The sequence below is a fragment of the Dendrobates tinctorius genome, unplaced genomic scaffold (genome assembly GCF_039654945.1).
Source record: "Dendrobates tinctorius isolate UK_male_01 unplaced genomic scaffold, ASM3965494v1 ptg000040l, whole genome shotgun sequence".
Classification (NCBI taxonomy): Eukaryota; Metazoa; Chordata; class Amphibia; order Anura; family Dendrobatidae; genus Dendrobates; species Dendrobates tinctorius.
The window spans coordinates 14,408,447-14,480,535 of NW_027361708.1; the positions used below are offsets into that span (position 1 = coordinate 14,408,447).

General features: G+C 44.0%; 1 protein-coding gene across 2 annotated transcripts; it reads left to right on the plus strand.

The window, feature by feature from the left end:
- The first annotated feature begins 30,041 nt into the window (after positions 1 to 30,041).
- Positions 30,042 to 56,779, plus strand: GHITM (growth hormone inducible transmembrane protein). Of its 2 annotated transcripts, none has more exons than XM_073574820.1 (9): positions 30,042 to 30,197; positions 31,514 to 31,679; positions 35,092 to 35,194; positions 35,668 to 35,779; positions 37,359 to 37,500; positions 38,051 to 38,159; positions 42,603 to 42,791; positions 42,948 to 43,119; positions 55,934 to 56,779. In XM_073574820.1, exons 2-9 carry the CDS (start codon positions 31,551 to 31,553, stop codon positions 56,019 to 56,021), a joined length of 1,044 nt encoding a protein of 347 aa, XP_073430921.1. In that variant the 5' UTR covers positions 30,042 to 30,197; positions 31,514 to 31,550; the 3' UTR covers positions 56,022 to 56,779. The 2 variants fall into 2 exon arrangements, with proteins under 2 accessions (XP_073430921.1, XP_073430922.1); XM_073574821.1 differs by lacking the exon at positions 30,042 to 30,197 and adding an exon at positions 30,232 to 30,491.
- Positions 56,780 to 72,089: the final 15,310 nt, after the last annotated feature.

A 72,089-nucleotide genomic window follows, 5' to 3' on the forward strand; every position in this document is an offset into this window, starting at 1 on the left:
CTTGCAAAGTTGAAATACTGTGCAGTGAGATGGAAGATGGGGACGACGAGGAATCCAGACAAGTACAGGGATTCCCTAGCGAGGAGACTTATTTGATTGTTTTCAATGTTGGGACAGCATTTTTTGGGGAGCACTATACTCTGGAGAATGATAGATGGGGCCCACCATACACTGGAACATTCCAAAGGTGGACATCAGACACTGGAGCAGCATTTACAGGGCCCATTATACACTAGAGCATTAGAAATGGGGCCCATTATGTTTGGAGCATTATTTGGGCCCATAAGACAGTGGAGCTTCATCCATGGGGACCAACATATACTGTAGCATTATGTGGAGCTCATCATATACTGTTTCAAACATTATATGGGACCAATGATTCTGTATGGAGAAATAGATGGGCCTCGTCATGAGATGTAAAAAGTGAGGTATTTTTCATTGTACTATACCGCTATTTCTCTGCCGTATCGGAGCATGATGAGTTGTGGTATGTGTTAAAGGGGCGCTCTTTCGCCCAGGGCACATGAAAACCTGCAGCCAGCCCTCCCCCCCCACAACTTTAGCCAAATAACCCCCATTTTTCAGTGCGTAACTTGTATTATGAAGTTAATTAAGGTTGACAAGCTTAAGTAAGAAGAATTGATGCTTTTGGCATTCAAATGGGCACTGTAGGTGTGTTTCCTGTCCTCCTCTCACTGCCGACATTTATTCCCCATTGACTTACATTGGGTTTCGTGTTTCGGGACGACCCCGACTTTTCCCTATAATCGGACGATCTTGCTCGACACGACTTTTGGAAAAGTCGGGTTTCACGAAACGAAACTCGACCCTAAAAAACCAAAAGTCGCTCAACTCTAATTATTGCTAATCAGGTATCTGTGCTGCTGTTTATTGTACTTTAATATTTTATATGTGTTATTTCTCCCTGGAGAATGCGTCAAAAAGACATATGAATATATCTACGCGAGTAAACATGGTAATAGACTTCAGAACATTTCCCTCTCAACCAGGTGATAACCAATTTCTCTTAAGTGAAAGTGAATTGAGCATCAAAGTGCTTATTAATATAAAACAGTACACTGAGAGAGATCAGAAATGAAGATGGCGCGAACACTAAATTTGGATCTCAATAGTCTAAAATAGTGTTAAATTAAGATATAGTAAGTTGGGTGTATCCACATGGTCTGGTTTCATGCAGTTTTGGTTGAAGTTTCTTTAAAGCAAATCTGTCACCAAGCACAAAACAAATTGCAGACATTAGAAAGATCTCTTAGAACTTATTCAGACTGGTAGATTTACTTTGAAAAACCCTATAAAGTATAAAAAAATTCAAAAGCGCAATAGGGTCCTATCCAGGTCACATGTTTGAAAAGATAAGTAGAACCGCTCACTTTGTAGGGTTGTGTCAGACACAACACCTAAAATACCTAAGATCCAGATGCAGCAGCTTCCACAAAATATGTAATAGCTAAATATCGGGAATGGAATTCTGCTCTCTCTGAAGTCATGCCTGTAACACCACTGCCTGCATCCCTGCATGGCTTCCCATCCACCACCATGCAGGGACGCAGACATATTCATGACCCCAGGCCGTGTCCTTTGTTAGCCGTGTGCCGCGAGCTCCTGGTCCTCTGCTTGCTGTGCATGCCTAAGGCGCCCGAACGTGCACTTCCTGATTCTTAATGAAATAGTGTGTGCATTCCTAATGTGTCCCCAGCCTATTGCTGATAAGCACTTGGTATTTAAGGCACCTTCACCTATTGGGAGGTGCCTGAGCAACATTCTTTCTGTGTGTTCGTGCTACTCCTGAGTTGCCAGGTCCTTTCCTGTTTCTGCTACCCTGGAGGCTGAAACCCAGGCCTGAACCCTGTATCTGTACCTGTATCTGATCTTTCCTGCTTCTGCTACTCTGGGGGCTGATTCCCAGGCCTGAACCTTGAATCTGTGTCTGTCCTTGTCTGAATTAAGACCAATTCTTGAACCTGTAAGCATCTAAATCTCAACCTTTTCCTAAATTCCCTGTGTCTGAATCTGTACGTATCTCAAAAACCTGCAGTGTCTGAACCTGTGCCTGTTTCTAAAACCTGCAGTGTCTGAACCTGTACCTGTTTCTAAAACCTGCAGTGTCTGAACCTATACTTGTCTGTAAATCCTGTAGTGTCTGAACCTGTACCTGTCTCTAAAACCTGAAGTATCTGAACCTATTTCTAATCTCTTGCCTCTGGGCATCATTAGTGGTTTGCGTGTATTCTTGCAACTTCATTGTAAGTACCTTGTTTGAGTCTGGTTCTGTCTGATTTGTGTGTACTTGTCCTTACCTGATCCAGTTTGCTCTATGTGTACCTGCTCTTGTCTGCATCTGTTGTTACCTATTTGTTTGCACTTGTGGTCCAGCACCCTTGCCTGAGACCTAGTTCTTCCTGAAGCCGTTCCTGTCTGTCCTGTCTGAACTGGGTCCTACCCATTCCTGTATTACAGTCGTACCTCCAGTGACTCAGTTATTCCTGAAGCTGTTCTTGCCCGTCCAATCTGAACTGGGTCCTACACCTGCCTGCCTGCAAATCAGTTGTGTACACCAGCACCATCACATCTTGTTGAGGGTCAGCTGCCGACTGAGGTCAGTCCTGGTGTAGCACCAGGTCATGCCTCCCCAGACTCTCCTTGAATCGTGGCACCATCAGTTGCCATGCATCCAGGGCCGGCGTTAGGGGCAGGCAGACCAGGCAGCTACCTAGGGCCCCCACTCCCCCAGGGGCCCCCAGCTAGCAGCACATCATGCAGCCGCTATGGAGCCCCTGTGAGGCAGGGGGGCCCGCCTGCTCCCAGCGCCAACTCCCCCCGCCGCCGCATTGAACTATACAGGCGTCATAGATGCCGGTAGCGTTCACAGCAATGATGGAGGAGAGAGCATCAGCCAAAGCTCCCTCTCCCATCATTCCCCACTCTGCCTCTGACACAGAGGTGATGTCATCGAGCTCTCACTGTGTACCAGGCAGAACAGGAGACAGGAGCAGCGTGGGCACAAGAAGGTGAGCAGTGTTTTTTTTTAATGCAACAGTGAGTGCTGTACCATGGTGCTGTGCTGGATGGGGCTGTATACCACTGTGCTGTGCTGGGGGGAGCTGTATACTATGGTACTGTGCTGGGGGGTTGTACACCATGGTGCTGTGCTGTGCAGGGGGGAGCTGTATACCATGGTGCTGTGCTGGGGGGCTGTATACCATTGTGCTGTATACCATTATACCATGGTGCTGTGCTAGGCTGGGGGGAGCTGTATACTATGGTGTATTGCTGTGCTGGGGGGAGGGGGGCTGTATACCATGGTGCTGTGCTGGGGGGGCTGTATACCATGGTGCTGTGCTGGGGGAGGGGGACTGTATACCATGGTGCTGTACTGGAGGGGGACTGTATACCATGGTGCTGTGCTGGGGAGAGGGGCTCTATACCTTGGTGCTGTGCTGTATACCATAGTGCTGTGCTGGGGGCTTGTGCTGTATACCATGGTGCTGATGGGGCTGTGCTGTATGCTATGGTGCTGTGCTGGGGGGGGCTGTGCTGTATTCTATGGTGCTGTGCTGGGGGGCTGTGCTGTATACTATGGTGCTGTCGGGCTGTGCTGTATACCATAGTACTGTGCTGGGGGAGGGGGCTGTGCTGTATACCATGTGGGGCTGTGCTGTATACCATGGTGTTGTGCTGGGGGGTGGCTGTGCTGTATACCATGTGGGGCCATGCTGGGGGAGAGGGGGTCTGGGCTGTGCTGTATACCATGGTGCTGTACTGGGGGAGGGGGGCTGTGCTGTGCTGTCTACCATGTGGGGTTGTGCTGTATACCATGGTGCTGTGCTGGAGGGGCGCTGTGCTGTATACCATGTGGGGCTATGCTGTATACTATGTGGGGCTGTGCTATATACCATTGTGCTGTCCTGTGTACCATGTGGTGCTGTGCTATATACCATGTGATGCTGTGCTATCTACCATGTGGTGCTGTGCTATATACCATGTGGGCTGTGCTATATACTATGTGGCTGTGTTATATACCATGAGGGTACATTATATTCTATGGGGAGGCTGTGTTATATAATATGGGGAGCTACATTATATTCTATGGGGAGGTGGGCTGTATTATAGTCTATTCGGGGCTACATTATATTCAATGGGGGGCTGTATTATATTTATTATATTCTATGGGGGTTATTGCATCATACTCGATGGGGCTACATTATACTATATGAGGAGGCTACATTGTATTCTATGGGGGGGGTAGATTATATTGTATGGGGGGCTCATTATACTTTGAGGGGGCTACATTATATTCTATTAGGGCTACATTATACTATATGAGGTCTACATTGTATTCTATGGAGGGGCTACATTATACTATATAAGGGGTTGTGTTATATTCTATGGAGAGGCTTCATTATACTATATAAGGGGCTGTATTATATTCTATGGGGGCGCTGCATTGTACTCTGAGGGGACTGCCATATATTCTATGGAGGGTCTGCATTATATTCTATGGGGGGTTACATTATATTCTGTGGGGTGGCTGCATTATGCTCTAAGGGGTGGCTGCATTATATTCTATGGGGGGTACATTATATTGTATGGCGAGGCTGCATTATACTCTGTGGGGTGGTTGCATTATGCTCTATGGGGTGGCTGCATTATACTATATGTGGACTGCATTTTACTGTATCGAGGACTATGGGGAATACATTATACTATGTGAAGAACTATGGGGTGCATTATACTATGGGAAGTGAATTATACTACATGGATGACTGGCGGTGTATTATACTATATGGAGAACTTTGAGGAGTGTATCATACTATATGGAGGACTGAGCAGTGCATTTTAATATATGGAGGACTGAGGAGTGTATTTTACTATATGGAGGCCTGAGCAGTGCATTTTAATATATGGAGGACTATGAGGAGTGTATTATATTATATGGAGGACTGAGTGTATTTTAATATATGGAGGACTATTGGGCACATAATATTATATGGAGGACTATGGGGTGTAAACTGTAGATGTGCTGCTGATAACATTATACTGTATGGGGACAGGTTGATCTAATAGTGTTTGTTCTGTCCCCATCATTCTTTTTCAGACAGTGGAAAGAGGCCGGGAAACAAGTGTTGAACGACATATTGTCGATCACACTCATTTAGCGGCCTGAACACAGCGCATGTAACTACAATCGAAATGCTTCTGTGTGATGTGCAATATGTTAGCATTTGGGCCCCATTTTAAACTTTGCCTAGGGCCCCACTTTGCCTAAAACCAGCCCTACATGCATCCGGGGTCAGCCTTGGGGAGGCACTTAGTTACACCCCTCTAGGCTCTCCTTGGTTCATAACACAGTGGGACCATGATCCACACTTGTGCTAAACAGTCCAAGTGTGAGCGTAACGACGACAATCCAATTGTAAGGTAAATTGTAGGTTGTCAAAGCGTTTCAGAGTCACACCGACTCCTTCTTTAGGACAACCATACATAAATATTAAGATGAGCAGTGTAAGTTATAGAATGAAAGAGCTTATGAGTCCAAGTGTATGTAATCTCCTCCCAGCCTGACTGACAGCTGCAACTTGTACTGAGCAGCAACAGCAGCAGGAACATGGAGAAGTTGTCAGACAGGCTAGGTGGGCAGAGATTGAGTTAAACTTCACAGACAATTATACGAGCAAGTCTGGCATAGATTTCTAAAGTAAATGTAGCACCCTGATCAGGTCGAACAAATCCATTTAACAATGTATTCAGGTTGCATTGTGAAATCTAGTAACGGATCTGATTTAAGACAAAGCTATACGTAGAATCATAAAAAAAAATAATTTGAGTCCATCCTACATACTTCCCCTCTATTTATGTTTCACTTTTGACACTGGATTCAAATACTGCGATAAAAATTCTATTAATATGATGGTACATGCTAAAGTGACTTGGTCTCAGCAGTTTCCTGTTGAATTATATTTTATGAGCTGCAGCTTTCCTGTTAATACTTTATGATTAAGACTCTCCAGCTGTTTCCAAACTACCTTTCCCATAATGCTGAGCAAGACAAAAGTTCTCTGTTCCTGCTGAGTTCATGCTCACAGGAACTAATGTTTTTTGCAATAAAGCCTTTTGTTACAAACCATTCAGGAAAGAAACAGGTCACGATTACATATCTATCAGCCAGGGAGCTTTAAGAAGAAAAAGTCATAGGTCAACTGCTGAAACTATTTTGTCATCATAAGAAATACATTTATAAAGAGAGAAACCCCAGAAATAATTTCCCAGCTGTGATTCTGTTTTCAGACTTTGTTTTTCCTAGAGAATTTAGTTGGTAGTTCAATCTCTTACGGGTCATCTCTTTAAAATAATACTGGTATTAAATAGGTAAAATAACACATTTTTTGCAAATAAAAAATATATTTTCCTTTTTGACACTTCAGGACCTGATCCTGCAATGTCTGTTCTTGTTACCAGGCATTCTGGTATTCATTCTGCTAGCAGCACTCGCGATGAGGGAGATGTCGGGATCAGGAGCTCTGGGAGATTCAGGCTTATTCCACCCACTGAGACTAGTATGCCTTGAACCTGTAGTGCAGTACAGTCTGGCAGTATGGGTGTGTGTGTGCTATCCAGCTGAAGTAATCAGCTCCATGCATTAGCCAAAAAGTGTTACATAATGCTGGCTCACTGAGTGAGGTGGATCCTCTAAGCCCAAGGTCCAGATGGGCACATGGGCCACAGCATAGATGCAGCAGGCAGATGCGTCCTGGAAGGCACAGGCGGATGCATATCAAGGGCACACTAAAAGTCTTAATAAAATCCAGGAAGCCACAAGCGGACAGAAGACATCCTGGAAACTGAAGTTAGACACATAGCAAAGGCAAACTAAAAGTCTTAATAAAGTCCTGGAAGGCACAAATGAACAGGTGACATCATGGAAATAGAAGGCGAACATATACAGTATCAATGACAATCTAAAAGTCTTAATAAAGTCTTGGAAGTCACAAGGGGACAGGAGATGTCCTGAAAGCTGCAGATAGGCATGTAGCAAATGCAAACTCAAAGTTTTAATAACATTGGGAAAGCAGTAAGTGAAGAGATGTACTGGAAGCCGCAGGCTGACACATATGAAGGGCAAACTAAAAGTCTTAAGTTCTTGGAAGCCACAAATGGACAGGAGACATCTTGGAAGTTGCAGGTGGGCATGAAGCAGGGTTAATCGAAGCCGCAGACAAGCAGGTGAAAACTGAGAAAACACTGACATGCAGCAGCTTAACTGGAAGCTACAAACAAGTGAAGTCCTGGAGCCCACGGGCAGGTAGTAGGGGTTACTGGAAGCTGCAGACAAACAGGTGAAGTACAGACTATCACTGACAGGTAGAGTGGTTAATGGAAGCCGCAGACAACCAGGTGAAAAATCATGGACAGACTGTGCTAAGTCTTGCATCCAATCCACCAATGTTTAGAAGGGATCTATATTTGGGGCCAGATATACCTTACTAAGCAAAATTTTTAGGTGACCATAAAAACGTTTCGACTTTAAGGAAGGCTGTTGCCTTTATTTTAGGTTCCACCCACATATTTCTGGTTCTGAAAGCCAGCATGTGAGACTCATCATATCCTTGCTGCCGGGTGACCTCCAGTCTTGGGCTTTTTCTCTACCTGATTCTCCAGGACTCGCTATAGTTGACTAATTTTTTGAGGACTTAGTGGTCTACTATGATGACTTATGATGAATAGCTTTCGCAGAAAGCAAGTTATCTGTCCTCTGTCAGAGGCAATATACTGCTGAGAAGTACTATCCTAAGTTTCAGTTCTGGGCCACTATCTAACAGTGGAATGACCAAACCCTTTGTCTTCGGTTTCATACTGGACGTTTTGATCAAATCAAAGAAATGCTAGAGCAGTTTCCTGCTCCCAACATACCCGAACCCCATTGACTTCAATAGGAGGCAAAACCAAACACAAAGACAACACCTTCAGACAGACACCAGGAAAATTGGCATCAATTGATCTATCATTTGTGCTATGAATAAATCATTTTAAAAAAATTGACTTGAGTTCCCCTGTACTTTTGATAGCCAGACAGGCAAAACTGACAGCTGCAGCATGCAACCCTCAGCTGTCAGTGTTAGAAAGGCTGGTTATCAAGAATAGAGGGGTCCCCATGCTGTTTTTTAATTATTTAAATAAATAATTTAAAAAAGTCATGGGGTCCCCCCATTTTTGACAACCAGCCAAGCTAAGGCTAACAGCTGGGGGCTGATATACTTAAGGGGGTTTTACACTAAGCGATATCGCTAGCAATATCGCTAAAACGTCACCGGTTTTGTGACGTTATAGCGATATTGCTAGCGATATCGCTATGTGTGATACTTACCAACGACCGGCTCCCCCGCTGTCCATCGCTGATTGCGCGAGATCGGGCGGCTCCATTTCTCGTCATCTGCTTCCTGCTGGGCTTCCTGCTGTGACGACGAGCGATGCTGGATGCGGGCGGGAGGACGCAGGATCGCTCTGTGTGAAAGGTGAGTATCGTGCGCTGCATCGCTGAGATCTTTCTGTGTGAAAGCTCACTAGCGATCATTTAGCGATGCACCAGCGATCCTGACCGGGTCGGATCGCTGGTCGGATCGCTGGTGCATCGCTAAATGTAAAAGGGCCTTTAGGCTGGTAAGGGGACATGAATATTGTCTCCCCAGTCTAAAAATAGAAGCCCACAACTGCTCCAGAAAAGGCATGTGTATTAGATGCGCAAATTCTGGCACTTTGGTTGGCTCTTGCCCTTCGGTGGTGGCAAGTGAGGTTCATATTTGTGGTATTGATGTCACCTTTGTATTGTCCAGTCACATCATGTCCATGGCCTATTAATGGAGAAGTGGCTGCATTACCAGCTGGGCCCCTGAACTGCGGTGACCTCAGTAAGATTACTGCTAGCACAGTGAGAAAAGTTTACAACCGCTCCTCAGTGTCTCGCTGTGAATTCATATGACTTGACTGCAAACATGAGAAATTTCTCATGCTCACGGTGCCATCAGAAAGGTCCTGGGAGTTCACAGCAAATTAAATCAGTTCAACTCACTGACGTCAGTGTGAGTGCAGTTACAACTTTTCCAATGACGCTCACGCTGACATCAGTGAGTTGAACGGAGTTCATTGGCTATGAACTCCCAGAAACTTTGTGACGGCACCGTGAGTTTGAGAACTTTCTCTTACTCGCGGTGATGTCAGTTGGGTCATAGGAGTTCACTGCAAGCTAATGAGCCTGCCATCTAGACGTAGCAAAGCTAGGCCCATTGCTGGACAAATGGATTATCTTCTCGTCGGACAAGTGAGGAATATTGGGCACATTAATTTATTTGTTTCAGACACATTGGCTTCTGTGGACTGGGCGATGACGTGAATATGGTTTATTTTAGATTTATCAAAGGAGCATGTATTATTTTTTCAATTAAAGGACTATTCTGTGTGTTTATTTACAATATAACTATAGCATTAGTAACGATTACTAAGCCGTGGGCTTGATGTCACCGGACAATACAATGGTGACAACCGCCACAAATATGAACCCCACTGGCCACTGTGGTGGGGCTAGTGGGAAGAGCTGGGCAAAGCACCAGAACTGGTGCATTTAATAGATGGGCCTTTTCTAGGGTGGCTGTGGGCAGCTATTTTTAGGCTGGAGGGGCAATATCCATGGCCCCCTACCAACCTTAGAATACCAGTTCCCGACTCTCTGCTTTAGATTGGCTGGTTGTAAAAAATGGGGGGGTTAAATTATTTATTTAAATAATTAAAAAATTTGGCGGGGGGACCCCCTACTCTTGATGACCAGCCTTGATGAAGCTGTGAGTTTTGTCTGGCTGGTTATTAAAAATGCAGGGGAACCCCACATAATTTTTTAAAATGTATTTATTTATAGCGCAGGTGGTGGCTGATGAATACTCCCATCAGCTGCCGCATGCTCTCACTGTTAACAGATGAATAAAGCTTCCAACATTGTCGTCTGCTAGCGCTGATCCCAGCTCGAGCAGGAGACAGTTATGTGATGTCTTCACTTCTGCACCTGGCGCCGGGGAACAGTGAGAAAAGTACCGCTGATTCCCTGGCGCGTGTCACACTGATGACATATGGATCTCATCCGCATGTCAACCGTGTGCACGTGTGCGGGACGTTTTGTGGTCTGTGCAGCTACTGGAAACACTGATGCCTGAAAGAGCCCTTAGTGAACTCAGACATTTACCGATCTTTGGTCAACTTTTGGCAATTTTTAGGGAAAAAAGCTGGGGAATCTGAACACGAATCCGAATGTGCAATGTTCGTGCCAAATTTGAGACTGGGAAACGTTTTCAGAACAAGTTCGCTCATCTCTACAGATTAACTCCCATCAATTAGTGGTCAAGTGACAAAAACAGTTTTTGTTAGTAATTGTGCAGAGTCAGGAACTCAGATGAATGCGTGCCCACATCAACAGAAACACGGGGCTGAGGATACACACCTAGACACACAGGTATTTCCCTATGATTCTGAAAAATGTTTTGCTACATTTGTTTATCTTATCTAGAGAGATTTTTGTTGCTACCAATTGTGCTAAGGATCTTGGCTTACCCTTGCTTAAATTATGTTTTCTTATGCAAACTACTGCCAGGGTATAGTGAAGCATATCAATAATTCCCTGCTTGGTGGAGTTTTATACTGTGAATCTATGTCATTTTTTTGTTCTTAAATACCTGACTGCAGCAGTGGTCTTGAGCATGTCTTGGTTGCGTAAACAGTCATTTACTTACATGTGGGTGATATTGTGCTCTAAAACCATGTATGTCAAAACCAATGTATCTTTATATCTATGAATCTGTCTACAGCTGTACCCAGTGTTGTACCTGAAATATTTAGAAATTTTGCGGATGCAATTTCTGTGTCGGAATCTGGAAAATTACAGACACACAGAGATTATGATTGTCCCATTGATCTGGTACCAATCTCTCATCTCCTCAAGGTTAAAATGTTCTGGTTCAGAACATCAGGCAATAAAGCATTATATAGAAGTCTGCAAAAAGAGTTCATCAGAGGGTCCACGTCACCTGTAGGAGCAGGGGTTTTTTTTGTTGATAAAAAAGATGGTGGTCTAAGATCATGTACTAATTACTGGGAACATGTGAAAATCACAGTAAAGAATCAGTATCCTCTGTCACTAATCCGTAATCTCTATAACCAGCACTCGGGAGCCAGTGGATTCACCAATCTCAGGGGTGCATAAACCTGATACGTATAGAATGAGGGGAAGGTGGCATTTTACACACCTTACTTTCACTATGAATATCTCATGTGAGATGGTGTCCACAGTCTATTCCAGTCAAAATTGTGCTCCAAAGGAAAAATGCCAGACCTTCCCCTTCAAGCCCTGATGTGCACAAACAGTAATTTCCGACCAAATATGGGGTATCCGTGTACTCCAGAGAAATTGCAAAACGAATAGTTGGAATCAATTTCTTATGATCCATTCACTTATGAAAGGGAAACATATAGGACTAAAAGATAATTTTCATCTAAAAAACATATTTTTTTTATTTTCAAGCTGCAAAGTTATACATTTTTATGGAGCACCTGTGAGTCTAAAAATGTCAGTATATCCCTAGATGAATTTCTTGACATCACTTTTGCATAACGTCTGCTCTTTCTGCCCCTTGGAAGCTCTGTAAATGAGACATGGAATCCAGAATTAACTGCAGTCAACATTGGGCTCCAAAACTCAAATAGCGATCCTTCTCTTCTGTGCCATCCCATCTGCCCAAACAATAGTTTTCAGCAGGTGAACATATAGCGTTTAAAAGCAATATTTATTAACCCCTTTCTGACATCAGACGTACTATCCCGTCCATGGGACCCGGGCCCCTATGCCCATGGACGGGATAGTACGTCTATCGCCATCAGCTGCGCCCACGTGGTGAGCGCCGTTGATCGCGGCCGGGTGTCAGCTGATTATCACAGCTGACACCCGGCACAATGTGTCAGGGGCGGTCACAGACCGCCCCCGACACGTTAACCCCTTGCACACCGCGATCAAACATGATCGCGGTGTACCGGGGGTTAAAGGGAAGCATCGGCAGGGAGGGGGCTCCCTCCGTGCTTCCCTGAGCCCCCCACGGCAGCGCAATGTGCAGCGCTGCTGTGGGGGGCTCCTTTCCTGCAGGCCCCCGAATTCAAGATGGCGACGGGGGCCTTCGGGGGCCTGCAGGAAGCTGGCTTCCTCAGTGCCTGCAAAGCGCAGGCAAGAGGAAGTCTTCTTCAATGCCTGTGACAGATTGCTGATCTGTCACGGTGATCTGTGATGTGACAGATCAGCGATCTGTCACAGGACAGTGATGTCCCACCTGGGACTATTTAATAAAGTTAAAAAAAACAAAGTGTTAAAATAATTTTTAAAAAAATCGCCAAATAAATTAAAAAAAATATATATTCCCCCAAATAAATCCATTTTTTGGAAATAAAAAAAACCCAAAACAATAAAAGTACACATATTAGGTATCGCCGCGTCCGTAACGACCCGCCCTATAAAACTGTCCCATCAGTTAACCCCTTTAGCAAACCCCTTGAAAAATAAAAATAAAAAACGAAGCAAAAAATAATGATTTATTATCATACTGCCAAACAAAAAGTGTAATAACGCGCGATCAAAAAGACGCATATAAATATCCATGGTACCGCTGAAAACGTCATCTTGTCCCGCAAAAAACGAGCCACCACACAGCATCATCAGCAAAAAAATAAAAAAGTTATAGCTCGCAGAATAAAGCGATGCAAAAATAATTATTTTTTATATAAAATAGTTTTCATTGCATAAAACCGACAAAACATAAAAAAACGACCTAAATGAGGTATCGCTGTAACCGTACTGACCCGAAGAATAAAACCGCTTTATCAATTTTACCGCACGCGGAACGGTGTAAACGCACTTCCCCAAAAGAAATTCATGAAACGCTGGTTTTTGATCATTCTGCATCCCAAAAATCAGAATAAAAAGCGATCAAAAAATGTCACGTGCCCGAAAATGGTACCAATAAAAATGTCAACTCGTCCCGCAAAAAATAAGACCTCACATGACTCGGTGGGTCAAAATACGGAAAAATTATAGCTCTCAATATGTGGTGATGCAAAAACTATTTTTACAATAAAAAGCGTCTTTTAGCGTGCGACAGCTGCCAAACATAAAAACCGCCATAAATAGTAAATCAAACCTCCCGTTATCACCCCCTTAGTTAGGGAAAAATAAAATAAAAAAAATGTATTTATTTCCATTTGGGTTAGGGTTAGGGCTAGGGTTAGGGTTAGGGCTGAGATTAGGGTTAGGGGTGTGTTGGGGTTCGGGTTGGAGTTAGAATTGGGGGTATCCACTGTTTGGGCACATCAGGGGCTCTCCAAATGCAACATTGCGTCTGATCTCAATTCCAGCCAATTCTGAGTTGAAAAAGCCAAATGGTGCTCCTTCCCTTCCAAGCTCTGCCATGCACCCAAACAGTGTTTTACCCCCACATGTAGGGTATCAGCCTACTCAGGACAAATTGCAAAACTATTTTTGGGGTCCAATTTCTCCTGTTACCCTTAGGAAAATAAAAAATTGGGGGCAAAAATATCATTTTTGTGGAAAAAAAATGATTTTTTTATTTTCACGTCCGAGCGTTATAAACTTCTGTGAAGCACTTGGGGGTTCAAAGTGCTCACCACACATCTAGATAAGTTCCGTGGGGGGTCTAGTGTCCAAAATGGGGTCACTTGTGGGGAGTTTCAATAGTTTAGGTACATCAGGGGCTCTCCAAACGCACATGACACCTGCAGACCATTCCATCAAAGTCTGCATTCCAAAACGTCACTGCTTCCCTTCCGAGCCCCGACGTGTGTCCATACAGTAGTTTTCTCCCACATATGGCGTGTCAGCGTACTCAGGACAAATTGGACAACAACTTTTGGGGTCCAATTTCTCCTGTTACCCTTGGGAAAATGAAAAAATTGGGGACTAATTGATCATGTTTGTGGAAAAAATACGATTTTTTTATTTTCATGCCCGGGCATTATAAACTTCTGTGAAGCCCTTGGGGGTTCAAAGTGCTCACCACACATCTAGATAAGTTCCTTAGGGGGTCTTGTTTCCAAAATGGGGTCATTTGTGGGGGGTTTCCACTGTTTAGGTACATTAGGGGCTCTCCAAAGGCAACATGACACCCGCAGAACATTCCCTCAAAGTCTGCATTCCAAAACGTCACTGCTTCCCTTCCGAGCCCCGACGTGTGTCCATACAGTAGTTTTCTCCCACATATGGGGTGTCAGCATACTCAGGACAAATTGGACAACAACTTTTGGGGTCCAATTTCTCCTGTTACCCTTGGGAAAATAAAAAAATGGTGACTAAAAGATCATGTTTGTGGAAAAAATATGAATTTTTTATTTTCACGCCCGGGCGTTATAAACTTCTGTGAAGCACTGGGGGTTTCAAAGTGCTCACCACACATCGAGATAAGTTCCTTGGGGGGTCTAGTTTACAAAATGGTGTCATTTGTGGGGGGTTTCCACTGTTTAGGTACATCAGGGGTTTTCCAATCGCGACATGGTGTCCGATCTCAATTCCAGCCAAAAACGTCAAATGGCGCTGCTTCCCTTCCAAGCTCTGCCATGCGCCCAAATAGTGGTTTACCCCCACATGTGAGGTATCAGCGTACTCAGGACAAATTGCACAATAACTTTTAGGGTCCTGTTACCCTTGGGAAAATAAAAATTGGGGTGAAAAGATCATTTTTGTGGAAAAAATATGATTTTTTAATTGTACCGCTGTACGTTATAAACTTCTGTAAAGCCCTTGTGGGTTCAAAGTTCTCACCACATATCTAGATAAGTTCCTTGGGGGGGTCTAGTTTCCAAAATGGGGTCACTTGTAGGGGGTTTCCACTGTTTAGGTACATCAGGGACTCTCCAAACGTGACATGGCGTCCGATCTGAATTCCAGCCAATTTTGCATTGAAAAAGTCAAACGGCGCTCCTTCCATTCTGAGCTCTGCCATGCGCCGAAACAGTCGTTCCCCCCACAAATCAGGTATCAGCGTACTCAGGACAAATTGCACAATAACTTTTGCAGTCCAATTTCTCCTGTTACACTTGGTAAAATAAAAAAAATTGAACCTGAAGTATTTTTTTTGTGAAAAAAAGTTAGATGTTCATTTTTTTTTTAAATATTCAAAAAAATTCCTGTGATGCACCTAAAGGGTTAATAAACTTCTTGAATGTGGTTTTGAGCACCTTAAGGGGTGCAGTTTTTAGAATGGTGTCACTTTTGGGTATTTTCTATCATATAGACCCCTCAAAGTGGCTTCAAATGTGATGTGGTCCTAAAAATAAAATGTTGTAAAAATGAGAAATCGCTGGTCAACTTTTAACCCTTATAACTTCCTAACAAAAAAAATTTTGGTTCCAAAATTGTGCTGATGTAAAGTAAACATGTGGGAAATGTTAGTTATCAAGTTTTTTGTGTGCCGTATCTCTGTGATTTAAGGGCATAAAAATTCAAAGTTGGAAAATTGCAAAATTTTCAAAATTTTTGCCAAATTTCCGTTTTGTTCACAAATAAACGCAAGTTATTTGAATGAAATTTTACCACTAACATGAAGTACAATATGTCACGAGAAAACAATGTCAGAATCACCGGGATCCATGGAAGCATTCCAGAGTTATGACCTCATAAAGGTACAGTGGTCAGAATTGTAAAAATTGGCCCGGTCATGAACGTGCAAACCACCTTTGGGGGTGAAGGGGTTAATATCCATTAAAAATACACCAAAAAAACTCCCAGGAAAAATAGATTTAAGACACTAGATCTGGACAACCAAGACTGTCCTATGCTGATATCCAGTAATACAGGCCGTCCAGATAAAGTAGGTCGATTTAGTAATGAAAAAATTATACATGTATCTCCTACTTTCAGCATGTAATTCCAGCTATGATGGACCTGGAAGAATTATTATATTTAGCATGCAGAACAGGAGTATTTAGATCCAATTTCTGGATTGAACAAACATCCAAGGTCAAACCACATTAGACCTATGAAACCTTAGGATGTCAACTAGGCTGGTCCTGAATAGCAGCAAAGGTAAGAAAAGGAAAAACATTGGAAAAAGACACAGAGCAAACAGGGTCTTATCTAGGTAACAAATTAAACAGAAAATGAGTGAAATGCTCTCACCTGATTTAATTGTGTGCACACAACCACTTATAGTGCTTAAGGCTCTTGCAGACTCACAAGATGAATGCATAAAAAGGAGCAAATGGGTTGTTCTGCACTTCCGTGAAAGAATTATGGATGCCAATCCAATAGTAGGTTTATTAGTCATTAATAAACGACTTACTATTGGCTTGGCATCCTCCGTTCTTTCACGACAGTGCGGAACAACCCATTTGTTCATTCTTTCATGCCAGCTGAGGTTGGAACCCTAGATGCTAGATGTACGAGATGCGGTTACCCGGCTCAACAATGGCTCTCCCTCAATCACCCTAGTTGTAGCCCCTCTGATAGTTAAGGATACCTATGTCATAGACAACATTGCTGCTATTATCTAGGGAGAGACCATAATAACAACTTAAGAAAAGAATTTAACTTATTAGTCGATTATGAGAATGGGTTGCCTCTATGCCTCGATGAGTTTTCCCATCTGGTAGCTTCATCAGGAGGCTTGATGTCTATATGTCTAGGGGCCAGCAATTGCATTCTAAAAATCCACTGACTCCCTTCAAAGGACTATTTTATCCAGATTCCCTCCCGTGATCTTGGGCCTTATCAGTTCCAACATATAGAATGAGAGGTCGTTCAGGCTTACACCATGGATATTTTTGATGTGTCGTGTGTGGAGGAACGCACACAGACCCGTTCCTCCCACGTCACCACCGTGACGTAACTACACAGGCACAGCTCTCCGGCGCCCCCTTTGTCTCTCAGGTCAGTAAGGGAACTGCACCTAGAGCAAATGGTCGCCGGGGAGGAGGTCCTGTTACCCGCTGGGGGTTCTAAGATTCGTGATCAGAGTAAAAGCATCAGCCCAAGATTAAGTTTATAGTTTAATTGCCTTAAGGGCGCACTAGATAATTACAGAAATATACAGTAAATTTGCAGTCAGAGAAAAGATATAACAATAAGGGTACAAGACTTAAGATATTAAGCTGGAGGTCAATTTACCAGATTGTAGGGTCATGTGGGTGCTGGGGAGCTCTGCAGTCCACAGGTACAAGAATCTTAGTTGCCGGACAGACCCCCAAAGCATGGGCCGCTGCTCCCCTCGGCAGGTCTGTCCCCTGGTCCTTCTTAGATCGTCATTGTCTGGATCTTCTGTGTGAAAGACTGAATATCTGCCAGGGGCTGCTAGTCCTTAAACATGCTAGGTTCCTCCCCCTGTGTCAGAGGGTGGGCTAATAATCCTAGGATGGAGCCAAAGCGTCTGGGACACACAAAGGACGTATATTCCTGCGTCTGCTAGCAGGTACATTCTAATTGAAGCCCTAGGCTTTTTTCCGGCCCCCTGCTGGCACGGCTCCGTACCTGAGCTTTGAAGCTCTGTTTTGGGCCTATCCTCATTATCACACCAATGGCCCTGGCTATTTAGCATTGGAACACTAAATCCTGCTTGTATTTACTAAGTACACAGCACCTGGGGGTATAGAACCCGTTAGCTGCCTGTAATTCCTGAACTCAGACCAAAATGGATGCCAAGCTCAGACATGTGGCCCCATATCTAAGATGGCGGCTGCTCCTTCATCACATCGTGTAATCAGGGTGTCATTTTTATTGCGGATGTCCCCCAGGTGTTCATCTACCCATCTTCACAGCTCCCTTGTCATTTTCCTGATGTAATAATGGAGGCATGTGCATGTAGACTTATAGACCACACCCAAGGTTTTTCAGTTACCAAAGTCTATAATAGAGAAGATTTTACCAAACAATGCACTTCTAAATGTTTTACAGGCATCCATCCATTTACATGTACAGCAGTTCCCACATTTAAAATACTCACATATCCCACAATTTGTTAACACACTTTTCAGTGCATTCTCATTCATTATAGGTTGTGAGAATTAAAGTGTTGAAGTTAAAGCAATATTTTAGCTGAAAGAATGCTATTTTTTAATTGTACTTTGTATTAATTTCTGTGCAGCACCTGAAGAGTTAACAAAACATCCTGAATGTGGTTTTGTATATTTTAAGGTGCAGTTTTTTAAACTGTATCACTTTTGGGTTTTTTTTTTTTACTCATAGGCCCTTCAAAGTCATTAGGTCTGTAAAAAAATCGATTTTGTTGAAAAAGTGAAAATTGCTGTTAAACTTTTAACCCTTCTAACATCCTGACAAAATAAAAGGGCTCTCGAAAATTATGCAGATGTAAAGTCGACATATAAGAAATGTTCCTATTTACTATTTTGTGCGATATAAAAGGCATACAAATTTAAAGTTTGAAAATGTCTTATTTTATAACATTTTTGTCATATTTTCGTATATGCTATCGACCTAACGTCACCTTTAACATGAAGTAAAATGTGTGTAGAATAAAAACAGTCTGTATAATCTCTGACATTGGAAGAAGCTTTCCAAAGTTATTAACATATAAAGAGATATATGTCAGAATTGAAAAATAGGACTTTGTGAGGAAGGTGAAGACCAGCTTCAGTGGTGAAGGGTTAAAGCACAAACTATTTATCACACAACCTAGGCAGCCAAGAATACTCTTCACTCAACAATGGACAACACAATGTATCAGAGAACTACTCTTCTTGTATGTTACTTTTGAAAAAAAAGGCAAAATAATTAAAAAGATTCATTTTATAACTATTTTATTTTACTCACCTATCCCTACCCTTTTATGTTAAAAAAAATGCTAACTTTTAATTCCACTATAATTTGCTGGAACTTGGGCTGTCCTGAACAATGATAGTAAGAGCTTAGTTAGCTATGCACAATTTCTCCCTGTGCAGGAGCAGAAGTGGTCATGTGTACGCTGTGAATGTTACTCAATACTGTGAAGATATTTTTCTAATTCCTCATATAAGCCGTGTCCCATGGAACTAGTACTCCAGCATTATAATGATTCTTTTTATGCTTGACAAAGGCTCCGGCGCTTAAGCCATTATCAGCTATTTGTCGTTCAGCTTAGGCTGCGTATCTGCAACAGCCTTTGGAGAAAACATGGTTTTGGTAATAGAATTCTGTAAGAATTATCTAAATTAAAAATTAGTTGGGAATAGTTATTAGTTGACATAATCTCAGCTTTGCTACTGAGTGGAAAAGCAACACTTTTTTTTTAAAGTACTTTCCAGAGACATTGCTCCAGAGATGTAAAAGTCTATCTATAATGTTGTTTCTTCTCCTGGAAAAGAAAATCTTAGATTAAGATCAATACTGGAATTGTAAAGTTGTCTTTGCTTTCTAATAAGTCACTATTGTTTTGTTTTATTGCCATTTTATAAAATGAAGCTCGACCTGGCCCCTATAACCTTTCTATAGGCGAACTGTGCTTTTCAGACTGGGAGCAATTTGATGATAAACATGCATAATTTATGCTGATCTCTTTGATGACATTGGAAAAAAGTTTAAATTTACTACTTCTAGGATACCTGCTGTAAAAATCAGGATCCAGGAACTTATCAGCTTTTTACCTGCAGCCATAGTGGCAAACTACAATTACAGCATGCTTATTTTGTATTGAGCACAGACTGACCACAGTCCCCTGTGTCGCCCCAATGACTGACTGGAAGCGATTGGCTGTGGAAGAAATATAACTTCATTTCTTCCCTGCAGCTGAACTTACAATTAGGGTGTTTCCATGGTCAGTAACGCTGCGGATTGGACGTTACATACAGCCGCAGCGTCCAGATGTTACAGCATAGTGGAGGGTCCGGCATCCCTGCGTAACCGGACATTCGGTCTCCGCAAGATAAATATCACCGTCTATGTATAGGATGCGGTGATTCCGCCCCGTTCAATGAATACATGCAGAATCACCACGCGTACAAAAGCCGGCAACGCTTTGGACGGAGCTGCGTCCAAAGCGCTGCCACTACTGACCGTGGAAACATACCCTAAGACTTTGAAATATGTATAAAATGGTGTTCACTTGCCACTATGGCAGCAACATTTTGCAGCAAAATAATAGTAAACTTTATTGAATAAACATCACAAAGTAGTAAAAAAAATACAAACCTTTAAGAAGCCATAATCAAGACTTTTAAATATTACTAGCTGAAGAGCCCGGCGATGCCTGGGCATAGTAAATAACTGTGGTTAGTTATAGAAAATTATAATTATCCTCCATCCCATAGTCCCATGCCCATATACCCATCATACATATCCACGATCCCATAGGCCTGTGCCCATATACCCATCATACATATCCTCCATCCCATAGTCCCATGCCCATATACCCATAATACATATTCTCCATTCCATAGTCCCATGCCCATATACCCATCATATTTGCCATCCCATAGTCGAGTGCCAATATACCCATCACACATGCTTCATCTCATAGTCCCATGCCCATATACCCATCATACATATCCTCCATCCCATAGTCCCGTGCCCATATACCCATCATACATATCCGCCATCCCATAGTCCCGTGCCCATATACCCATCATACATATCCGCCATCCCATAGTCCCATGCCCATATACCCATCATACATATCCTCCATCCCATAGTCCCATGCCCATATACCCATCATACATATCCACCATCCCAAAGTCCAGTGCCCATATACCCATTACACATCCTCCATCCCATAGTCAACCATTATGACATCATAATGAGCGGGGGGGCTTGCAACCTATGATGACATCAGCGTCGCCATGGCAACCATTATGACATCATGAGGTGCGGGGCTTGATACGCACACACTGTTTCCCCATTATGCAAATAGGGGCATTATGACATCATAATGAGGGCCGGGGCTTGACACGCACATACTTTTTCCCCAGTATGTAGATAGGGGCAAAATTGTTTGGTAAATTGGAACGCGCGGGGTTAAAATTTCGCCTCACAACATAGCTTAGGACGCTCTCGGGGTCCAGACGTGTGACTGTGCCAAATTTTGTGGCTGTAGCTGCGACGGTGCGGATGCCAATCCCAGACATACATACATACACACTTTGAGCTTTATATATTAGATATGTATCGAGAATGGCATAAAAAATAATGGATGAATGTTAGTAATATCAATGACGTTAAGAGGTTGATTCCAGTTTTATGCCAGGTTTTTATAACATTAACACCAATTTGCTTTGTTTTTTCTCTTTCATCTTGTATTGTGCAAATGTATGCAAATACATACCTAACCAGTTAGATTTGTCGGCCATTGACTTCCTTTTTAAAGAATAAAGAAAAACTACACTATAAGTTACACAACAGCTGTTCCACTTGCAATCGCGCTTCTTCTGGACACAAGAAGCAGCCAGAAGAAGCGTGATCATTCCTGAAACAGCTGTTGCTTTGTTTCTATATTTCATCTTATGACCAGGTATGATGAATAAAAGATAATATTGGGCTTGACTGTGATGAGTGCTGCTTCCTACGTGTTGTGAGGATTCTCCGATGATTGCAGGGTGACCTGTGGTCATCAGACTGCAAATATGTGATTTGCTTGGTCACATTTCGACTAGACATGCACAGACTTGCTCAACTTACTACTACTGAGTGAAGTCACGCATGTCTAGTCGGAATGTGGCAGGAAATATGCATATTGAATACTTTTAGTCACATGACCATTTGGTCTCGCCGCCTTGAGAGAATCCCAACAGCGTGTCACATAGAGTGACTGCAGATATTCACGAAAAACATGGAAAACCCTTTCAAGCATTACCATGTTTGAGACAAATTCTGAAAAGAGTGTGATATGTACTAACTTCCAAAGCAATGGCAGCATTTTCTATAGTTTTAATGTTGCTCTTCCACCAATGTGTAGTGTGTATGAGTGAAAATGAGATCAGGTGCAAATCATAGTGCTACCATAATTTCCATCAGGGTTGCACCTCTTCCAAGCTCCGCTCCAGCCCTTCGTGCTGACTGAAAAACAAAAAGAATATCTTAAGGCTTCAGAAAGGGAATTAACAATATGGCTGCAATAGGAAAAACATCAAACTTACATTAGTTTCAAAGCTGGAAAAAGTATCCCTCTAACGTGGCTTTCTGGGCTCTCTGTAATCTACCATCTGTTGTAGCCAAGACATCACCAACATGAAGGGCTATGAACAAGAAGATTCCCAAAACACCTATAACCCCCTCTTATTCCTTTTCCCAATGGTATGCATATTACAGCTAACATAGTAATAATTTCATTTTTCTTTCTTTTATCAGGAAGAATTTTCACGTCTGGAACAAATTGAGGAACTGGATCAAGGCCACCTGGACTTAATGCATGACAATATTAGAATCTGCTTTAGTTTCTAGTTTCTTTTTGATGAATCCATTGATGTGAGTGGTGTTTTTTTCACTTTATAGAAATCATCAAAGTATCACTTCAAGGTCAATTCCATCATGATCTGTGGATTCCTCATCTGCTTTCATAGGGACATTCATTCCATCATGTGCAATGATCCTGATAATAACTGAGGCTCCAGATTTGGATGTTGCTATCTGTTCCATTCACTGGCAAATTATTCCTAAAAATAAAAAGTATTTTAGCTTTGGTCTGTAGACGTATGTTCTTTATTATGTAATGAATGATGGCAAATAAGCCTAACACTGCAAGTGAGGCAGTGGCTCAGCAATAGTGGAGTGCAAAGGTATCAGGCACACCTAAGGCCTGATCTATAAGGCCCTACTATAACATTAGAAGACAATGGGATTACAAATGGCACACGGTAATTAGGAGTCCGGTTACATATTTTGCATTGTGGTTGAAGAGCTTCAGGTAACACCTCTTTAGGGTAGAGAAAAGCCATACATATTACATGGATGAATGGTATTCTTCTAGAGTAGACACCTCAAGTGGTAAAAGCGGAGTTGCAAGGAAACAGCAGACTTGACATAGCAATGGATGGAATGAGTTTTCCTGGTAGGTGACACTGAGTTGTAGCAGGATTTGTAACCTGCCACATGTTGTATGTATGCAGCTCTTGCTTATTATGGAATCTATTGTATGGAGAGAAGTAGACAGTGAAAAACACTGCAATCCAGAAAGAAGTGGGTTGAGACAACCCTATAATTTGGTATGAGGTGCTGCCATCACACTACTGTTTTAGGATCAGCTTCTATCAGTTTTGTGATTTTCATTGATAACTTCTTGCACCTGCTACCAACAGATCCTGTGACATAGTGGCAAGTGGGTTCCCTTGTGATATCCATTGCTTCGATGCAAAGAACAATGCTGCACACTGCGTTTTTCTACCCATCAGATCTGATGTCATTCAAAACAAATGCAAAAAAATGTATGGCATGAACTACCGTATTTATTCGGACTATAAGACGCACCCCAAATTTTCAGAAGAAAAATAGGGAAAAAAATTAATGCATCAAATGAGGGTCCATCTTACAGTCTGAATTATTCAGCTTACCGGGGGGTAGGGTGTGATCAGGAGCGCTGGTGGAGCGGGGTCACAGAAGGTGTCCGGTGGTCTGGCGATGATCTGACTCATCCCAGGCTGGTGTCGCAGGTATGGTGGTGCGGGGGCTCCGCCATTTTGTGAAAGCCCCAACACATCCATCCCAGGCTGATGCGTGGAAGTATTGGAGATGCTCAGTGGTGCGGGGGGCTCCAACAAAATTTTGTGAAAGCCCAGAGCCACCGCACTTCCATTGTTGTAATGCTGTGATCTCCAGGAAAATGGCAATGTGCAGAATGAGATCTCAGGAGACGAGATCTCGATGCCCTGATCTCGGAAGACGAGATCTCCCTGCCGAGACCTCGTCTCCCGAGATCTTAATCTACACATGAGCTGCCTCTGGCGACCATTTTGCTGGAGACCATAGCATTACAACAATGGAAGTGATTAGGGTAGATTTTAACCTAATCTTTTGCATACTGTAATTATCTATGTAATTTAAAGCTAGTTTTCAAATAATGCAATGTTATGTAAATAGATAGTGAGTATTTTTAACCATCTGGCGAATCACAGAATTGTACAACATTGGGATGAGTAAATGGAAAATTACAATTTTTTTCCACTAAAATGTTGTTTTGGCCTCAAGTTTTTAATTTTCAAAAAGGATAATAGGAGACAATGAACAGTATATATACAAATTTTCATAAACTAGTTTGAGGGCTCTATATACAGTGCCACTAAGTTCCAAAAGAGCAGAATCTCCCTTCAATTGACCCACTTTTGGAAATTACACACATCTGGGAATTTATCTACAGGTGTAGTGATTATTTAGACTGCATATGAGTTTAAGGCTATGTGCACACACTGCGGATTGCTCTGCGGATTTTTACGCGCGGATTTTGCAAAATCCGCAGGTCAGAAGACCTGCGGTTTATCTACAGATTAGCCTGCGACTTTGCTCTGCGGTTTATCACCTCTACAACGGAGGAGATGGCAAACCGCAGCGGAATCCGCAGAAAAGAATGACATGTCAATTCTTTCTGCGGATTGGAAACCACAGCAAAAACCGCGCGGAAAATTCTGCACCGTGTGCACTACGGTTTCCATTTTCCAATAGGTTATAATGGTACTGTACAACGCAGCAGATTCGCAGGGCCAAATCAGCTACGGATCCGCAGCAGAATCCGCAGCGTGTGCTCATACCCTTACAGAAACAAGCAGCAATGGATGTTGCTGAGTCAAAATTACAAATCTGATATTGTAGTGGCCAGTACCTTATAGTGACCAGTACATTGTGCCCAGCTCACGCTTTTTAAGACATGCACATGTAAATTAAGTAGGTTCTCATCGCTAGAGAAATGCTAAACACAGGACAATAAGTGAAGTGTGATTTAGCCAAATGTAGGGCTCACAAGGGAGAGGGCATTTGGATTTGGAAGCGCAGAATTCGCTGGATTTATTTTTGGGGGGTGAGGAGCCATAGCGTCTTAAGGAACCTTTGTGCTAACAGTAATCTGGAAGCCCCTATATTTCCATTGACAGAAAACTGTGTGGTAAAAGTGATAAGGCAGCTTTATTCTTCAGATAAGTACGATTACAGCGATGCCACATTTATATCTTTTTTATGTATTGCTGCTTTTACACAATTAAACCTATTTTAGAGAAAAAGGAAATGTTTTGCATCACTGTATTCTGAGAGCTATGGCTTTTTTATTTCTCCACTGATGGAGCTGTATGGCAGCTAGATTTTTGTGGGACAAGATGACCATTTCAGCTGTGCTGTTTATTTTTACATTCAAATTTTTGATTGTGTTTTATTCCATTTTTTTTTACGTATGATGAAAAAAACATTTTTTTGCCACATTTTTAAATTTCATTTTTTAAGGTGTTTACTGATGGATAACTATTGTGACTGTATAGATGAGGTCATTCTGGACTAGGCGATACAAAATGTGTGCTTTTTTTTGTTTATTTTTTTACATGAAGATATGTTATCTTTTTTTTCATTTTTTAATCATCTTTTTATTTATTTTGTGATGTTTTTGAAAATATATTTACAATTTGTTTTTACTTTTTTATTTATTCAGTTAGTTCCTGTATGGGACTTTAAATTTTATTACTCTGATGACTGGTATAATACAATGCAATGCACAAGTACTACAGTGCATTATACCTGTCAGTGCAAGGTCTCACTCCCACGCCTATCGATTTTCTCATGCGAGAGAATCGGGCCATTTATGTTAATGTCACTCCGATCAAACTCTGTCGGACTTTTTCAGAGTTAGGTCAAGGTGGAGTGACTTGATTTTGATGTGGTACATCACTGTTTATGTAATGGTGGTATGAGATCAGTGGCCCAAAGTCATTTAACCCCTTAAAATACTTATAATTATTATAATCTATAAAATATGTCTCTTTGCCCACTTTGACAGTTCTGATGCCCAGAACCCATTTGGGCCAGGCTGGAGTGACGTGAATTTGATGTGTATCATCACTATCCATGTAAAGATTGTGTGATATCTGTGGCTCAAAGTCATTGTACCCCTTAAAAACACTAGTTACTAATTCAAATATCTGAAAATTGGCTACTTACCCACTTTGATGCCAGTGTTTATTCTCAGAACCCATTTGGTTCAGGCTAGAGTGACCTGAATTCGATGCAGGGCATCACTGTGTAATAATGGAGTGAAAGCTGTGGCCCAAAGTCATTTACCTCCTTAAAAAGACCAGTAACTTATGCAAATATATAAAAATTTGTTATTTACCCACTATGATATTAGTGCTGATGCCCAGTACCCGTATAAGCCAGGCTGGAGTGACCTCAATTTGACATATGGCATCACTATTTATATAGCGGTTGTGTGATATCAGTGACCTAAAGTAATTTAACCCCTTAAAAACACCACTTATTCAAGTCTGGGAGAATTGACTTTTTGCCCACTTTGATGCCAGTTCTGATGCCTAAAACCCATTTTGGCCAGGATGGGGTGACCTGAATTTGATGCGGGGTATCACTATCTGTGTAATGGTGGTCTGAGATCTGTGGCCTAAAGTCATTTAACTCCTTAAAAACACATTACTTATTCAAATATGTGAAAATCGGCCCATTTTGATGTCAGGTCTGATGCCCAGAACCAATTTAGGCCAGGCCGGAGTGACCTAAATTTGATGTGAGGCAAGAATATCAGAGTAATGGGGATTAGAGAACAGTGGCACAAAGTAATTTGACCCTTTAAAAACACTATTAACTTATTCAAATCTGGCAGAATTGGCTACTTGCCCACTTTGATGTTAGTGCTGATGCCCAGAACCCATTTGGGCCAGGCTGGAGTGTGTAAAGGTGCCAAAACATAAAAAAAAGATATAAATGTGGTATCGCTTTAATCGTACTGACACGAAAAATCAAGCTGCCTTATCAATTCTACAACGCGGAATGTGATAAACCCCCCCCAAACAAAAAAAATCCTGAATTGCTGTTTTTTGTCCATTCTGCCATCAAAAAATAAAAGTGATCAAAAAATGTCACGTGCCCGAAAATGGTACAAGTAAAAACATCAACTCGTCATGCAAAAAACAAGCCCATATGATGAGTCACATGACTGTTAGCTATTAAAATATGGGATTGCAAAAACTTGCCTTTACAATAAAAAGCATCTTTCAGTGTGTGACAGTAGCCAAACATAAACTATATAAATCTGGTATCGCTGTGATCGCACCGACCCGAAGAAGAAAGTCGTCTAATCACTTATACCACATGAGGAACGGCATAAAAAATAAATAAAACCAATTCTTCACCTACTGTTCATTTGTTCATTCTGCCTCTCAAACATTGCAGTAAGGCTCGGCTCACATTTACCCTACGCTATACACTGAACGCTTATACAGAGGTTTCCGTGTAAATCGCTGAAATACATGATTCAAATAGATCCCTAAGCAGACGACTCCCTATAACCAGCAGATGGAGGTGCTGTGGATGCCGTCTGGCCGCCTATGATCCGGCGATGTTCTGAAAAGGACAAAGCCGAACAGATGCCAGACAGGGTCCAGAGTAACTTTGCTGCCACATTATAGTAAATGGATCCCCTGGAGGTTTCATCTGAATCACATCACTCTGAGATAAGATGTAAACCATGATGTAAGTGGTCAGCGTAGAACGCCAGATAAATGTGATCCAGAATGTTATGTAAAATGTTCCTAATAAAAGCTTCAACTCAATCCACAAAAAAAGCAAGTCGCCACTCAGCTCCGTCATCAGTTAATGGGAATATAGGGGCTCCCACGTTAATGGTAGTACAAAGGCTCTGGAAAAGTGCCATGGCTCCTCACTCACCAAAAGAAATTCAGTGAATTCAAGACTCCCAAATCCAAATGCCCCCACCCTTCTGAGCCCCACAGTGTACCTAAACCACATTTAGGGTCCACATGTTTAGCTATTCTGTAGTGATGAGAGCCCACCTAATTTACAGGTTCATCTCTCCAGGAGCATGAGCTGGACATAATATACTGATGACTAAAATGTACTGATGGCTGCAAAGTACTGGGCACTACAATGGCCGTTTGCAATTTTCATTCAGCAATTTCCACTGCTGCTTGTTTCTGGAAAACACCCATGTGGGCAGCAAGTAACAGAATGGTTTTTAACAGGGAGAAATGCAAAGTACTACATCTGGGCAATAAAAATGAAAAAAGCATATATAGAATGGGAGGAATAGGGCTAAGTGACAGCACATGTGAAAAAGACTTGGGTATACTAATAGATCACAGACTGAATATGAGTCAACAGTGTGATGCAGCAGCAAAAAAGGCAAATGCAATTCTAGGATGTATTAACAGAAGCATACAGTCTAGATCACGTGAAGTCATTATTTCCCTCTACTCCTCTTTGGTCAGACCTCATCTGGAATATTGTGTCCAGTTTTGGGCACCACATTTTAAAAAAGACATCAACAAACTGGAGCAAGTTCAGAAAAGAGCGACCAGAATGGTGACCGGTCTGCAAACCCTGTCTTATGAGGAAAGGTTGCAGGATTTGGGAATGTTTAGTTTGCAAAAGAGAAGACAGAGAGGAGACTTAATAGGGGTCTACAAATATCTAAAGGGCTGTCACATTGTAGAAGGATCAACTTTATTCTCATTTGCACAAGGAAAGACTAGAAGCAATGGGATGAAACTGAATGGGAGGAGACACAGATTAGATATTAGAAAAAACTTTTTGACAGTTAGAGTGATCAACGAGTGGAACAGGCTGCCACGAGAAGTGGTGAGTTCTCCTTCAATGGAAGTCTTCAGAGGCTGGACAGACATCTGACTGGCATGATTTAGCGAATCCTGCTTTGAGCAGGGGTTTGGACCAGATGGCCCAGGAGGTCCCTTCCAACTCTACGATTCTATGGTAAGTGCACAGCACACAGAGTTTTTTGGTGGTGCGGATTTTGTAGTAAAATCCGCAGGACTAAAGTCCTGCGGTTTATCTGCAGATTTGCCTGCGGTTTCACACCTCATAATGGAGGTGTGAAACTACAGTGTTTCGGCACTAAAGAATTGACATGCTGCGGATTGTAAACCGTAGCAAAACCGCGTGGAAAAATCCACAGCATGTGCACAGCGTTTTCCAGCTTACCATTGAAAATAATGGTACTGTACAACGCACCTAAATCTGCTGCGGACCCGCAGGGCCAAAACTGCACCGTGTGCACATAGCAATCGTCACTTCACGTGTAGATAAATTCCAAAAAGGGGTAAAATTTCCAAAATGGGGTCAATGTGTCAGGAGCTCCTGGCATCTACTCCATAGTGGTTTCAATGCTGAAGTGTCTACATGTGAGGTGTTCCTGTCAGGCCTCACTCCAGCAGCTCCATCCTTGTCACCTCAGCACTGAGCTGTCTAGAGTGGAGTGGCTCCTGTGAGGACCCCGTCCACCAGCTCCATCCTCATCACCTCAGCACTGAACTGTCTAGAGTGGAGTGGCTCCTGTGAGGACCCCGTCCACCAGCTCCATCCTCATCACCTCAGCACTGAGCTGTCTAGAGTGGAGTGGCTCCTGTGAGGACCCCGTCCACCAGCTCCATCCTCATCACCTCAGCACTGAACTGTCTAGAGTGGAGTGGCTCCTGTGAGGACCCCGTCCACCAGCTCCATCCTCATCACCTCAGCACTGAGCTGTCTAGAGTGGAGTGGCTCCTGTGAGGACCCCGTCCACCAGCTCCATCCTCATCACCTCAGCACTGAACTGTCTAGAGTGGAGTGGCTCCTGTGAGGACCCCGTCCAGCAGCTCCATCCTCGTCACCTCAATATTGAGCAGTCTAGAGTGGAGTGGCTAAAATGTGATGCTAAAAAAATGAACTCCACTCTAGACGCAACCCTCCGCACTGACAACTGCGATTACGTAACCCTCTTCTGGTCAGCGTGACCTTCACGTTCCAGGCGTACATATGACTAACAGACTTATGGGAATCGTAGTTTCTCTCTCATATCTTTGCGGCCGTAACAGGACGTCTCGAACTGCATTTCCCGGCGTCCTCTGCGCTGTGACGACAGTCTCGGGGAAGGTTCGGGAAGGTTACTGAGCGCTTACATCAGAGAGTAACTGCGTGTGTAGTGTATATGTACGGCAGAGCTGCGGGGTCGGAGGTGAGTGGCGCAGGGACACCGGGGTTCTGTGTGATGTGTGGGGATACGTGTCATATACACACTCCCTGTGCTCAGTATCACTACATGTATGTGGTGTACGCACTGCTGGATACAGGGATGGTGTGTACAGATAGTATATGGCTGCCCACGACAGATATGTAGCCGCGCAGCCCCCACTAGTGGGTGTGAAACTCTCACAAGGAAAAAGCCAATTATTCCCGCCAGATACATGAAAGACTGAAAGCCGCAGCAGTGTGTGTATGAATGTCTGCCTGCATCTGTCCTATCCATAAGGTAGGAGACACACCAGTGACCTGTCTGTCACCAGTCTGCTGCCAATGGTCCTCCGGGAGATTCCTACACTGACATCGTCCATGTGCCCTTATGGCCGCTATGGAGGGAACGGATCACTGTGCTGGAGAATCACAGAGCCGGGTCCGTATTTCCTGGTAGATGTGGGTGATTGATTTATCGCTCTGTCCGACAGAGATATTGGGGGTAGGTGGGAGCCATGCGTGTCTGATTTTGAGGTACCAGTGATGACCCTGATGGCGCCTAAAACCTCCTACTTTGTGGCCTCCCCTCTGACACTCTCACACCCCTCCAATCTATTCTAAACTCTAATCCGCCTCTCCCCTCTGTCAATGCCTGCACTGGCTCCCAATTACCCAAACTCCAGTTCAGAATCCTAACCATGACATACAATTCATCCACAACCTGTCTCCTCCATACATCTGTGACCTACCGTCACACAACCTCTGATCCTCACAAGATCCCCTTCTCTATTCCCCTCTTATCTCCTCTGCCCACAACCGCATACACGACTTCTCCTGTGCATCCCCTCCTGCTCGTAAAACTCTCTACCCCCAACATATCAGACTCTCGCCTACCATGGAAACCTTCAAAAAGAACCTGAAGACCTACCTCTTCCGACAAGCTTGCAACCTGCAGTATCCACCGATCCACTAAACCACTGCATGACCAGCTCTACCCTCTCCTAGTGTATCCTCACCCATCCCTTATAGATTGTGAGCCCTCGTGGGCAGGGTCCTCTCTCCTCCTGTACTAGTTGTGGCTTGTAGTGTTTTAGATTACTGTACTTGTTTTTTGTTATGCATATCCCTTTACACATGTAAAGAGCCATGGAATAAATGGCGCTGTAATAATAACTTGTGCGTGCCACATCTCTGCAACAGCATTAAATGCTTTCTCAACATCAATTTTTTTCCAGCACTGTAATAATACATACTCCTCTTGGCATGTGTGACGTCATTGTAAAATGTATATTTTAAAATATCCATCTGTGTCATTGACAGGTTCATCTTGTAAAGTCTACACACACAGCAGCACAAGATGTTTGCCACAAGGCTAGCCTGCCTGAGGAGTGTTCCCACGCTCGTCCGCCCAGCGCTGATCCAGCCTTCACCGGCTTTACGAAATACCACTATAAAAACTCATCATTGGCTCCTACAGCCTAACCAGGTAACTAATCCTGGCCCTTCTCCAGGACTGCTCGAGGTGCCTTTATATGGCCATCCCCCTGTTGGGATCCTCTCTTTGTTTTTGAGATGAACACCAGATGTGATCTCTGGTTAAAAAGATCATTCACATTTTTCTATGGTTTATGTCTCTTGCATTCAGTTCTACAATATGGAAACAAGCATTATAAGGGTACATGCATCTTTTTCAGGCTGAAAAGTGCCCCATAAAATCAGCAGTGTCACAAGTCATTGCTGTGCATGTCAGTTCCTTGGGGGGTGTCTCGCGGTGCTGCAGGTGCCCAGCAGTGCTACGGGGGTGTCCGGCGCTGCTGGGGCTCTGCCGACATTTTGTGAAAGGCCAGAGCCCCTGCAGTTCCATGGTTTCCTGTGTAGTGGACTCCAGGGAAAATGGCCACCGTGGGTGGCGCATGTGCTGCAGATGGAGATTTCGGCACCAAGATCTCAAGAGATGAGATTTCTCTCATCATAATATGCTTTGCCACATTTTCTCTAGTCACCTTTCACTACAGCCATATCGGAAATAGTGCTGTCGTGAAAGGTTCCTAGTAACTGAATTACCGGTAAGACTAATTCTATTTTTCTCACTTTAAGTGTTGGCTTTGTTAGAAGGTACATGGGGCTGTCTGATAAGGATAAGACGTTTTTAAGGCCCCGTCACGCATAGCGATCTCGCTAGCGAGATTGCTGCTGAGTCACAAGTTTTGTGACACAACAGTGATCTCACCAGCGAGATCGCTGTGTGTGACAGCGATCAGCGACCGGCCCCCCTGCCGGTATCGCTGATCGCTCTGGGAAATCTCTGGACATTTCTTTCGTAGCTGATCTCCCGCTGGCCAGCACGCATCGCTGTGTGTGACAGGCGGGAGATCAGCGATAAAATAATTAAAAAAAAATAAAAAATATTACTATTCTCACCTTCCGACGTCCCGCGCAGCATTCCCGCGCCTCTCCACGCTCCGGTCCCAGTAATCCTTTGCAAGAATGACCTCGAGACGTCGTGATCCCGCGAGAACGGACGTCATCGTGGTAATTCTCGCAAAGGATTACTGGGACCGGAGCGTGGAGAGAGGCGGGAATGCTGCGCGGGACATCGGAAGGTGAGAATAACAATATTTTTTATTTTAATTCTATTTTTGACATGAATCAGCGCTGAACACAGCGATGCCGCATGCGCGGCGTCGCTGTGCTAATCGCTGGTGAAGCTGTCTGTTTGACAGCTCACCAGCGATCACATAGCGATTCCCCAGTGATCCTGACACGTTGATATCGTTGTCTGGATCGCTGGTAAGTCGCTTAGTGTGACGGGGCCTTTAGATGCTAAAGTGCCTCAGATAAAAAATGCTACAATCCTCCCATTCCAACAGTGTCTGTGCTGCTTGTCACAGGACATTATCAGCTGCTGCCTTCACGCTTCCTACCGACAGAACTTTGTAGGCTGCGTCTTTTCTGGTGGACTGCAGCATTCATGAGGCATAACTATGCCATGTGATCACCAGGAAACACTGTCCACCTCCTTCACAAGAGCTTTGGTCCAGGAGGAGAGTGTTTGGTGTTTTTTGATTAAATTGTATCTGAGGCACTTTACCATTTAAGTAGAGGTTGTCCTGTTTTGCCCCCTTTAAGTCACTCTAGGAGCTAGTTAGAGCATTCAGGAGATGGAAATTAGAACTTAAACAAGATTCCTAATAGTCATCTATCATCCTGCCACCAGTTACCAAAACAGGGGTCTGCAGCCCCCTGTTTCTCCTCACTTCGTAACCACATAGGACAATCGGGATGGGCTGTATGGTGCTCATTTCATGCATGGTGCTGTACCCTCACTTTTCAGAGACTGACACTGCACAGTTTTGCAGCATTAATTTAAGAAAATTGTATGCATTTAAAATGCATCTTATTATAGTCATTGTGTGAACAGTGTCTTAATTTTGTATCCCAGTCTACACTGTAATGCTACAGTGAAAAAAGAAAACTTAACAAGCAGCTGATATATTGTTCATATAGTTTTTTGAAGCCGACAAATCCATTGAGGATTTTTTTTTTTGTGGGGTTTTCAGATCTGATGCAGTTTTTTTTTTTTTTCTTTTCCCCACATAGATTATTGCAGCTTTTTGACTTGACAGTGTCAATCTTGTGAAGAAATCAGCATCAGAGAAACAATATCGCTTTTTTTTTTTTTTTTCCTTTTGTGAGTTTTTCAAAACCTTGTTGGAAAAAAAAAATTCTCAAAGGAACTCGCCTTATGAAGAGCAGTCTAGATTTCCCACTGAAGTAAATCGAAATTAGTATCTGGTACATCAAAAAAACAATGCGAACACAGTCTTATTAACTCTCCATTTTGACCCTAAGGATACATGCCAACTCTCAGGAGCTTCTGCTGGTTTGACGCTGTGTATTTATGTAGTGTCAAACCTGCAGCGGCCAACTGTGACAGCATAGTGGATGGGGTTTCTAGAAATCCCATGTCCACTATGCATGAATAGTCGCCTGCGGACCAGCCGCGGACACTGACATGCGGTGCGTCTCTTCAGACAGCAGCCTGTCAGTCTTTATTACATCAATAAAACTGTATTGAATGCGGCAAATCCGCATGGTTCAGTGAACACATGCGTATTTACTTGTGTTCAATAGAAGTCAGCCCTTTGGAAAGGGCTGTGGAGTCGGAGCTCATTTTGGTGGAGTCGGTGTCATGGAAATTAAGGAGTCTGAGGTTGGGCTTGCTGACTCCACGCCCTGCCTTTGGACGCAGCTAACATACGCTGTGTCCAAAGCGCTGCTAGTTCCAGATCATGGACACCCGGCCTTAATGGAGGGTTCCTGGGCAGGAGCTCCCTTATACCTGGATAGGACATATGGGCAGGATAGGTCCTGATAACCATGGCTATGCATCGGCTTTTTTCCCCCTTTTTACTTCATTCACGGTTTCTGTAAAACCTATGTTGTCACACACATCAGGGCCAGGGAGGCCATTTGTTATAATTTTCTCTGAAATTAGTAAGACTATTCGTTAGGGTCTGTGCACACGTTGCGTTTTTGTTGTGTAACTTCTGTGCAGTTTTGTCACAAAACCTGAAGGATTTCCTAGTACCAGGAAAGTTATTTAGAATCCTGAAGTCTCGTGCACACGTTGCTTATGTTTTCCTTGCAGATTGGCAGCAGATTTAAATCAGCAGCAAGTCAATTCTTTCATTGTTTTTGCTGTAGATTTCACCCATATTGAGAAAGGAAAAATCCGCAAAGAATGCACATGTTTTATTCAGTGGTTTTCCTGCCAAGGAAGTGCAGAAATTTCTGCTTCAAATCCTGAACATGTGTACATAACCTTATGCTGAAATGGATGTAGATATGTAACGTGCTTACCGTGGTTTCTCATATTGTATATTTTATTAAAACAGGGTTATGCCACGAAAACTAGATTTGGCATTCGCCGCGCGAAGACTGCACGAGAAGAAATTAAAGAAGCCGCATTTGAACCATCAATGGGAACCGCTGCACGTTGTAAGTATTATATGTATGACTCAGGTTGTGTTCATATGTAGCTTTTTTTTTTTTTAAAGCTGCATTTTACAGTACAAGCAAAAGCTGTGTATGATTTCTGAAATCTGCAGCTTGTCAATTCTTTCAAAGTTAATGCAGCATTGTTTTCACCCATAGAAAGCAATGAGTACAAAAATGCAGCATTTTCAGTGTGTTTTTTTTGTTGTATTTTTTTCCGACAGTTTTGGTGACTAAAACTACCTTCATTAAGCATTTACTGTAGACAAAGCGCGCATGTAATCTGCACCCACAATACAACGCAGAACGGATATTTTGAACTTAGCATTTTTACTGCCAAGAGTGCTTGTGCACGTAGCCTTAGGGTTTTTAGGTAATCTTGACATTATCCTACGTTTCGACCCAATACTTGGCAATACTATATATATTAACAATGATTTCTTTTTTTCTTTTTTTTTTTTTCCACTCTGCTTCAGTTGACGCAACAGGAAGACTAATTGTGGCCGGAAGTGCTGTGGTTGGTTTGGGAGCACTGTGTTATTATGGATTGGGGATGTCTAATGAAATTGGAGCCATTGAGAAGGCCATGTAAGAGAATTTCTATTATTTGTGTAACAATGCATATGTATCAGCAACAATTTTGGCTATATGGCACCCCAAATAATAGCCCAGGAGTGTTAAACCCCTTCTTTTGATTAAGATGTAACAGTACTTCAATTGTGGGTGTATGGAGCAGGCTCAGGAGCTGAGCCTGGTCAACCCCACATCTGGAAATTTATACAGCCAGAATGTGGCTATAACAGCAGCGAACCTGAGCTAGCTCTGATCTATGTTCTTCTTGAAGGGAATCTGTCAGTAACTTATTGCTATTTAAGCTGAGGGCAGCATAAGGTAGGAACTTAGACACTGATTACAGGTATGTGCCACTTATGCTATGTGCTGTTGTTTCAATGTAATGAGTGTTTTATCAGCAGAGGATAACACTTCAGGACTACAGCTCGCATGCATCCTGGTACCAGAACGTCCCAAGCACTGAATAGGAGCTTACTGCCAATAGACAATGTACACTGAAAGCTGTTGTGTGGGTGGGGTTAGCTTTCTGAGCTCTGCTATATCTAAAAAAAAAAAAAAAAAACCCCAAACTTCTGATTGTATCATAACTACTGCACCCAGTAAATTAAATGGCAGATCGTTGGAATCGGGATCTCTCTTCCTACGTTATGCTGCTCTCAGCTGAGGTAGCACAGAACTTACTGACAGATTCCCTTTAAGTGCTGCTATCATTCTTTTCCAGCAGTATTTGAATGTTTAAAAAAAATAAAAAAGCGACAGCAGTTTTTGTTTAGTGTTTTTTTTATATACACATCAGTACCATTCAAAAAAAGCGGTTTCAGAAATCTCATTTACAACCTTGTGTTTTTTTTCCCTAATAGTATATTTTAAATGTGCAGCATGTCAATCAATTCTCAATGTTTTGCAGCATTTTTTCCCTCGTAAAGTGCAAAAACACAAGCATTGTTTTTTGGTGGATAAAAGCGAACTTTATTAAACTTACTGTAGACAGACGGCAAAAAAGTGCAGTAATTTTTTTTTTTTTTTTGTAGCTTCATTACTTCAAGAGATCAGCCTGTTGCAAAAATGCAATGTGTGAGCATAGCCTTAGGATACACAAGATGTGTTTTTTTTTTTTAAGCGTAATACGCTTCAGGAAATGCCTTTTCTCTGGCACTTTGTGAACTTTAAGTGTCATTTTAGTTGTTTCCCGAGTTGTTGTTTTTTTTTTTTTTTTTTCTCTGATGGTTTTTCAGGCTTTGCAGGTCCATTACTGTCTATAATCCTAGACTTTGTAAAAATCAATGGACTGCAATGTTTACCACTTCTCAGTTGACATGAATGTTACATAAGACCTGTTAAGATTTTATCTATGCCGAGACAATGCTGTTTACAATAGCTCTGCATTCTGTGCAAAACCCACACCCAAAACATAGCAATCACTGTACAGGTACCTATTCCACCCTGACCGCTCGGAAGTCAGTGCTATGTACATACAGCAATGGATTTGTATATAGTTTTATAGGTGATATTTCACTGTTAAATGGTTCTCAAAGCCATCTCTGTCTGTAAGATGTGTGTATTATGCCGTACTAATAAAAGCATTGTCTTCCAGTGTTTGGCCGGAGTATGTGAAAGATAGAATAAGATCCACGTACATGTACTTTGCAGGAAGCATTGGCCTCACTGCCCTGTCCGCCGTTGCTGTCAGTAGGTCTCCTGCTCTTATGAGCCTTATGATGAGAGGATCCTGGCTGGTGAGTTGTTTTTCCATACTTTATCCATTACTATATGTACATCTGTACCTGATACACCTACATTTGTGGCAGTGAGATGCTTACTAGCTGTAATGCAAGTCGTGCACTGAGACAAGGATGTGAAAAGTACAGAATACTCCACATTTAGGGAGTCCACACAGCCCATATATATCTTAGGTAGTCCATACTATCATACATTATGTACTGTGCTTCAGAAGAGGGATGTATCCAGTTTATGAATATAATCCTGCATCTAATCCCCATACATCATATTATAGAGCAAGGAGTCTTGCTGCCACCGTAGCACAGAGCAGTGTGATCAGTGCATGAACTATGGAACAATTTGTGCCCCATTGATATTGCATGGGGCCACTGACTTGTCAGCCAGACATTTTTATCTTCAGATAATTACATTTTAGAGTTATTTTTCAGGAAAGAATCACATTGCAGGAAATATTGGGTCATTCATAAAGGATTTTATGCATATAAATGTTGCAGACGTGTGAATATACTCTTATCAGCTCGGCACTCGTATGCATTGCTTTTTCAGGCCATTGGTGCAACATTTGCAGCTATGATAGGCGCAGGCATGCTGGTTAGATCAATACCATATGATCAGAGTCCTGGAGCTAAGCATCTGGCTTGGATGTTGCATTCAGGTAACAGATCCTGTTATTTGTTTCCCAATGAATAAATATATTACTGTGTGATCAGTACTAGTCACAATCTTTATGTATAAAGCTGCACTGTGAGAACGTCTGCCCTGCATGTAGAATTTCACCAACTAGTAGTTTTTGTACTAGTCATGCAGGTAGTTAACACCTTTATGACCTTAGATGTATCCATATGTCCCGGTCACCTGGTGCTTAACGACCTTGGACATATGGATACGTCATGACAATTTTGCGCTCACAAAATTTTGACAGCTGACACATGGCTCTCAGTGCCAGGACCGGTACCCGCATTGTTCCCGGCACTTTAACCCCCTAAATGCTGCAATCGCATCATTTAGCAAGCAGGCAGAGGGAAGAAAGCCTCTCTGCCTTGGATCGGTGCCTCCACGACCTCATCGCACATGTCCGATCGTTGTCATGGCGACGTCCGGGTCACCAGGCACCAGCAAATTTAGTGCATGACGTAACAAACTTGTGTCTGCAGCACTGACAGGTTATAAGGTATAGCAATGCTTCTGTATTGCTATTCCTTATTACTGCGATCAGATAGTGGGGCTTAATAATAATTTAATATAAATATATTTAAAAAATGTTTCATCCATGAATAAATATTAGGAATATAAATAAAAGTACACATATTTGGTACCACCACATCAGGAGTGTTCAGACATATAAAACTGTCCTGCTAGATAACCCCTTTAGTGAACACAATAAAAACAATAAATAAAAAACAATGCAAAAAACTATGCTTTTATCATCATACCGCCGAACAAAAAGTGGAATAAAACACAATTGAAAAGATAAATGTACCTTTTTGTATTATAAGACGCACTTTTTTCCCAAAAAAATTTTTTGGGAAAATGGGGCTGCGTCTTATAATGCGGATACACCTTACCGGCTGCAGTGGAGCAGGGTCCCAGCGTCGTTGGTGCACGTTGGGGTGAGCGGGGTGTTCCGATGTGCATATTCAGTGGTGCGGGGGGCTCTGCCGACATTTTGTGAAAGCCCAGAGCCCCCGCATTTACATGATTTACTATGCGATGGACTCCGGTGAAAATGGCCGCCAGGGAGGCGCATGCGCAGATGGAGATCTCGGTACCGAGATCTCTGGAGATTACAGCTTTAGAAAGCTGTCAAAAATGTCATGGGACCGATTACTGTACCAATATAAACATCTACTTGTCCTGCAAAAAAAAAAAAAAAAAAGTCACATGAAACATGTCAGCAGTAATATGGAAAAATTATAATTCTCAAAATATAGCGATGAAAAAATTTAGTTTAAAAAAAAAAAAAGTCTGTGACAGCAGCCAAACATAAAAACCTGATGTAAGTTTGGTACCGCTGTAATAGCACCAATCAGAATAAAATTGTCTAATCATTTATAATGCATGTGAAGCAGCGTAAAAAATACGTAAAACCAATTTTTCATCTGCTGTTGATTGCATTCTGTCTCCCAAAGTTTGCAGTAAGGCTCCACTCATATTTATCCTGCACTCTGCGCTGAGCGCTTACGCCAGGGTCTCCCTTTAAATCTTTGAAATGCGTGATTCAGACGGGACTCCCATCGGAAGATTCCCTCTAATTAGGCAGATGGAGGCACTGGACGCCGCCCGACCTGTGATCCGGTGGTGCACGTCCTTATTAGGAGTTCATAAAAGTGCCACGGTTTTGTGCACCTCTTAAAAAATATTTTAAAAAAGACACCGCTGAACAGATGCAAGACTGAGTCCAGCGTTACTCTGCTGCCTCATTATAGTGAGTTGATCCTTCAGAGGTTTCATCTGAATTGCGTTACTCAGAGATTTAAAGGGACAATGTTCATGCTCAGCGTAAAGCGCAGTACGAATATAATCAAAAACGCTATGCAAAATTTTCCCAATAAAAGCTTTAACTCAATCCACAAAAAAAGCAAGTCCCCACTCAGGTCATTCAACTGAAATATAGAGGGCAACCACAGTACTGGTTGCACAAAGGCTCTGGTAAAGTGAAATGACCCTCAGTCCCCAATAGAAATTTAACAAATTCTGTGCTTCCAAATGCCCCCCTCCCTTCCAAGCCCCATAGTGTGCCTAAAGTTAGTGTCCACATGGTTGGTATTTCTGTAGCAAGGAGAGCCTGCCTAATTTAGGGGTGCAAAAGCTGGGCACAATATACAGGCACTACAGTGGCAGTTTGCAATTTTCACTCAGCAACATCCACTGCACTGCTGCTTGTTTGTGGAAAACACCCATGGAGTCAAAATCATCACAACACCAATAGATAAGTTCACAAATAGGTAGTATTTCCAAAATAGGGTCACTTGAGGGGTGTGTTTTTTTGTTTTTTTTTTATAACTCTTCTAGCACTTAGGGGCTCTGTATATGGAGTCCGCAAACTATTATAGAAAATTCTGTGCTCCTGGATGCCTCCTGCATAACAGTATTGCTTAGCCATACGGCAAGACTCGGGAGAGAAGGATCGCTATTTGTAAATAGCGCTCCATCCTCTCGACTCTCGCTGTATGACTAAGAAGTACTGTACAGCCACACATGGGTACTTCTACATTCAGCAGAAGTTGTGGGACAAATTTTGGTGCCATTTTTAGTCCTTTCCCAGTGTGGAAATGTAAAATCTGGGGCTAACGCAATATATTGGTGGTAAAAATTGTGTGACACACCAGAGGTGTCAATTTGATCGCTGCACCCCTAGATGAATTCTTTAAGAGGTGTAGTTTGTAAAATGGGGTCTTATGTGGGGTTTTGCAGTTCTGGCACCTCAGGTGCTCTACCAATATGGCAAGGAACGCTCAAACCAGTCCAGCAAATTTTGAACTCCAATATGGCACCTCTTCCCTTCTGAGCTTTGCACTGTGCCTCAAAAGTAGTTTTTGATCACATATGGGGTATCCGCGTACTCTGGAGAAATTGCACACCAAATTTTGGGGTCCATTTTCTCCTGCTTTCCTTGTGAAAATTAAAAAAAACCGTAGGGAAACAAAAACACAAACATTTTTCCCACAAAAATTTGCCCCAGTTAATTGTTATAAACTTCTGTGAAGCAGCTGGGGATTCAAGGTGTTCACCGTATGAGTAAATACAGGGGTCTAGATTCCAAAATGGTGTCATTTGTGGGGTGTTTCAACTGTTTAGGCACATTAACGGCTCTCCCAACGAGACAGTGTCCGCTAATTATGCAAGCAAATTTGGATTTAAAGAGTCAAATGCTGTTCCTTCCGAGTACTATCCAGGAGCCTTACATCATTAAAGTGACATGTGCTTCTTTTATCAACCACCAACCTTGAGTACCTTTTTATTTACTTACTGTTATCTATTAATATACTTTTTTCTGCGCATTTGTCAAAATTATATTGCTGGCATGAATCATGCCTTCCATAGTATTGCATTGCTGTGCTGCCCTTATTAAGGACCATTTAGATACATCAGGGATTCTAAGGGACAGCCGTCGTAGAGCGGGGGCGCCATTCCGCTGACCAGTAGGGTGCCAACTTCCGCTGACAGGAAGGCTTTCAGTCACAGGGAACAGTATAGTCAGGTACTCCATTTGTTTTTGCACATGTCACTTTAATGTCTGTGTCACTAGCACTTCTTTTTGCACTTTTTCTTGTTGCCTACCTAACTACCTATATCTTGGCAACCTCTATAAAGCTCCTTTCCTGGACAACTGAGTGACCGTTTGTTGCACTAATCCAGGGGTATATAGGTGATTCAGTGTTCAGCCGCCGTGGAGCGGGGGCACCAATCTCGATTGTGTTTAAGGTGCCAACGTCCACTGTCGGGTAGTTCAACATTAGGGCTCCTATTTAGGGCCATGGTAGGTGGCACGGTTGGTTGTTTTTCTGTGTGGTTGACTTGTTTTAGTTAAAGGTTCAATAAAGGTTATATTTTATATCTGATATAAAGCTGATGTAAGGCTCCTGGATGGTACAATCAATTTTTGACCTTACTTTTTCATATAAATTCCTATATTTTTGTCCTTTGCTTCCGAGCCCTGCTGTGCACATAAACAGTAGTTTTCCCCCATATATGGGGTATCAATGTGCTCAGCAGAAATTGCGCAACAGTTTGTGGTCCACTTTACCTCTGCGAAAGTGATAAATTGGTTCTAAAGTAAAATTTTTGGGACAAAAAGCTAAATGTTTTTTTTTTTTCCCTTCCACATTCCAAAAATTCCTGTGAAGCACCTAAAGGGTCAAACTTTTTGAATGTGGTTTTGAGCACCGTGAGGGGTTAATGGGGTTAATGGGATTGGTACAAGTCCTCTTTACATCCTCTCTACATCATGCACAGGATGGGAATGATGCTTTTCATAGTTCCCAATTACATGGGGGTTTTTTGTTTGCTTTTACCTCAATATTTGGCCATCGCTATTTTCGTATTTTATAATTTATTGCAACTGATGAGCTCACCTTTGCTTTACTATTTCCTGCAGGAGTTATGGGAGCAGTGGTTGCCCCATTAACCTTACTTGGCGGTCCTCTGCTTATCAAAGCGGCATGGTACACAGCGGGTATTGTAGGTGGTCTCTCCACTGTAGCTATGTGTGCTCCAAGTGAAAAGTTTCTAAACATGGGAGCTCCGCTGGGCATCGGATTGGGCTTGGTTCTTGTTTCCTCCATTGGTACGTAGTTTTATCATCTCCATAATTCTGTGTACGTCCCTCTGTTTGCTGATATTCTGTTACAATATACGCTCTTTATATGTGTTAAATTGGTTATCCAGTGTATGAAAAAAATGATACCCCATCTTTTAAAGCATTTTCTTTTCTTTTTTGTAGGTAGTGCATTCCTTCCTCCCACAACTGTTCTTGGCGCCGGTCTTTATTCAGTTGCTGTGTACGGAGGTTTAGTTCTTTTTGGAATGTTCCTTCTGTATGATACACAGAAAGTCATAAAACGCGCCGAGACCACTCCTATGTATGGGATGGTGAAATATGACCCAATAAATGCGTAAGTATAGCAAAGACACTCCATATTTAAACATGAACTTAAATGGAAAAAGTGTTTGCAAATAGCCTTATGGATCTGCAGTCTATTTAGTCAAACGTATGTCCTGATTTGTCTCTACAAGTTACCAGGCCTGCTTTTGCTTGTTTTATTCCCACTGCTCCCCTGAGTAATAAGCTCCCCATCCCCCCCCTACATTTTTTCCCAGACATGAGATGTTTTACTTGGTTCTCCTTTTTTTTTGTCTTTATTATGGGGATGTTGCTCCCTGGGTAATAATGCAGGGCAGCCTAAAGTCTTGCCTTGGAGAATCCTGTGAGCTACGTTCCTTTGGTAAATATCTTTATCTCCTCTGAAAGCTTATGGCAGATATTAAGAGGCGCAGTGAAAATAAAATAAGAGCAGAAAGTGGGCACTTTTGACCTGGTGACCAGTCCTCTTTAAAGTTTTGGTTGACCATGGACCTCCTTGATTCCTGAATCCTTGTTTGTCTGCTTGACACTTAAAGGCAACCTGTCACGGGGTTTGGCCATTGAGTTACAGCCACTGCCTTTGGGGCTGATATACAGCATTCTGTAATGCTGTATATCTGCCCCAACCCGACCTGCGAGAGAAAAAATTATTTTTATTATACTCCCCTGCGGGGCGGTCCGGTCCGATTGGTGTCGCTGTTCTTGGTCCGGTCCAATGGGTGTCGCTCTCCTTGGTCCGCTGCCTCTCATCTTCTTACAATCGCCGTCCTCCTACTTGCTTTGTGTGGATGATGTGTCCCTGCATCATGCACAGTATCTCCTTGGCACCGCGCTCCTGCGCAGACGTACTTCTCTGCCCTGTTTAGGGCAGAGCAAAGTACTGCAGTGCGCAGGTGCCAGGGCTCTTTGACCTTTGCGCACTGCAGCACTTTGCTCTGCGCTCAACAGGACAGAGTAGTACGCCTGCACAGGAGACCGGTGCCGGGGAGCCTGTGTGGATGACGCAGGGATGTGTCATCCACGCGAAGCAGGTAGGAGGGTGGCATTGCAAGAAGATGGGAGGCGCCGGACCAAGACACTGGACCGCCCCAAAGGTGAGTATAATAAAAGTTATTTTCCTTCTCTTACAGGTCGGGTTGGGGCAGATATACAGCATTAAAGAATGCTGTATATAAGCCCTGAAAAGTGATGGCCTTAACTCATATCAGCCGAAACTGATGACTGGTTCCCTTTAAGCGACTAAAACTAGTGCAGAACTTCAATATATTTGATGAGAGTTATAAGCAAGTCATTGTAAGATATCTCCCGCCCAGATTGCTTTGGAAAACCTTTGCTTCAACATCTAAAACATGAACCTGGAAACAAACATATTTATTTTTTTTTATTTTTTTTTTTTTTATAAGCCAAGGCTAGGAATGTACTAAAAATCTAAGACGCCTGTAAAGAAAAGACTGAGCGCTTCATTCATTATGTGCAAGATTTTTTTTTTAAATAACTTTTCCTTACTTGTTTACTACTTTAACGACCACAAAATTCCTTTCTATATTTTATCTTTTTCCCTCTGTAAATTTCTTTACAATGGCACACATGTTAGGAGTTTAAAACAATATAAAAGATGCTCTATTTTTGTCTTTTTACCTTTTTTTTGTTCTTGTTTGTTTTTGTTTTTTTTTTTTTTTATCAAGTCATAAGTTATGCTGACATATCACATAAGATGCACCAAAAATACCGTAATCAGAAATCCATAAATCCGCTCTGGTGGATAATGTATGGAGAAGGTTTGTGCAATAAATCTTTTGAATTTAAAAAAATCACAATTGATGACTTGGCAGCAGTAACCCGAAAGTTACTTTAGTGCAAAAAACACTACAAGCTAGAAATATAGGTGTAAATGCCATAATGAATCTGGTCTTAAGATTTCTACTTTTCTCAAATGCACCTCAAACTTTCAGCTTCAAAAACTCAATGTGCAACAATAGTATTTGAACCCCGGCTAAAAGAAAAAGAGCCCCATCTCTCCTACATATAATTTTACTGCAGCAAGGGCAGGGATCATTTTTTTTTTTTTATATATATATACAGCAATTCTATGGCATCACTGTATATAACACAAGCGATCAGACGGTCACAGCTTAAATTCCCCTAAGGGGATTAATAAGAACAGTGAAAAGAAAAAAAAAAAATTCAAAAAGCAAAAGTTCAAATCACCCCTTTTTACCACTTTAGAAATAAAGGTAATACGAAAAAATACAGGCTGCATTGCCGCTTTCAGGAAAGTCCTGTCTATCAAAATCTAAAAACGCTATAAACGAAAAAAAAATCAAGAACGCCCAAATTGCTGTTTCAAGCTATCATAATGTCATATCTTTTACCAAAATGGTATCAATAAAAACATTGTCTCACCCTCAAAAAATTACCCGTCACACTGCTGCATCGACGTAAATGATGGATTTTTGGTTCTTACCGTAAAATCTCTTTCTTGGAGCCTTCATTGGGGGACACAGAATACCATGGGTTTTTGCTGCTGCTGCTAGGAGGCTGACACTATGCAAAACAAGAAAATTAGCTCCTCCCCGGCAGTATACACCCAGCGACAGGCACTAGGCACCTCAGTTGGTGAGAAAGCAGTAGGAGAAGCAACGGAAACTCTCTAAACATATGTACCAACCCAACAGGGGACTCAAAGACCCAACCCGGTACAATTTAAACAGGGAGGGTGCTGTGTCCCCCAATGAAGGCTCCAAGAAAGAGATTTTACGGTAAGAACCAAAAATCCATCTTTCTTTATCGCCTTATTGGGGGACACAGAATACCATGGGACGTTCCAAAGCAGTCCCAAGGGCGGGAACAGCAATAAGGAACGAAAGAACAGGAAAGGCTTAGGTCGGCCGGTGCGCCACCGCCGCCTGCAGAACCTTCCTACCAACAACTGCATCAGACGAGGCCTGGGTATGAACCCTGTAGAACCTCGCAAATGTGTGCAAGGACGACCAGGTCGCGGCCCTGCAAAGTTGCAGAGCCGAAGCCTGGTGTCGAACGGCCCACGAAGCTGCCACAGCCCGGGTGGAGTGAGCTCTCACTCCCGGAGGGGGCCGTTTTTCCTGAAGTCGGTATGCTTCCTGAATGGTAGAATGAATCCAGCGAGCGATCGTGGATTTGGATGCCGGAAGCCCTTTCCTGTGACCTTCAGAGATGACCAGCAATGAATTGGATTGACGAAGTGAAGCGGTCCTAGCGAGGTAGACACGCAAGGCTCTAACAACATCCAACTTGTGGAGTGACCTCTCAAGAGGGTGAGAAGGAGCCGGACAAAACGATGGAAGAACGATATCCTCGTTGATGTGAAAGGAGGAAACCACCTTTGGCAGGAAGGAAGGAACGGGCCTGAGGACGACTTTATCCTGATGGAGCACCAGATAAGGAGAACGGCATGACAAAGCCGCTAACTCAGAAACTCTTCTGATGGATGTAATGGCGATCAAAAAGGTCACCTTCCATGCCAGAAGTGACAAAGGAATGTCCTGGATGGGCTCAAATGGCGCCTTTTGGAGAGCGCCAAGAACGAGATTGAGATCCCACGGTTCTATTGGTGAATGATGAGAAGGAGCCACATGAGCGACTCCTTGGAGGAGCGTCTTAACCTGCGGTAAGGAAGCGAGCTCTCTTTGAAAGAGGATAGACAAGGCAGAAACCTGGCCCTTCAGGGTACTGAGAGACAGACCCGAATCTAAGCCAGACTGGAGAAAACCCAGTATGGATGGAATGGAAAAGGCCATTGGAAAAACTTTTTTTATCGTCGCACCAACGGAAAAAAGCCTTCCAACACCTGTGGTAAAGGTGGGAAGAGGCTGGCTTCCTGGCTTTGATCATCGTCTGAATCACCTGGCTGGAAAAACCTGATTCTCTTAGGATTGCGGCCTCAACGGCCATGCCGTTAAATTCAGAGACCGAGAATTCTCGTGGTAAAGGGGGCCTTGCGAGAGAAGATCCGGACGGACTGGAAGTCTCCAGGAAATGTCCGCGAGCATGTTCACCAGTAACGCATACCAAGGCCGTCTCGGCCAGTCTGGAGCCACAAGAATTACTGGAACGCCTTCCGATTTTATCTTCTTGACCACTCTTGGAATCAAGGCAAGAGGTGGAAAAAGATAAGGGAGTTGGAACTGGGACCACGGAATTACTAGGGCGTCGCAAGCGACGGCAAGAGGGTCCCTGGACCTGGCTACGAAGCGCGGAACTTTGTGGTTCATCCGAGATGCCATGAGGTCGACGTCCAGAGAACCCCAGCGCTTGCATATCTGATCGAAGACTGAGCGATGGAGAGACCATTCGCCTGACACTAAGCCTTGACGACTCAAAGTCGGCTGCCCAGTTTTCCACCCCTGGAATGTGAACGGCGGAGATTGCTGTGACGTAACGTTCCACCCAGTGCAGAATCCTGGCCACTTCTGACATGACTTGGTGGCTGCGCGTGCCGCCTTGATGGTTTATGTACGCCACAGCCGTGGCGTTGTCCGACTGAATGCGGATCGGCTTGCCGACGAGAAGGGGTTGCCAGTGAAGAAGGGCCAGAAAAATCGCTCTGATCTCGAGCAGATTGATAGGAAGAGCAGCTTCCTGAGGGTTCCAGTGTCCTTGAGCCGTCCTCTGATGAAAAACCGCTCCCCAACCCAGGAGGCTGGCGTCGGTGGTGATGACTTGCCACTGAAGCGGGAGGAAGGACCTCCCTTGGAGGACTGATGTAGACATCGTCCACCAAGTGAGGGATTGCCTCACTTTGAGAGGGAGAAGAATTGGCTGGTCTAAGGACCTCGTCGTCTTGTCCCAGGCTGAAAGGAGGGACAGCTGAAGAGGACGAAGGTGAAACTGTGCAAAGGGCACTGCTTCCAAGGAAGCTACCATCTTCCCCAGAACTTTCATGCAGAATCGAAGGGGAATGGGCGTTGGCCGTTTGAGGGCTCGAATCCCTTTGAACAGAGCCGCAAATTTTTCCCTCGGAAGAAACACCCGGGCCAGGTTCGTGTCGAACTCCATGCCTAAAAAGGTCAGACGCTGAGTGGGGCTGAGAACGGACTTTTCTTTGTTGACTAACCATCCGAGACGGTCGAGAGTATCCAGGGTTATCTGAAGACTTAGGAGACAGTCTTGACGGGACGAGCCCTTGATTAAGAGATCGTCCAGATAAGGAATGATGAGAATCCCTCTGGATCGAAGGATGGTCATGACCGTCGCCATCACTTTCGTGAAAACACGGGGAGCGGAGGCTAGGCCGAAAGGGAGAGCCGTGAACTGGTAATGATCTTCCTGAATCGCATACCTGAGATATTTCTGATGCTGCAAGCAAACAGGGATGTGAAGATAGGCATCCCGTATGTCCACAGAACAGAGAAATTCTACGGGCTCCATTGAGGCTATCACCGATCGAAGAGACTCCATTTTGAAGTGAAGAATCTTCACGTGGCGATTGAGCAATTTGAGGTCCAGGATTGGCCACAGGGAGCCGTCTTTCTTCGGGACTACGAAGAGATTTGAGTAGAACCCTGAAAACCGTTCGTCTGAAGGAACGGGAACAATCACTCCGGCGGAAAGAAGGGAGGAGACGGCCTGAAAGAATCCTGGAATGTGGGACCGTTGTCTTGGAGGACGAGACAGGAAAAAACGCCTGTCTGGCAGGGAAGAAAATTCGATCTTGTAACCGGATGCGATGATTTCCCTGACCCAAGCGTCGTCGACAACCGACAGCCAAGCGTCCACGAAAAAGGAAAGTCTGCCTCCCACCCTGGAAAAACTTCCAGGTGGGGGTTCCCCGTCACTTGGAGGCAAACCTACCGGAACGGGCACCTGAGGACCTGGAGTATTGTCCTCTAGATCTCCAGCGGGGAGCAGGCTTGTAAGAAGGTTTCTTCTGCTCTCGCTCCCTAGATGCGGAAGGACGCTCTTGCTGGACAGATCTCTCTGTGGACGAGCGGACGAAAAGGCCTAAAGGGCCGAAAACCCTTTCTATTAAAAATGCGTCTTGGTCGAGACTGGGGGAGAGAAGTACTTTTACCCCCAGGGGCATCGGAAATTATTTGATCCAGCTTGGCCCCAAAGAGCCTAGAACCATGGAAGGGCAGATTGGTGAGCGACTTTTTCGAGGTGGTATCCGCATTCCATGACTTTAACCAAAGAACTCGGCGTACAGCTACTATATTGCTGTTAGCCCTAGCTACGCAACCGGCCGCGTCTAAGGAGGTGGCTAAAAGGTATTTACCCGCGTGATTAATTTGATCTGCTAGATCTGCCAGCTCGTCCTGGGGAGCTGCCGCTAAGATGCCCCTGCGAAGAATTTTTGCCCAAGCCGAAATGACTTTAGCTACCCAGGAGGAGACGAAAATAGGGCAGAGGGAGGCACCGGAGGCCTCAAAGATAGACTTCGCCAAAGATTCCAACTGCCTGTCGGATCCTTAAGCGATGCACCGTCTGGAAGAGACAGAACTGTCTTGGAGGCTATGCGAGAAACGGGAGGGTCCACTTCAGGGGCTTTGGTCCATTTAGAAAGCAAATCAGCTTCAAATGGGTACAGAACATCTAAATACCTGCGGCCCGAAAAGCGTTGCTCAGGGTGCTCCCAATGTTTGGCTAGAGTAGTATCAAACTCGTGGTTTGGAAAAGTTTTAGATGGAGGTCTTGAACGTTTAAAAGGAACAGAACATTCCTGAGGAAGGGGCTTGTCCTGCTTAATCTCCAGGGTTCGGAAAATAGCTGAAAGAAGACTATCGACCATATTTCGTGTTTGAGACATGTCATCTGCTTCTGAACTAGATCCTGATTGTGGATCGTCGTCTGACCTAAGGTCGTCCACTGAAGGAGACGGACACCTGGGTGAAGCAGACGGGCCTAGCGAACTGGAAGACGAGCCCGATAGGAGACGCTTCCTGGACATCCTATTCGGCCTGTCCCTCTGAAGGTCGCAGTCAGGAGCGGACGACTCACCCTGAGAGGCGGTCGGAGCAGCGGTGGCTGAAGATAGCTGAGGCAAACGTTCTAGGACCTGGACCAGGGACTCAGAGACTTTGGTCAGATCGGATACCGACTGAGACATAGCTACGGCCCATTCTGGGAGAGGGGAAGTGCCCCCATCACGGGAATCTGTGTGCTCCTGAGAGGCAGACATAGCTGAAGGACTGCAGGACGGGCAGAGAGGGGATGGCTGCCCCGAAGCCCAATTCCTTTTACAGCGCGCACAGGCGTAATGAGTAGCGGTGGGCCTGAAACAGAGCTCCCCTGCAGGGTTGGGCATAAGGAAAACTGCGCTGAATGGCCGCGGGAACTGGGGAAGGAACTGCGGAGGAGGGCTAATATCTCTGCATAGAGCAGAGCCTACCTAGTTGCGGCGAGCAGCAGAAACGCTGAAGTGTCCCCCAAGCAGCGCAGAAAGGCAGGACCGAAGAAACAGGAAATGCCTGATGAGGTGAGCGGTGGGCGGAGCTTAGCGGCTGAGCCGCAATTGGAGCTGGCATGAAGGAAGGGAACAAGGAGCCCTGTGATGGGCTAAAAAAGGCGTGAGGACAGCGCGCTCAGAAGGAGGAGGAGGCGCCCTGAGAGTGGGAGCTGAACTGAAAGTGAAAGTAAAAACCGGCGCCGCAGCCCCGTGATTAAATCGCCCAGGAAGGAGAAGAGACAGTCCCTGTAATGGAGGTACTGGGCGCGCAGGAGAGCTGTGGAAAACCATGGCCAGCTGTGAAAACGGGGAGAGAAAAACCCTGTATTCAGCCCTTTAATATGAGTGGAGAGGCGCGCGGCTGGTGAGAGCGGCGCCCATCAGGCAGGGAGAGGGGCGGGAAATTCAAACAGCCTGGTGATGTCCAGTTCCCCACCAATGTGCCTCTTGGGAATGCTGCGGGCTGGAGGGATCGTACAGGCACCTACCTGACGTCCCTGAAGAGGATGACCACAGGGACCTCTCACAAGGGTAGTGGCAAGTCGCTGGCCGCTGTCCTCTTTACCCGCATTCTGCAGAAGACGGCATTAACCTCTTGATGGCGAGGAAAATCTTGCGATCGCCGTCTTCCTCTCAGCCCTGTCCCGAGAGAGGGGTGAGGAGGGGGATTTTGGCAAGGACCAGCCACCTGTCCACATCCCATAGCACCCGGAGGTGATATGGGAAAAAGTCCTGCCAGCGCACTGAGAGTTGCGATGTGGGATCACCACTGCTCGCTCAGCCGCCTGATATGGGAAAGCAGAGTGAACTTTCACCCTGTTTCCCGACTTGAATCTGCAAAACAAAAGACAAGAGAATGAAAAAGTTCCACTAGAACACCTAAGGAAAGAAGGGTTAATTGCGGATCTGGGAAGATCCCGGTCCGCCTCCTACAGACAATAAGCACAAACTGGGGTGCCTAGTGCCTGTCGGTGGGTGTATACTGCCGGGGAGGAGCTAATTTTCTTGTTTTGCATAGTTTCAGCCTCCTAGCAGCAGCAGCATACACCCATGGTATTCTGTGTCCCCCAATAAGGCGATAAAGAAAATAAAATACTTTACAGGTCTCACAAAATGGAGGCATAACCAAAACAATTTTTTTTTTCAAACTTCTGATTTTCTTTTTTTTACCTCTGAAATAATAATAAAAAAAAAAAATGGACAGTACCACGGTAATCGTACAGAAGAACCGAATCCTATTGCGAGGTCATTTTTGCCAAAATGTACAATGTCAAAAGAATTCTGAAAAAAATGTAAGAATTGCGTTTTTTTCCGCACTAATTTTTCTCCACTAGTCATTTTTTTTTTTTTTTTCCCTATTTTCCAGTGCATCATATGGTAAAATCAATGATAAAACAAGAGAGGGCACTCCATGTGAATAATGTAACAACACACATGCCGTGGGGGAAGAGGTACTCGACTTGCCTCTGGTAGTTGTGCATGTTGCAAAGCGGTGAATGACGGCGACCTGTAGCGCTGCAGTACCATCTTCCCACTCCTCGCGTCCCGCTCAGGAACCGTAATACAGTAAAAAATGATGAATGAAATCCACAGGGCGCCATGCTCTGAGTAAGAAACCATCTTGGTCAAATAAGAAAAATTGAATTCAAAACACAATACTTCTCAGGGACCATTTTTCACCTATGTGTTCTTTAACATATACCTGAGACCATTCCGGATTGAATACAAATGCTGAATAGCAGAGAGTCCTTTTGGATATATAAGGCCTGTTTCACACTTCAGCTTTTTCTGTCAGTCAAAATCCGCCAAAATAGCGGAAAACGGATCCGCAGGCGGACTGACAGAAACGGGGGTGAGCGGATTGGCGGATGCACGGATCCGCCGAAGGTAAAAATTTAAAGGAACCGCGCCTGGGGAAGGAGAGAGAGATATATATATTCAGGGTTAAAAAGGGGAAAATGCGGATCCGCAGGGCAAAAAAAGTTACAGGCTCCGTTCGATGATCTCAGCGGACGGCAAAAAGTTGGCGGATCCGCAAAAAAAGGATCCAACGGATGGCCATTTGTCAATATCTGCTGGTAATGCAACTCAATGGGGAAAAAAAAAGGATCCGCCAAGCAAAATGGCGGACCCCTTTTTTTTTTTCCAAACGGATTTTGACTGATGGTGAAAAACGGAAGTGTGAAACAGGCCTAAGTTGGCTAAATTGCATCGAGAGGGATTGAACATTAGTATTGAGCACATCCATTGATTGAACATCATATAATTTAGCTAGGTAAGGTGATTAATAATAGTATTACATTTGTGTTTTGCCTATAAACACATAAGTCTTGCCCATTTTCTTATCTAGTAGTGCCGCCCAGGGAGGTGGGATCTTAGGAGTATTTGAATTGTGTGTGTGTATGTATATATGTATATATATATATATATATATATATATATATATATATATATATATATATATATATATTAATAATAAATGCCCTAAGCAGCTTCCGGTTGTAACAACTTCCGTCCAGTTGTAACCGGTGACGTCACCGCACACCTCTTTCCATGTTAACCCTCAACACACACACTCCTCTCACCTTTCACCATCTCCACTCACGTCCACTCACTCTTTCACTCCACATACGACCCTTTCTCTCATACTCACGCCGTCATCGCCGCTGATCCACGATCCCCGCCATCCTGGATCCAGACGTCCTCCACGCCAGCGACATGTTCTTGCGGTGACGCCATTTTGGATCGGCGAAATCCCGCGATACTCAAGATGGCGTCGCCGCAAGAACATGTCGCCGGCGAGGACGACGTCGGGATCCAAAATGGCGTCGGCGAAAACTCGCGAGATTTCGCCGACGCCATTTTGGATCCCGACGTCGTCCACGCCGGCGACATGTTCTTCCGGCGACGCCATCTTGAATATCGCGGGATTTCACGATACTCAAAATGGTGTCGCCGCAAGAACATGTCGCCGGCGTGGACAACGTCTGGATCCAGGATGGCGCCGGCGGAAGAAGATGTCGGGGATCGTGGAGCAGCGGCGATGACGGCGTGAGTATGAGAGACGGAGTGAGAGAAGGGGTTGTATGCGGAGTGAAAGAGTGAGTGGAGATGGTGAAAGGTGAGAGGAGTGTGTGTGTTGAGGGTTAACATGGCAAGAGGTGTGATGCTATGGCATCCTCCCGATGCGTTAGCATCGGGCCATAATCTAGTGTGTGTGTGTGTGTGTGTGTATATATGTGTATGTATATATATATATATATATATATATATATATATATATATATATATATATATATGTATGTGTGTATATATATATATATATATATATATATATATATATATATATATATGATGTGTGTGTACATATAGCAATATCCTCCTTTTCCTCTCGCTTCCTCAAGATCAATGTGGACAAATCTGAACTCATCATCTTTCCTCCATCTCACAGATCTTCCTTACCTGACCTATCTATCACAACTAATGACATCACGCTTTCCCCAGTACCAGAAGTCCGCTGCCTCGGAGTAACCCTTGACTCTGCCCTGTCCGCACATCCAAGCTCTTTCTACCTTCTGTTGCCTCCAGCTCAAAAAAATTTCCAGAATCCGTCCTTTCCTCAGCCCTCAATCTACTAAAATGCTTGTGCACGCCCTCATCATCTCCTGCCTCGACTACTGCAACATCCTTTTCTGTGGTCTCCCTGCTAACACCCTCGCACCTCTCCAGTCCATCCTTAACTCTGCTGCCCGACTAATTTGTCTCTCTCCTCGCTACTCCTCCGCTTCTCCCCTCTGCAAATCTCTTCACTGGCTTCCATTCCCTCAGCATATCCAGTTCAAATTACTTATACTGACCTACAAGGCCAACTATAACCTGTCTCCTCCATATGTCTCTGAACTAATCTCCCGATACCTTCCCTCACGTAATCTCCGTTCATCCCAAGACCTCCTTCTCTCCACACTTATTCGTTCCTCACCCAACCGCCTCCAAGACTTCTCCCGAATAGCCCCCATCCTCTGGAATTCTTTGCCCCAACATGTCCGACTATCAACCACATTCGGATCCTTTAGACGGAACCTGAAAACCCACCTCTTCAAGAAAGCCTGCAATGACCCCGCTGCCTCCTCACCACTACCGGAGATATCACCTCAACCAACACCGGAACTGCTGCAACCCATAAACCTACTGTCTCCTTCCCCACCATCCTGTAGCATGTAAGCCCGAAAGGGCAAGGTCCTCTCTCCCCTCTGTGTGTCAGTCTGTCATTGTTAGTTTGTTTACTGTAATTTGTATGTACCCCCTTCTTATGTACAGCACCATGGAATCAATGGTGCTATATAAATAAAAAAAAAAAAATTATATATATATATATATATATATATATATATATATATATATATATATATATATATATATATATATATATACACACTTGTTCTTTTAGTCTATAAACCTCTGCCAGCATGTCACCTAATTTCCAAGCATTACATTTTGTATTTTTTTCTGACAAAGGTAAAAAAAAAAATGCTTTCAGACCTCAAGTAATGCAAAGAAAACAAGTTCATAATCATTTAAAAACAACTATACTAATGTTTTAACTCAGGGAGAGTTCAGAAATCAATATTTTGTGGAATAACTGTGATTTTTAGTCACAGCTTTCATGTGTCTTGGCATGCTTGCCACCAGTCTTTCACACTGCTTCTGGCGCAAAAATTTAACCAGTTCTTTGATGACTTGTGACTATCCATCATCCTCTTGATTACATTCCAGAGGTTTTCAATGGGGCTCAGGACTGGAAAATGGGCTGCCCATGACAGAGTTTTGATGTAGTGCTCTCTTAATTTTTACCAGAGATATATAGATAGATGGAGATATATTATATTTTATTCTCCTTTCTACCAATGTTTACCTTTTTTAAATCACGTACGCAATTATCAACCATTCACGTCAGTACTTGGCTTTTATATACATTTTGTAATCACCTGATGAAGGGGATGAATCGTTCCTGAAACGTGCTGTGTTGAATAAATCGAGTTTTCTTATCTGACCTGGGTGGTCCCTGACTAAGAGCGTGGCTCCCTGAGGATCTCCTCCTCCTACCTTCATAGTTTTTCACGATAAAATTAATGATGTATTTCAAAAGTAGAACTCGTTCCACAAAAAATAACATGCCTTCATATGTCTGTGTGAACAGAAAAATAAGTTACGGCTTTTTGAAGAAGGGAAGGAAAAACCAAAGACTCAAAAACTGAAATTGGCCATGTTGTGAAGAGGTTAATGCTTCTTTTCAAAGCACAAATTAACCATAGTCATGTAGATGAATCTTTCTCTGCCCCGTAATCCAATATTTATTGGGTAAATTGTAAATGTTACATATGATAAAAACCGTTAAGCCCATGTATTTTTCTTTCTTTTGCAGGTGCATGGGAATTTACACTGACACTCTGAACATCTTTATCCGTGTGGCCATGATGCTGGCTGGCGGAGGAGGCGGAAGGAAAAAATAAATCTGTGCAGCTCTCATTATCTTGTATTGATTGCCCAGAGCACTTTACTTATCTGCTGGACCATAAATATATGCTAATATATACATCATCAGCACGAGTACGTTTATCTCTGCAACTAAGCCAGAATCGAGTTGATTGAATCTGTTCTAAAAGCATTTACTCTGAATAAACACAATTCATAAGAATAATTTAGGATTGGAACAAAGAACGCTATGGAACCATTCATCTACTCAGCAGTAGCAAATAGCGCGGGATGCAAGGAAAAATGATTTCATATTCTGAAATAAAATTGCATGGTAAAACAGTACATCTTCAAGAGAGCCTTCCATGAATGCAGAGGGGGCGGAGGTGAGAAGATTTGTGTGCAATTACCTATGTGCTGCAAAATTCAATGAATTCATGTCATATATTTAAAGAATATTTACTGAAGCAAAAAGAGAGCGTTTATGTAAACCTGAGAAAATAGCAGTTTATTTTCTCCCTTCAGTCCTGAGGAGTTAGGAAAAATAAGTCCGCAAAACTCACTGCATCGCCGGAGTCTTTCCTACAAGTACCATGTGTGAAACAAACTAGAATTTGTTGCTTTTATTTAAAATTGTTCCTTGTGGTTGTTTTTGTGTTTTGATGATGAAATATTAACTATATAAGGTAAATTTAGGTGAAGTGTAAAGCGCGTTTCACTTGGAGTGTTTGCTATATGATTTAGCATTTTTTTTTTCTAAAAAATGTATACAATAATTAAATCTTTATTGCTCCTACTAGAGTGATTTACTTCTACTAACTGATAGCCTTGTCATAAGACTAATAACAGTTTTCATTACCATGACATGTTGTGCCATAACTGTGTGGAATGGGGTGCTGTTGTTTCCCTTACCATTCTGGATTATTGTGCTGGATAGCCAGGCTCAGGAGCTATTTAGTGGGCGCAAGCTTTGCTATACAGCTGATATTCGGTTGCAACCACAACAGTCTGCTTTTGAGGGCCATTCCTGTCTCCCAAAATACTATTCCAATATATAGTAGGTGTAATAATATTAAATACCTACAATTAGAAATTTACAATAGTTCTTCAGATCGCCTTTGTGTAGCAGAAATGCTCACTTGCTATGAGCGCTGACCATCGACCACCTCCCTTTTTTTTTTTTTTGCCCAAGTGTTAAGTCTCCTGCCAGTCTAGTGCTAGCGCTCCAGTATTCACTTCATGGGGTCATTCCATGTCAAGTGAACCAATGATTTTTACCTCTATATTTTTAGTTCTTTTGAGATTTTATTTGGTAATAGTGTGTCAGAGAATACAAAGTTCGAAAAAAAGTGTGAACTTCTGTGTTGCCTGCCTTTACATTTCTCCTCATAACTCATGTTAGAGAAAATAAACACCATTCTACTCAGAATTGTACAGGCTTTCACAAGAGTACTTTTGTTAATATTTTACCCACGCAAAAGCAAATGCAAAATTTTAAAACACATTTTTGAAAAAAAGTTTATTTTAAAAATTTTAAGTAATGCATATGTGCCTGCTATGCTCCTAGCCACAATTGTACCAAAATTCAAGTTGGGATCGCAATGGGATAATATTTAAAATATCTATTAGTGTCAATTCAAAAACCTTGAATTCAGATCTATATACAAATAAAAGGAATACCTGCGCTGGCTAACTATATCCAGAACTGCAAATGGATCCAGCGTGCACCACGTGTGGAGATAACCGCCCTGATGAACAAGGACCGTAGATCTTAGAAACGCGTTGGCTTCTAGTTTGGCCTGCACGTGCTTCCTTCCCTTTTATCCCGGTGACATCACCTGATCCCTCCTCCCCGCCCCAACCGCTGCCGGAGTGCGCATGCCATCGTCCTTCACGCCCAGCGGCTGCCAGTTTCAGAGACGCTACTGCACCACCACTTACAGGAGGGACGCCTCCTTGGTGCTGCGTCTCTGTTCTTCACCACCGCGGCACGGTTATCTCCACACGTGGTGCACGCTGGATCCATTTGCAGTTCTGCAACCTTTATGACGTAAGTGGTATAACAATCCACATTCATTGGTAGTTTTTTGGATATAGTTAGCCAGCGCAGGTTTCTCGTTCGCCTTATTGGGGGACACAGAGACCATGGGTGTATGCTGCTGCCACTAGGAGGCTGACACTATGCACAAAAAAGGTTAGCTCCTCCTCCGCAGTGTACACCCCACCGACCGGCAGGTCAGTTTAGCTTAGTGTCAGTAGGAGGTGGACACTGGTCTTTAATTAGACCCATATCTACCTCAGCGTGCGTCGTTCCTTTTCAGGTTCCAGGAGGGATACAGTGTGAAGAGTCACAACTGTACTCCCACAAAGAGGCTATGAGTATGGCGTGTACTGCCACCCCGTATCCTCTTAGTTCTCCGGGCGGACCACAGGCTCAGCACAGGTGTCGTGCCAGCGAAAACAGATGGTCCTTGGCCGTTCTTGATAAGTTGCCCCTGAACACTTCTGCAGTGTCCAGCAGGTCGCAAGACGTTCCATCTGAGCCAGCTAGCAGATGCCGTGAAAGGCCCAGGCAGGATCCACGGCTGGAATCCTCTCCTGGTCTCTCATCTGCACCTAGTCCTTTCCAGCAGTCGCCCTCCCGTGCCTCCTCACCCGAGTCAGGTGAAGCGTTCTCGGATATGTCCTCTGAAGAGATTTTAGAGCTGGATTCTGACCAGGACGCGGACATGAAGGTTACGGTACAGAACCTGATTGCTGCGATTAACCACACCTTCAAAATATCGGACTCCCCTGCGAAATCCTCAGATCAGGAGGTTTCGTTCAGACGGGCAGAAACACCATCCAGGGTATTCGCCTTCCACTCCGAGTTTGGCAAGATCCTTGCCAGGGAAAGAGAAAATCCGTCCAGGCGATTTCAAAGAGGGAAGCGTCTCGGCGTGCTGTATCTGTTGGCTAAAGAGCTCACTGACAACTGGTCTGCTTCCCCGTCGGTGGACGCACCCGTGTCCAGACTTTCTAATAACACGGTTCTCCCGCTTTCAGGTGTAGCGTCACTAAAGGATTCTAATGATAGAATTATAGAATCCTTGGCAAAGTCGGCTTTCGCGGCGGCTGCACCGGCGCTATGTCCAGTCTTTGTCTCATCTTGGGTGGCAGAGGATCTCCGTAAGGGCATCCTAGATAAAGCCCAACCAGAGCAATTGACCGATCTGGCCAACCAGATTTCCCATGCAGGGGATTATCTGCTTTCTGCTTCCTTGGATGCCGTGTCTCGCGCTGTTCAGGCGTCAAGCAACGTTGTGGCAATCCGACGTACAATTTTGCTCAAGGCTTGGCAGGCGGACTTGTCTTGTAAAAAGTCTCTTACCAATCTGCCTTTTCAGGGAGCGCGTCTCTTTGGGTCCCAGCTGGACCAGATTATTAAGGATGCCACTGGAGGCATGAATTCTCTCCTCCCTCAGTCCAAACCTCGCAGACCCCCGCCAAGGCGTCAGTTTCGGCCCGTTCGGGCTTACCGCCGCTTCAATACGGCAGAGAACTCTAACCAACAAAGACCGCAGGTACGCCAGGATAGAAAGACGGTGTCCTTCAGACCCACTCCCTCCTGGCGATCTCACTCCTCCCAGGGCAGACCCTCCAGGTCCATATCTGGACGGTCCACGTCAGCATGACTGTCAACGAACTCCCGAGGGTCCCTCCCAATTGGGAGGTCGACTCCGTTTCTTCAGGGATACCTGGCTGGCCTCAGTAGAGGACGCTTGGGTCAGGGAGCTTGTATCTTCAGGGTACAAGATAGAGTTCATTTCTCGTCCACGGGATCGCTTCTTCGAGTCCTGTCCTCCAAAAGATCCAGCCTTAGTTCCGGGGTTCTTGCATCCATCGCCTCTCTCCTCAGTCCCGGGGTGATTGTGCCCGTTCCCGAATCAGAACGTTTCACAGGGTTTTATTCAAACCTGTTCGTGGTGCCAAACAAAGGCGGGACAGTTCGCCCCATCTTGGACCTCAAATTACTCAAAAGGAGAGCCCGACTGCGTCATTTCCGAATGGAGTTTCTTTGGTTAATCGCTTCCATGGAGACGCAGGAGTTCATGTGTTCAATAGACATTCAAGATGCCTATCTACATGTTCCCATATTCTCCGGGCATCAGAAATTTCTGCGATTCGCCAGGAACATTACCAATTTTGTGCACTGCCGTTCGGTCTTGCCACCGCACCCAGAGTATTTACAGAGATCATCGCGGCGTTGATTGCCTGGTGGAGAATCAGAGGTCTCGTTCTTTTTCCGTACCTCGACGACATTCTGATCAAAGCTCCATCCTTTCGTCAAGCTCGCCAAAGTCTTACCTGCCCAATTTCGGGTGGCTTATCAACGAAAAGAAGTCCTGTCTTGTCCCGAGACAACGTCTTGTGTTTCTGGGTCTATTGTTCGACACTCGTCGATCGAGGGTTTTTCTCCCTCAAGAGAAAATTGGCTCCCTGCAACGGGATGTACGATCGTGGCAGCTCATGAGACTTCCATCTCTCCGGACGACCATGAAAGTCCTGGGAAAGATGGTGGCGGCAACAGAGGCGGTCCCCTTTGCCCAATTTCACTCCAGACCTCTCCAACTCGCCATCCTCTCCAGGTGGAACAGGTCTGTCCTTTCCCTGGATCGCCCATTTCGTCTTTCAAACCGTGTCAAGCAGTCCCTCAATTGGTGGCTGACGTCTCCTCTCATCTCCCTAGGATGGTCATTCCTCCCCTTTCACTGGCAGATTGTGACAACGGATGCCAGCCTCCTCGGCTGGGGGGGCAGTGTTCCACAATCACACTGTTCAGGGTCGTTGGTCAACTCAGGAGTCAGCCCTGCCATTCAACATCCTCGAGATACGAGCGATTTATCTGTCTCTCGTTCACTGGGAGAGACTTCTCAGGGGACTGCCTATCCGGATTCAGACAGACAATGCCGCGGCGGTGGCATATGTCACACACCAGGGAGGGACGCGGAGTGTCTCAGCCCTGGCAGAAATGTCCAAGAGTCTTCATTGGGCGGAGGCTTCAGTCCCGGTAATATCCGCGGTACACATTCCCGGCGTGGACAATTGGGCCGCCGATTTCTCAGCCGTGAGGATCTCGCGGCGGGAGAGTGGTCCCTACATCCGGAAGTATTTCTTCAGCTTGCCATCGTGGGGAACCCTGGACGTAGATCTGCTAGCTTCTCGCCTCAACAGGAAAGTCCCACAGTTTGTATCCAGGGCTCGAGATCCTCTCGCGGTGGGCGCCGACGCTCTGGCCGTTCCTTGGTCGCAGTTCGAGCTCCCCTACCGGTTTCCTCCCCTGCCTCTTCTTCCCAGGCTGCTGAAGAAAATCAAGGCGGAAGGAATTTCAGTCCTCCTCTTCGTCCCGAATTGGCCCAGTAGGGATTGGTTCACGGACATCGCCAACCTTCTTGCGGACGCCCTCTGGAAGCTTCCAGACTGAGCAGATCTGCTGTCTCAAGGTCCGATTTGCCACCCCAATTCTCGGCCGCTCAATTTAACGGCGTGGCTGTTGAGGCCGAGGTTTTGCAACGATCAGGATTTTCCGATCGAGTTATTCATACAATGATCCGAGCCAGGAAGCCATCATCTTCCAAGATTTATTGCCGTACTTGGAAGAACTATTTCACTTGGTGCGAGACCAATGACATTCCGCCCATGTGTTTTTTCGCTCCCTTCTGTTCTGGTGTTCCTTCAAGCGGGGCTGGATGCGAGTTTTGCCCTCAGCTCTTTAAAGGGTCAAGTGTCGGCGCTGTCCATTTTATTTCGGAAGACGTTGGCATCCCGTCCTCAGGTTAAAACCTTCCGTCAAGGTGTGGCTCACACGCTTCCTCCGTACCGAGCGCCTGTAGATCCATGGGATCTTAATCTGGTTCTCGAGGTTCTGCAAGGTCCTTCCTTTTAAACCTCTCAGGGATGTTTCCCTTTCTCTCCTTTCGTGGAAAGTAGCCTTTCTGGCAGCCATCACCTCCATCCGGCGCGCGTCGGAATTGGCGGCCATCTCTTGCCGCTCTCTTGGTACTCTACCAGGACAAGGTAGTTCTGCGGCCTCCGCCCTCTTTCCTTCCTAAGGTGGTGTCCACTTTCCACCTGAATGAGGACATTGTTCTCCCATCCTTTTGTCCGGATCCAGCTCACCCTCGGGAGCGGTCCTTGAACAAGCTGGACTTGGTCAGGGCGATGAATGTCTACCTAACTAGGATGACTTCTTGCAGAAGACAGATTCTTTCTTCATCATTCCAGATGGGGCACGGAAAGGTCACCCGGCCTCCAAAGCTACTATTGCTCGCTGGATCAGATCGGCAATTTTGGAGGCCTACCGGGTCAAACATCGAGTGGTCCCTCCAGGAATTAGAGTGCACTCTACCCGGGCAGTGGGTGCCTCCTAGGCGGTACGTCACAGAGCTTCCGCGCTGCAGCTTGGCGAAGCTGCAACCTGGTCATCGGTTCACACGTTTATGAAATTCTACAAGGTCCATACCTACGCTTCGGCGGATGCCAGCCTAGGTAGAAGGATCCTGCAGGCTGCGGTAGTGAGTCCGCTGGCCTGATGGAAGTTTGTTTTTCCCACCCCAGGGACTGCTTTGGGACGTCCCATGGTCTCTGTGTCCCCCAATAAGGCGAACGAGAAAACAGGAATTTTGGGTTGCTTACCGTAAAATCTGTTTCTCGGAGCCTTCATTGGGGGACACAGCACCCTCCCATGTTCTACAACTCCTGTTATGTTGGTTTGAGTTGTCTGTTCTGTTTTCAATCTATTCTGTTACTTCTCCTACTGCTTTCTCACTAACTGAGGAACTTCCTGCTGGTCGGTGGGGTGTACACTGCGGAGGAGGAGCTAACCTTTTTTGTGCATAGTGTCAGCCTCCTAGTGGTAGCAGCATACACCCATGGTCTCTGTGTCCCCCAATGAAGGCTCCGAGAAACAGATTTTACGGTAAGCAACCCAAAAATCCTGTTATTCCTTTTATTTGTATATGGTTTTTTCTTTGGGTGTGCACAGACCCAGTGTATATACTAGCAGCGGCTGCATTGCACATATCCATTCCTATCTGCACCAGGTAGCGCCAGTGTGTATTTGTTATATATGAATTCAGATCTGTTCAGCCTGTGGTCTAAAAGTGTGGGTTATTTATATTTACCAAATAATCCATGATTTTTAGGTATTACTTTATTATTTTACAGATTAGAAGCAGGATAGAACAGAAGAAAGCTTTGTTAAGGCTCAACCTGAGAATGAACAGGGGGTAGACAGTGAATGCAGAGTAGATGACAGGCCAGCAGCTCTGTCAATCATGTTAAGCATCTGCCCACTGCAGAGTCAGGAAGTAAGACAGAGCTTTCATGTTCTGACATGCCTGGACATGTTCACTCTTGAACAAACAATAGTCTCTAAACGGGCATCAAGGGAGTCTGTGCTCTCCAATATTGGTGAGTGTGTTTAAAGTTTGAGTAAATTTATATTAATAGTTTAATGCTTTTCTTATTAAGGACTAATTCTCACACAGCGCTATTCTGAGGGATCATCGCTCAGAAAAACGCCCATCGTTGATTTCATTGGGGTTAAACACATGCAGTGTTTTTTGAGTAAATCACTGCACTTTTTGATCGCTGCAATAAACGCAACATTTATCACAATTTATATATAAAAAAAACTGCCATCGTTTTCACTAGCGATTAAAAAAATCTAATGCAGCTATAGTGAAAATTTGATAGAAAAATGGTGCTAAAACTGCAGCGTTTATCTGCAGACAGAAAGCTGTGTGCCCTAGCCCTAATACTTTATAGTAAGTTATATCTCAAGTGTACTGTAAATCTTTTTTTATTACCCATCTTCCTTAATATTAAGTGTATTTTACTTACACAGCAATGGCTGCTACTTGTCAAGGAACAGCATTTTATAATATATGCTGTTGCAATCCTTTTGAAAAAACGGGACACAACAAGAAAAAAAAGAAATCTTAGGCCGGTACAAAGTTGGATGGAGTCCAACGAGAGAAAATTTGGCACCGCTGCACCACCATTATCTCTGAGACAAGTCAAGAGAGACAACTCGCACACAATGAATGAACGCCATATACCCACATGGAACGGGTGCTTTATCCTTGGAAAATAACAAAATAAGATATGTTTTCTCTTTTTGCACACAAAATTGGATGTTTCATATAAATCCATCAATCAATGCATGCATGAAAATTTGTGACAGTTGCAACTTGCAAAAGAAAAAAATACTCTGCAGGCAGAAAATTTTGAAGAACCTGTAACTTCCAACACAGTATTTTATAAATCCTGATTTAAGAGTGTTTGAATAAATCACTTTCTAACATCGAAGAATCGCCCATTGCAAAAAAAAGAATCCATTATCCAGGTTATTGCAAAAAAAAAATTAGAAAGTCACAAAAAAATTGACTCTTGAGCTGGTAGGTGGAACAGTAGCAGGTGAAGGAAAAATGACACTGATTCAGAGATCATTCTGCAGCTTAAAGATAAATTAAAATCCATCCTTAGCAGAAGTGAACAGTTCATGATGCTGACTACACTACCAAAGAGTTGGACATGCAAAAGAATAGAAAACGAATTTAACGTTAGCAATAGAATGGCTAGAAAAGCCAAATCTCTAGTTGAACAACAAGGTTTCATGTCTTGTCCTGATCCTAAACCAGGCAAAACATTAGATGAAGCTATAGTGGGTAAAGTGAAAGATTTTTATATTCGTGATGAAGTGAGCCAAATTATGTGCCTGGCAAGAAAGATAGAACAGCTGATAAGTCTTTAAGAAACGCTCGTTTATAGCTCGCCAACAGTCTGACTACTACAATCACCTCAAAGAAAGCATCAAACATCATGAGGCAGTAATAAGCTTAGACTTTTCAGAGACCTATTCCTTTGTTGTTCAAGATGAAGCATAGTCATTTCAGTGGAACAATGAACAAGCAACTGTGAACCCTTTTGTGATCTATTACAATGAGAATGGAGAAATAAAGTACAAAAGTGTAATTATGATATCTGAGAGCTTACTTCATGATTCATTAGCTGTTAATTTGTTCCAAAAAAAAAATTGATTTCATTGATAAAAACGGACATCCTACCAAGTTTGAGCAAGGTCTGCTACTTCTCGGATGGCTCTTCTGCCCAGTAAAAACAGGAAAAACTTTAAATTTATGCCATCACAAGAAAGATTTTGGAGTGGAATCTGGCACTCTTTTGCCACTGCTCGTGGCAAAGGTGTATGTGATGGTTTATGAGGCACCGTGAAACGCCTTGCAGCTCGAGCTAGCCTTCAGAGGCCATATTCAGACCAAATCTTAACACCCATGCAACTTTTTAAATGGAGTGGCAAAAAACGGTAATTAGACCCTACCGGTTATTGTGTTTCCAGGAATCCATCCTGACAGCACATTGGAGGACGTCCTCATCCATAGTGGGACAGGAAACCACGAGAGTTTAAAAGGATCCTCCCTTTCCCATCCCTCAGTGATTTCACAAAGTAACACCTCTGGATGGATGTAAACATAGATTTTATTTAAACTAACATTCGTCATACACATGTTACATCACAGTTGTTTGGAAAGTATTATCAGGAGGGATCTAACAGTGCTGTCAGGATGGATTCCTGCAAACACAATTACCGGTAGGTCTAATTACCGTTTTCCAGGTCACCACCTGACAGCACATTTGAGTAGTAACAAAGTAAATTGGTCCTAGGGCGGGACTACTGCATGGAGCACTTTTCTCCCAAAAGCCAGCTGTGTGGATGCTATGTCAAGTTTGGAGAAAGTACTAAGGCTAGTCCAAGATGCCGCCCTGCAGATCTGCTCTGCCGAGGCCCCCCCTTTCTGCCCATGATGCGGCCATGGCCCTGGTTGAGTGGGCTCTAAGGTTCCCTGGGGGATTTTGACCCTGTGCTCTATAGGCTATGCTAATAGTGGATCTAATCCACCTTGCTATTGTCAATTTTGATGCCTATTTCCCTTTATTAGGGCCTCTAAACTGGACAAAAAGATTACTGTCCTGTCTCCAGGGTCTGGTTGCATCCAGGTACCTGAGCACAGTTTCCCTTACGTCCAAGTTATGGTAGGTTTTTTTCCCTGCTATTTTTGGGAGACTGGAAAAAGGAAGGAAGTACTACTTCCTGATTCATGTTGAAGTTTGAGACGACTTTGGGTAGGAAGGCCGGGTCGAGTCTTAACATTAAACGGTCACTAAACACCTGTAAGTAGGGATCCTGGGTTGATAAGGCCTGCAGTTCTCCTAACCTCTTGGCTGAGGTGACTGCCACTAAGAAGGCTGTTTTGAGAGAGAGATTACGAATACTTATCTCTGCCCCTATCTGATATGGCTGCTTGCATAGCGTATTGAGGACTAGGTTAAGGTCCCAAGGTGGTATGCTCTTCCTAATTAGGGGTTTAAACCTTTGCACCGCTCTCGAGAACCGGGCTACCCATAGGTGTGATGATAGGGCTGTGTCATAGAACACGCTCAAGGCTGCTATCTGTACTCTCAGAGAACTGGGTCTAAGGCCTTTCCTGAATCCTTCCTGCAAGAAGTCAAGTATTTTCGGGATGTCGGGCTGGTCAGTTCCGACTGTCTCCTCCCCACAAAAGCTGCAGAACTTTTTCCAGACTTTATTATATATTGCCGCGGTCACGGGTTTTCTACTTGCTTGTAGGGTAGAAATGACTTCGTCCGATAGACCCCTTCCTCTTAGGACCTGCTGCTCAGGATCCAGGCTGACAACTGGATGGCTTCCGGTTTTTGTTGTAAAGGAGGTCTTTCCTTCTTGGTAGGGAAATGGGTTCCTCGCCCGCTAGCTTCCTGAGTAGGGGAAACCAACTTCTTCTTGGCCAGTAAGGAACTACCAATATAACGCTGGCTCTGTGCTCGCAGATCTTTCTGAGGACCCGTGGAATGAGGGCTAGGGGCGGGAAGGCGGTACAACAGGCCCCTGCTCCAAGATTGTGATAGGGCATCTATTCCTGTCGGATTTCCCAAGGGGTACAGGGAGTAGAAGGTCTTGAGTTTTGCGTTCTCTTTGTCCGCGAACAGGTCTACCGTTGGTTGTCCCCAACGATCGCACAGGCTGCTGAACACTTCGTCGTTGAGCTCCCAGTCTGTTGCAGTTACCCTTTTCCTGCTGAGGAAATCTGTGATCTTGTTCCAGGAGCCCTCCAGATGCACGGCCGAGATTGAGAGGACCTCCCTCTCTGCCCATCTGAAAATCTGATCTGCTAAGGCCTGAAGTGTGAGATGTCTTGGTCCGCCTTGATGACGGAGAAAGGCCACTGTTGCACTGCCGATCCAGCCTCCGGACGCCTGCCCTTCTCCCTGATGGGCCTATGCTGCTGCGGTGTGCCTGGTACCGGGCGGTCGCTGCCTGAGGCGCCCTAGCGGCGACGCAGCCGGAAGTGACGCGCACAGCGGAAGAGACGAGCCCCCCAGTCTCTGACGCGCGCCCTGCCTGCGCGTCCTCCCATTTGACGGGCGCCCCCGGCCTCTGCGCACGCCTGCTATTGCGCGCTCCTGCCTCTGGGCATAGCGGCTCCTCCGGACACAACGGCTCCTCTTGGCGGTAATCTGTCAGAGGACCGCTTGTGGGCCCTGAAAAACCCCAGAGGCGGTCAGGCGGAGGTGGCGTCCAAGGTCGAGAGCCCCCGTCAGGAGGAAGCAACCCGGCGTCCGGGAGCAGCGCTACACCGGAGTAGCTGATGGACCCTCCATCGGGTGTCAGCTGCAGATCTCAGCAGGCAGGAAGGGTGAGGCTGGGCCCCCTGATCCTGACCATCTGCATGGAACGGCCAGATATTCTCTCGTCGTTCCTAGGACAGGAAAAACACTGAGGGATGGGAAAGGGAGGATCCTTTTAAACTCTCGTGGTTTCCTGTCCCACTACGGATGAGAAGGACGTCCTCCAATGTGCGACAGCGTGGTGACCTGGAAATATTCTTAACATCCAGTTCATGTATTGTACAAACCAGGACTACGAAGAGGAGAGTTTAAAACATCTGTTACAGGAAGTAGAACCCATCAAAGGGACTCAGCAATACCACACTTTCATTCCATGTAGTGAAACAGAAATAAAAACAAGGATTTTTTTTGTTCAGCAAAGACAGTGAAGTCCATAAAGTGGTAGAAGGTGGCACAAGATTGGCAATGGATGACATAATTGGTTATGTGACCTATGAATTTGATTGGCGCTGGTGGCTGGCTACTGAACTCTCCAAAAATTGTGAAAATGAATAACATAGAGGTGACTTTTTTGCATTCTTCTGGTCCAGCGCCATCCTTTGCGTATCCAAAAAACCAGACATTTAAAAGTTACCAAAAATCAGATATTAAGGTGGAACCGAACACCATGACAGGCCGTACATACTCTTTGACACAAAAGGAATTGGCCTTTGCTAGTAAGCACTTATCGACAAGATTACATTTCACCCACTAAAAGGGACAAATTGATTATAAAAGGCCAACGTACTATTGTTTGATTAGTTCATGTTTTATAGAACAAGGATTTAGCTACTGAACTATTCTTAAACACTTCATAAATGACATGTTTAGTGATATAATAGAGAAAAAATTGTTACATGTATAAATAGGTGGTAAAATATTGGTTCTTTTAATCTTGTTTTTTAGAAGGAGACTGTATTTAGAAAATCACACTTGAGGACATGATCACCTTTTTTCTTTAGGTTTGTTCAATGCATTCAGGTTGAGTTTGCTGAGCATGTTGTGTGATTAAGATGTATTTATTCTGGCACTTACGATATTTGTTTTTTGTGTTTCTTTATTGTTGCATATAAATGTTGAATTCAATAATTTGAAAAGAAAAAAGGAAGAAACTCACAAACATAAAATCAGATGATTCAAGGCTTAAAAAAAATGTAAATTTGATAGGTCCCAAGTTGAATCCCTGTACAAATATAAACAAAAACACAAGTAACATGCATGCATTTTTTTTTTTTATAGTTTTAAAACACTTTTTTTCACAATTGCGCATCAAAATGTTGAATTTGATATAAAAAAAAATATGAAGAAACAGTCTTGTGACATATCAAATGAAAGCCGGTACCATTCTGAGAAAAATGATGCCTCTCCCACCTCTTTATCTTAATTATAGCCCGAGATATAAAAAATGTAAAGCCATACCAGGCCAAAATTCTTGCTTTTTTTTAAAATTTGTAAAAAACTAACTGATGAAGAAAAAAATTCAAAACTATTAATTGTAATTAACTAAAGTTAAACTTCATAAATATAAAAAAATCTAAAGACGTCAGGTAAAAAAATATTCTTATTTAGAACACTTGATATGGAATGACCCTTTGGTATTAATTTCCCTGGAGCAATGTGATGTGTAAGAGTAATGCAGCTATTCACTGACCCCAGCGATGATACTAATATGTACAGCTCACCTCTGCTGAAATTGTTTGGCTTTTATAACCACTTCCCATCCTGTGCCTTCTATTTATTGCACTGGGAGGTAATGCAAAATGCTGTTTCTTTCCAAAATTTGCTTGGTAAGGGAGCTGAACATGCACCGTTGCAGTGGGTATTACCTGTTTTCTACCACTAATACTGTTGTAACTGCCAGGGTCAGTGCTAGCGGTATATAGATAGCGACTGCAGCATCTACCATGGCATGTAAAACTTTGGGTCCCGCAAAATTACTGTTATTGTCAACAGTTAAGCAAGTTAAAGATGAAATTATCTCTAAAAGGCCTAAAGTTAAAGATGACACATTTGCTTTGTATTTTAGGCCAAAAAAACAAAAAACAAAAGGAAAATGAGCCGATGCAGATGAGGCACCCTCGTTGTTACTACATAATAGTAGCACCCCCTTTTTCAAGTATCACAGCTTGTAAACTTTTTTTCTGTAGCTTGCCAAGAGTCTTTCAATTCTTGTTTTGAAGGATTTTCATCCATTCTTCCGTGGAAAATGCTTCCAGTTCTGAGAGGCCTGGTTCATCTTGCATGCACTTTTATTTTTAGGTCTAGCCACATATTTTCAATGATGTTCAGATCATGGGGACTGTGAGGGCCATTGTAAAACCTTCAGCTTACACCTTTTTGAGGTAGTTTGTATTATTTATATACAGTGCTGGCAAAATATTGAGACCACTGCAAAATTTTCAGTTTGCCTGATTTTTCTCTTTATAGTAAAATATCAATTGCTCTTTTATTCTATAAACTACTGACGTGTCTTCGAATTTCCAAGCACTAAATTTTGTATTTATTTTCAGAAAATGAGAAATGGTCAAAATAACAAAAAAATGCTGTGCTTGCAGATCTCAAATAATGCTTAGAAAACAAGTTCATAATAATTTAGAAACAACAATATTAATGTTTTAACTCAGGAAGAGTTCAGAAGTCAATATTTTTTGGAATAACCATGATTTTCCAGGATGTCCCTCCTGACAGCACCACCAGGAGGTTGTCCTTCGTATCCTTTTATAGGGAAAGGAACACAGAAGAGCTTAAATGGCCCCTCCATCCTTCATTGTTTTTCCTGTCCCTATCAGGGACAGATGCAGAGGATACCTGTAAGCCGGTGATTCCTTGGGGCATCGGAACCCGGTCGAGCAGGAGGCTCCTGGGACTGGCCACATCCCTCCATAGGGAATTTAGGTCATAACATTTTTGGAACATTCAATACCTTTAACTTGGATCAAACCTTTTGTAAATCGCCTTACATGAATAAATGGAAAGAGGACCTCCACCTTTCAGTACAGATAGACGATTGGGAAAAGGCGATTATAACAACGTACTCATTTTATAAACTATTATCACGATGGTACGATACTCCCTCTAGATTAGCCAAGATCAACTCAGACAACTCCTCAAATTGTTGGAGAATGTGGACAGATTGGTTCTCTATTTCACCTATACTGGTCATGTCCAAAGATTAGACCATTATGGATAGAGGTTGAGTCCTTGGATGGTCAAATTTTAAATATTAATGAATTTTTTTAACCCCTCAGTTGGCCTTACTCTATGGGCATTGATCAGTTCAATCCATCCTTAACCCCTTACCTACAATTCACGTAATATTCCGTCCATGTGACCATGGACCTAATTACCATGGACGGAATATTACGTCATGCCCTTTAATGCGACATCGCAGTGATCGCATTAAAATACCGATGCCATCTTACCTCAGGATAGATGGCCTCGGCATCCCGGGCAGTCTCCGCCCTGGCCCGCCCCTCTCTGAGCTGTGATTGGCTGTTGAATTCAGAACAACCAATCACAGCAATTCTCTTTGTTTCAGCCAATCAGATTGGCTGAAACAACAGGAATCTAGGCTAGGATCGAGTACCGATGTACTCGATCCTAGGACCGGTGCCTGGCGACGCCAGGCACCGGAGAAAAGCCCCCAGATTGGCGAGATTGCCGATCTAATCGATCGCGCCAATCGCAGCGCACAGCGGGGCAATATCGCCGCTGTCCCCTGCCGGTACCGGCCCGGATCGGTGCTGTAATAGCACCGATCCTAGGCCGGAGCCTAGGACAGGCCCAGCAGGGCCTGCAGGAAGTGGTTGGCGCGATCGATTAGATCGGCGATCGCGCCAGCCACAGGGCACAGCTGCGGTCACCATGTGACCGCTCTGCCCTGCTGATGACTTGGCCATGACCTGCCTAGGAATCGGAGCTGTGAGCTCCGATCCTAGGCAGTTACCATGGTCACCAGGCAGATCAGGGATTGGTGGGATCGATGTAATCATTCGATCCCACCAATGACAGGTCACAGCAGCGATGTGACCTGCCTCTGACCTGTCTAACCTGTCTGCAGGGGTCCTCACTCTAGCTGAGGATTCCTGCAGAGAGGTCGGACGCAGCAAGAGCTCCTGTGCTGGGTATTGTGCCACAGCTTGTAGCATCACAATCCCTGCAGAAGAAAGAAAACACTACAACTGTAAGTGTTAATTGATCCCTGATCCCCTGCCCAATCTATCTTCACCCCCCCACCTATCTTCATCCCCCCATCCCCCGTCCACCCCCTCTTTTACCCCCCTCACCCCCCTTTTATCCCCTCCATCCCCCCTTTTGCGCCGCCTCCGTGTGCAGCCGCCAAGCGTTGATCGGTGACGCAG

Bases quoted from the DNA above. Each gene is read 5' to 3' on its own strand.
- GHITM (XM_073574820.1), top strand. From the start codon at position 31,551: ATGTTTGCCACAAGGCTAGCCTGCCTGAGGAGTGTTCCCACGCTCGTC. The intron at 38,160-42,602 runs GTAACAGATCCT...TATTTCCTGCAG, and splicing joins GGCTTGGATGTTGCATTCAG to GAGTTATGGGAGCAGTGGTT. The intron at 42,792-42,947 runs GTACGTAGTTTT...TCTTTTTTGTAG, and splicing joins GGTTCTTGTTTCCTCCATTG to GTAGTGCATTCCTTCCTCCC.